Genomic DNA, 72,089 nt, shown 5'->3' with positions numbered 1-72,089 from the left:
CGTTTCGACGGGATTGACCGCTGAAGTTGTTTTAAATATTTCCGATAAAGAGTGGAACTTTTAAAGATTGGTGAGTGCTACCCGTTCTTTCTTCTTAAAGCTGGATCTTTAATATAAATATGTTGCTGTCATCTTTCAGCATTTTTGCAGGGGTTTTTTTCCCTATTCAAATGAATGGGAAAGAAAAATGCAAGTGAAAAGGCTCAAAAATTGTTGAATTTTTCATGCCAATCCTCTGGTTTGTGATGCAAAACAATCTGCAAAAATGGTGCGTGTGAACAGATACTATGGGGGTTTTCTGAGAATGTAAATAATCAGCATAGAAACGATAGATCCCCCGCGGCTCCAGCACCGATGCTTCGGTGGTCTATGGCAGTCTTGGCACTTAGCTGCAGTGGTCTTGTGGCTGCACCTTCTGTTATAGCTGAAAAGTGAATAATAACCATCAGAAACCCTGAGCCTCGGTACTGAAGCCAGAGGGGATTTAGCAGGGTTTGGGGGGCATGTGTGACTTTTTTTATTGCTTTTTATTCTGCCGTTTGTGAGTTAAGATGTACAAAAAGATGGCAATTCTGCTAATGTTTTCTATTCTTTGACTGTATGGCCCCTTCACATGACTGTGTTTCCGGTATGTATGTCATCCATATGTGTGACATTTTTTTCACAGATGCCACATGTACCTTTTTAACCTATGGTGCCGCACACATGTTCGTGTTTTCCCTGCAATACAGATGACAAGGGTCAATATAAGTCTAAGGTTCCATGTAAACATGCCATCCATGTGCCGACCATGTGCCGTCCGTGTTTAACATTGAAAGTGTATGAGGAGCTTTGTACCATAATTTAATTTCCAGTATATGTACCAGAAAAACACGGACGGCACTGGTATCGGTGTAACTTGAACGTGTTTAATACAAATGTGTGAAGGGGCCTAAATAGTGTTGTTGGTGGAATATTTCAGAATTGGGGGCTCCAATTTGAATTTTGCCCAGGACCCCAATTTGTTAAAAAACTGGCCCTGCTTACCATGCAAATGGGTTTATGGCCCTTGGAGAGAGTGCCCAGTCTCATTCTTTTTGCTTTTATGTGAAGAGGATCTGTGTTGGATTGTTTGTGCATGAACCTGAAATGTTTTACTTATTTATAGGGACAAGTTTGTGGTCTTTGTGGCAACTATGATGGTAGTGTACTTAATGATTTTACCACAAGAAGTCAATCAGTGGTAGTCAATGTTCTGGAGTTTGGGAACAGTTGGAAAGCTTCTCCCTCCTGTCCTGATGCTTTACCCCTAAGTGTCCCTTGTATTATCAACCCATACCGTCAGACCTGGTCCCAGAAACACTGCAGCATTATCATGGGCTCTACCTTCACCAAGTGTCACTCCAAGGTAAGGCATATAGAAAACTAGTTTTTACTTAAGGTACAGTGCCTTGCGAAAGTATTCGGCCCCCTGGAACTTTTCAACCTTTTCCCACATATCATGCTTCAAACATAAAGATACCAAATGTAAATTTTTAGTGAAGAATCAACAAGTGGAACACAATTGTGAAGTTGATCGAAATGTACTGGTTATTTTAAATTTTTGAGGAAATTCAAAAACTGAAAAGTGGGGCGTGCAATATTATTCCACCCCTTTACTTTCAGTGCAGCAAACTCACTCCAGAAGTTCATTGTGGATCTCTGAATGATCCAATGTTGTCCTAAATGACTAATGATGATAAATATAATCCACCTGTGTGTAATCAAGTCTCCGTATAAATGCACCTGCTCTGTGATAATCTCAGGGTTCTGTTTGAAGCACAGAGAGCATCATGAAGACCAAGGAACACAACAGGCAGGTCTGTGATACTGTTGTGGAGAAGTTTAAAGCCAGATTTGGATACAAAATGATTTCCAAAACTTTAAACATCCCAAGGAGCACTGTGCAAGCAATCATATTGAAATGGAAGGCGTATCATACCACTGCAAATCTACCAAGATCCGGCCGTCCCTCTAAACTTTCATCTCAAACAAGGAGAAGACTGATCAGAGATGCAGCCAAGAGGCCCATGATCACTCTGGATGAACTGCAGAGATCTACAGTTGATGTGGGACAGTCTGTCCATAGGACAACAATCAGTCATACACTGCACAAATCTGGCCTTTATGGGAGAGTGGCAAGAAGAAAGCCATTTCTCAAAGATATGCATAAAAAGTGTCGTTTAAAGTTTGCAACAAGCGACTTGGGAGACATACCAAACATGTGGAAGAAGGTGCTCTGGTCAGATGAAACCAAAATTGAACTTTTTGGCAACAATGCCAAATGATATGTTTGGCGTAAAGGCAACACAGCTCATCACCCTGAACACACCATCAACTGTCAAACATGGTGGTGGCAGCATCATGGTTTGAGTCTGCTTTTCTTCAGCAGGGACAGGGAAGATGGTTAAAATTGATGGGAAGATGGATGGAGCCAAATACAGGACCATTCTTGAAGAAAACCTGTTGGAGTCTGCAAAAGACCTGATACTGGGACGGAAATTTGTCTTCCAACAAGACAATGATCCCAAACATAAAGCAAAATCTACAATGGAATGGTTCACAAATAAACGTATCCAGGTGTTAGAATGGCCAAGTCAATGTCCAGACCTGAGTACAATCGAGAATCTGTGGAAAGAGCTGAAAACTGCTGTTCACAAACGATCTCCATCAAACCTCACTGAGCTCGAGCTGTTTGCCAAGGAAGAATGGACAAGAATTTCAGTTTCTCGAAGTACAAAACTGATTGAGACATACCCCAAGTGACTTGCAGCTGTAATCACTGCAAAAGGTGGCGCAACAAAGTATTAAGTTAAAGGGGCCGAATAATATTGCACGCCCCACTTTTCAGTTTCTGAATTTCTACAAAAATTGAAAATAACCAATAAATTTCATTCAACTTCACAATTGTGTCCCACTTGTTGTTGGTTCTTCACCAAAAATTTACATTTGGTATCTTTATGTTTGAAGCATGATATGTGGGAAAGGTTGAAATGTTCCAGGGGGCCGAATACTTTTGCAAGGCACTGTAGGTTAAACAGCCCAATATGCTGCCCTCTTCCTACATAGACAGTAAGAGGGAGCACCAGTATATTTTTCATAGCTATTTTTTTTATCCTACAACTAAATGCTAAAGTTTAACTATTTCCCTTTGGTGCTGAAGAACACCTCCTTTTTAGATCACTGAGAGATATTTTGTTATTACTTTTAGTAGCCAAAGGGATCATTTTTTTTTATCCCTTTGGCTACCAAGAAACCATACTTGCAGCACTATATTCTGTCTTTAAATTTGACCACAAATTCAGCTAACAAATCTGCTTTAAATGTTCTCGGACAAACGTAAAAGAACTACTATACTCTAACTATATTTCACTTTTAGCTTGATCCCACTCCTTACCATGATGCCTGTGTCCATGACACCTGTGCGTGTGATTCTGGTGGGGACTGTGAGTGCTTTTGTACTGCTGTTGCCGCTTACGCTGCAGCATGTAGTCAAGCAGGAATTTGTGTATCGTGGAGAACACCAGAGATTTGCCGTAAGTTGTTTCAACCACCAGAAAAAAATGTTCTAATAGTTTTGAAGTAAACGGTGCAATTAATAATGTTTTTTTTCTAGGATGATATGACTTCTAACTGGTGCATTATTCTTATTTCCAGCTCTATTTTGTGATTATTATAACCCAGAAGGAGAGTGTGAGTGGCACTACAAACCTTGTGGCGATCCATGCCTGAGGACCTGTAGGAACCCAAGTGGTCAATGCATGAACTATTTACCTGGATTAGAAGGTACCAAGTTGAAATGGAATATCCTCTAACTTATACTAGATTTGTATATACAGTTAATCCGAAAATCATAACTTGGTCTCAGTTTTCTGTACATACAGAATTATTCATGTATGCCAATACAGCCAAATTTTAAATCTGCACTTATTTGCAGCTATCGCCCTCCTAATGATGACCATTCAGGACTTTTTGCCTTCTATTGCTTATGGATCTTCTCCACTATCTCTTTTTCTTTTGGTCAAGCATGCTCAGATCACCTAAAGACTCAATGTAATGAGACAACTTACAGTCTGGGTGTAGCACATTTCAGCTAATCTATATTGAAGATCAAACTGATTCCAGGTACATTTGTGCCTTATAGTTCTGTCTGATTCATGAAATAGAGAAGCTACTACGACCCAGTCTAATAAAACATCTTCCAGACCCTCTCCCGGCATCCTTATTGCCTTGTTGGTCATGTTGTATCACAGCTCTGCTACTCTTTGCTCAACTCTGATATGCATTCAGGGTGAGCATGATAATGCTCTGGAAATTCTCACGAACCATCAATGTAATGTAGACATTGAAAAAATCAATTATTGAAATAGTGGGTTAAGTCACCACATTCAAATATATGAATAGTCTCATCAGCCACATAAATAAAAATTGCCTGGAGAGTAGAGGGAGGTGGCCTGCAGCACTGAGAAAAGCAGTGTGCTGCTGGGAAATGTAGTTTCATCAGATAAGAATAGGACCAGCTTTGCAAAGCTGGATGCAGAGAGGGAAAGAAGGAGATCAAAAAAGTCACAAAGGGTATAAGAAAGAAATTTTAAGTACGGCTCTCAATAAATATTAAAAATAGTCATACAGATACAGTGCTTTAAAAAAAGAAATGCCATACTGAAAATAACAATTTGAGTCTCTCTTTCACCATCTACAAGAGCAGAATTTTCTATTGGATAAAAATTTGTGATCTGTTCGGTGCGGGAGTTGACCCATTAAACAGCTCACCTCTCATGATCGAATTAATCATTCTAGGTCTAGCTGTTGAAATCCTTAAAACATTACGATCAGGAAAGTCACACAATATTACATGATGTCTATTAAAAATATAATTGTACTATATTATGAGAAAAAATGAGGTTCTAAATCATTCTTACTGTATTATTTTCAATGTTAGGATGCTATCCAAAATGCCCAAAGAAAAGACCTTTCTTCGATGAAGACTTCATGAAGTGCGTTGCTCATGTGAATTGTGGGTGCTATGATGACGATGGCAAACGTTACAATGTTGGAGATGTGGTCCCTTCCTACAAGAACTGTGAATCATGGTAATCACTTACTTACTCTGTAGAACATTTTTGTTTGTTTAGTTAACAAAAAAATCCTAAAAATACATTTACATTTTTTAGTGCGTGCACAAAGAAAGGACTTCGTTGTCAGATGGATGTCAGAGGTAAGTGCTGCACTATAAATACTCTAAATTTTTACTTTATTGGTATTTTAACCATGGAAGCCATCTGTGACGGTTTCTGGAGTGGACCCTCTGGGTCGTGGCACCCACCCACTTAGGGCGAGCTGATCTAGTGAAGACCACCCCCTATACAGGAAGTTTCAGGGGCAAGCCCAAGGGGGTGAGCCACCACGACTGCTGGAACCAGATGGCCGGCTCACAAGATACACGAGTCTGAGTGTCTAGCAGCAGGGAACGTGCTGGATACAAGCAAGTGCAAAGCGTGGTCACAGGGTTACGCCAGGTACAAGACAGTTCAAGACTTAGTCACGAGGGTACGGTGGTTACGAAGCAAAGCAGGATGCGTGCAGGAGAGCACGCCAGGGTCCAAGGCATGGTGCGTGGTAGGAGGCACAGTAGAGTCTAAGGCATGGTGCATGCTAGGGGGCACACGAAGGTCCAGAACATGGTGCATGCTAGGGGGCACGCCAGGGTTCAAGGCATGGTGCATGCTAGGGGACACGCCAGGGTCCAAGGTACAAGGCATGGTGCATGTTAGGATGCACTCCAAGGTTCAGGGCATGGTGCGTGCTAGGAGATACGCCAGGGTCCATGGCTTGGTGTGTGTTAGGTGACAAGCCAGGATCCAAGGTTCAAGGCGTGGTGTGTGTTAGGAGACACGCCAGGGTTCAAGGTTCAAGGCAAGGTCCTGCGTGTGCTTAGAGGCACACCAGAGTTCAAGGCATGGACAGGACAAAAACCAGGAGGAAAGACAGGACAAGCAGCACGACAGATCAGAGTACAAGAAAAAAGCTCAGGGCAGAGTACAGGCATAGAGCACAGGACCGAGTACGGTACAGTGCACGAAGCAGAGTACAGACACGAGGCACAAGTCAGGGTACGGTACAGAGCACAAGGCAGAGTACAGAGCTAAAACGCATGCTAGACAGCACGGCGAAGCATAGTACAGAAACAGAGCTAGTGTAGACAGCACAACAAGGAAGAGAATAGGAATGTAGCTCAAGGCAAGGTACAGGCACAGAGCACAAGGCCGAAGAGAGAGAAGGCACAAGGTATGTGCTTAGGGAGCATGGACCAGGTACAGGACAGAAATCGGAACATGTGCTGACAGAGCATAGAGCCGGGTGCAAGAAAGACAAAGCACAGAGTACAAGACGGGACAGAGTACAAGGCTGGGAGTGGAACGTATGCTGAGGCACAGAGCCGGGTACAAGGAAAAAGCAGAGCATATGCCAGAGCACAGAGCTGGGTACAGACAGAGTACGAGGTACAGGACAAAGAGCAGAGGACAGGCAAGGAGTGCCAAGAAGCACAAGACGCACAATGCAGGAACAGCGTGTGTGCCAGAAAGCACGGAGGGCACGACTGGAGCACTGGCTGGCTGGTCCGGCTGAGGCACAGGCAGGCAGGCATGGCTAAGGCAGGCACGGCTGAGGCACAAACAAGCGGACACAGCTAGGACACTGGCCAGCGGATACAGCTGAGGCACAAGCAGGCGGGCACAACAGAGGCGGGCATGGCTGAGGCACAAGCAGGTGGGTATGGCTAAGAACAGGTGCGTGCAAAAGGCACGTGAAGACACAAGGCAGGGCAAGGCAAGGTGCAGAGTAAATACAAGGCTAGAAGCGGATCGTAGACTGAATCACAGAGCCGGGTACAAGAAAGAGAAGCTGAGCGTATGCTAGAGCCCAGAGCCGGGTCAAAGAACAAAGTATAATAAGGAAGAGTATAGGAAAGCAGAGCTTGTGCAAGAGAGCACAAAGAGAAAAGGTATAGGAAGAACAGAGCATGTGCTAAAGAGCATGTCTGGAGATGAACCAGGAAAGACAGGACATGACAGAGAGAAAGAATGAAGGACAAGGCAAGGTACAGGACACGAGACAAAGTACAAGCACAGTGTGTGTGCGAAGAAGCACAACAGAGCAGGATGCAGGGGCGCTGAAAACAGGAAGCGACCGAGCAAGGACCACGCAGACCTACAGGGTTCACAGCACGATAATCAGGCCCCTGCCATAGGAAGAGGCGGCCTGATATAAGGCACGTGCACTTGGACTTCCGGGTCAGGTCCTCTAGGACCATAGAGAGGACTTCAGGGTCAGGTCCTCCAGGACCATAGAGAGGTCTTCCAGGTAAGGTCCTCCAGGGCCATAGAGAGGACTTCAGAGTCAGGTCCTCCAGGACCATAGAGAGGACTTCCAGGTCAGGTCCTCCAGGGCCATAGAGAGGACTTCAGAGTCAGGTTCTCCAGGACCATAGAGATGACTTCAGAGTCAGGTCCTCCAGGACTATAGAGAGGAACTTCTGGGTCAGATCCTCCAGGACCATAGAGAGGACTTCCGGGTCAGGTCCTCCAGGATAACAGAGAGGAACGGCTGCAGGCAGAGCATAGATGGGCGCGCATGCACACTGAGCAGTATAGGAGGTATGTGTGTGCTCTAGCCCCCGGAGCGGCTGCAGGCTCCCGACTCCAGGGGTCATCGGCACAAATGGCATGACACCAACTTTACCTAGGGGTAGCCAAGGGCATAGCTTTAGGGGGTGCAGAGATAGCAGCTGCATAAGAGATCAGGTGCTTAAGTCATCACTGCCACATGAGAAGGCCCCTTTATAATAGGATGGTTGGAGACTTAGTATGGACTTTGCATTGAGTCAGTGGAGCTTCAAGTTATTCTTGTGGATACGATATTGTTGACAGGTCCATGGTTTTGTCCAATAATAAAAAAACTTTTCTATTGTAAGGGGACTACTAGGTTAACAATGAATGTAACTAATAAATGTCTCATGAATTTTGTTTTTTTTTTTTACATTTGCAGCATGTTACTGTTACTATGAAAATACGAAGTTCAACTACGGAGATATCATTTACAGCACTACTGATGGAATTGGAGGATGCATTACAGCCATATGTTCATCTGATGGAAACATCATAAGACGTGTATACCCTTGTGTTACCTCCACCACGACACCCACCACAACCTTCCATTTTGAAACAGCCAGTACAATCCCATTGATTATCTCCACATCAGGTATTAATCTCTCTAAAACATGAATATGAATGTCTCCCACCAAGGAGTAATCATATCTAAAGGGTAATTCAAACAAGAAAATGGATCTGTTATAGCCACAAGCCAGAGGTTTAGATTGGTGGCGGTCTGAGTTCTGCGCTTACATTACAAGTTGAATCAAAGAGGCAGAGGACCTCACCTGGTGTACTTATGGTTGATGAAACATCCTGCTTACACTCCCAGCATCAGCTTATGCAATTCTGTTTCTCAGTTGGTGGGTCTCTTAACACATACCAATCAAAACTTCTGACATGTGCCTGGAATAAATCAAAATGCACACAGATGAGGCCTGTATAGTGCTCCAGCAACAAAGATACATGTGGTGCACACTGTGTGGCTTACATCCTATTACTGATTTCATACTATTAGATCAGGTGGGCTGTCCAGCACTATATACAGTGGCATGTAAAAGTTTGGGCACCCCTGGTCAAAACTACTATTATTGTGAACAGGTAAGCAAATTGAAGATGAAATGATCTCTAAAAGTGCTAAAGTTAAAAATGACATAATTCCTTTGTATTTTAGGATATATATATATATAAATATATATAGGTGCTTCTCACAACAAAATTAGAATATCATCAAAATGTTAATTTATTTATTTCAGTTCTTCAATACAAAAAGTGAAACTCATATATTATATAGAGTCATTACACACAGACTGATCTATTTCAGGTGTTTATTTCTGTTAATGTTGATGATTATGGCTTACAGCCAATGAAAACCCAAAAGTCATTATCTCAGTAAATTAGAATACTTTATAACACCAACTTGAAAAACTGATTTTAAAATCTGAACTATTAGCCTGCTGAAATATATATGGGGATTCCCTAACAACTAGGCATTCCCCGCATGTGTTAAGGCTGTCTAACAGCTGCAGGGACTCTAACATAATATACGAGCATGCTCAGATGCTTGGCTAACACCCGAGCACGCCCATCACTAAAAAGTTATCCTAAACATACATCAAAATCCACAATAGGTGACCTCAAAAGGGGCAAGCTGAAGGTTTTACAATGGCCCTCATAGTCCCTTGATCTGAACATCATTGAAAATCTGTGGCTAGACCTCAAAATAGCAGTGCATGCACGATGACCCAGGAATCTCACAGAATTGGAAGAATTTTCCAAGGAAGAATGGATGAAAATCTCTCAAACAAGAATTGAAAGACTCTTGTCTGGCTACAAAAAGCGTTTAGCCTAAAATACAAAGGAAATGTGTCATCTTTAACTTTAGCCCTTTTACAGATCATTTAATCTTCAACTAGCTTAACTGTTCACAATAATAGTAATTTTGACCGGGGGTGCCCAATCTTTTACATGCCACTGTAAGTGCACCCCACAAGGACTGACACCTCAATTTAACTAGCCAATACTAGCCTGGCCTGGCTATATCATGCATAAAAATGGAAAAATGTGCAATACAAATATGAAAAAGATGTATAAAATGCATAAGGTATTGGACGATATTTTCAACCCATATGATATATGCAAGCTCGCAACCCACATCAAGGGTCCTCAATGTCTTGCGAGTCCCAACACTAAATTGAAATCATAATTCAAAAAACATTTTTTAAAAAAGGAAGCCGTGCAAACCAAGGCCAGATCAAAATACCAATGTACAACAGGATGTAGCAGAGCCCCATGATAATGTGGGGGAAGCACAGGTGCAAAATACTGATGAAACAACCGCTCATAAACCTATCATTCATGGAAGACGTTGTTGCTAAGTATTCTAAATCCTAACATATGATCTGTCACTGATAGGCTGAAAGCTAGACACTGCGCCACATGTACCTGTGTGACTGGTGCCTTATGCAAAGCTCAATTATGTGCATTAATATGGGTAAACAAACACCTCTCCATGATTGATAGGCTTGTGAGTGGTTGTTTTTATCAGTATTTTGCATCTATGCTGCCTCCGCCTTTACCATGGGGGTCTACTGCGTCCCATAGTACATTGATATTGTGACCTGGTGTTGGTAAGTAAGGCTGCTTTTTTCTGTGATTTTTTTTTTATGATACGTCCTTTTCGATGAATAACAATTGAATATGCTTTTAAAAATTGAAGTCACCCTTTAACCCCTTTCTGATTAGGCATATTTTTGTTTTGTAACACTTTAGTTTTTCTCCTTCCCCTCTTTCAAGAGCCATAACTTTTTTATTTTTCTGTCATTGCTAGCCTTGGGCCTTCTATAAATTTGAACTCTTGTGGCTAGGCTTTGAAGAAGAACTTAAATATTCATTACATAACATAGGATTGATGAAATTATCACAGGTTCAAGTCCCACAGGGATACAAAAAGAAAAAAAAAGTTTTAAAACATTAAGAAAAATGTTTGATTTACCCCATTTCTCGATACGAAACTAAAATAAAGTATTTTTTTTGCATTTCATTTTTCATTATATATATATATATATATATATATATATATACACACACACACATATTTGGTATTGCTATGTTAAACAATCTATAACCATGCTCACAATGAGCTTTTCATGAGTTTTTGATGTTGCAGATTTTCTCCACCCTTTCTGTACCCAGTAAGTAAATTAGGCTGCTTGCATTTTTGAACAATATGCAAGGTAAAAAAAACTCACCAAAAACTCATCATGAGAATGAAGCCTAAAGCAGTCTTTAACTGACAAGTCACTGAAGCATGAATTACTTAAAGGGGTTGTCCACTACTAGGATAACCCCTTCTTGATGAAACTGACCCCATAAAGTAATAAAGCCTATACTCACCTCCCATGCCAGCAGCATTCCCGCGGTGTCAGCACTCTTGTGCAGTTGTTGTGACACGTGACACCGGTGCCCAATCAGCACTAGCGTCACTGTCCCTGCCTTTGGACAAATCAAACATGAAGAGGAAGTCCAGACTGCAGCTGATCTAGGACTTCCTTTTCCTGCTGATTTTGACAGGAGGCGGAGACAGTGACGCCAGCGCTGATAGGACGCCAGTGTCACGTATCACAACAACAGCAAAGAATCCCTGGGAAACTAAGTGAGGTAACAGCGTCAGCATGGGAGGCGAGAATTTGCTTTATTAATTAATGGAGTCCAAGCGAAGGGTATGAGAAGAAGTTGCCCAAGTAGTGGACAACTTCTTTAACAGTGAGAGACAAGAGGCAGGTATAGGGCGGAGGATAGGTAGAGAGGCAGGAAAGCTGTAAGTGCTGCACCCACCCACTGTACTTACAATTCATTAGCATATAATTTCAACTATGGATTTCTACAAGAAAGGTGAAGATTTATTCAGCATTAAAGCACCTTTACATGTAAGCCATTAGTTTGGGGTAAAAAAAATCCTGATGACAAGTTCCATTTAATAAGTATTTTCGCACATGGTTTTTATTCAGGTATTTTATGCTAGTTTACTTAATTTAATTACAGAGCAAACATTATCAACTTCTGTGAAGCCTCCTGCAACCATACCTCAAGTAACAACTCACAGCACTCCATGTAACAAAGAGACCTGCACTTGGACATCATGGATTAATGTATATTTTCCATCCTCTTATATATTTGATGGAGACTTTGAAACCTTCGAAAACTTTAGATATGCTAGAATCAATATATGCCAAAATCCAAAGAACATTAAGTGTAGAGCGCAGGAGTATCCAGATATGACTATTGATCAACTCGGCCAAGTAGTTACCTGTAATGTAACTCATGGTCTAGTTTGCAATAACAACGATCAGATCAAAAAAATTTGTCACAACTACCAAGTACAATTCCTTTGTTGCTCTTTGGTGGATTGTGAACACGAGCATTCAACTAAATCTGTTACAACCATTACATCAAGCGAAGTGAGTTGCATACCAGATTGTAAGTGGTCTCAGTGGTTTGATGTAAGCTTCCCTGGCTCCAACAGAGATGGTTACTTTAAAACTTATGAATACATTAGAAATTCAGGATATGAAGTCTGCCAAGAACCTAATGATATTCAGTGTAGATCTGCTGATAATCCAGGTATTTCCCTGGAAGTACTTGAACAAAATGTGCAATGCAATGTCAGCAATGATCTTGTATGTCAGAATGAGGAGCAAACTGGTTCATTTAAATATTGTAATAATTATGAAATCAGCGTTTACTGTTGTTATGGATGTGAATCAGCAAAGTCTATACCTACTAAACACTCAGTGAGCACTAAACATGTAACCACACCTTCGAAAGTTACTACAAGTCTTTATCAGACAACAAAGAACACAGTCACATCGCTGCCTAGAGAGTCAACAACATCTTTGGGAACGTTAACAACTGTTGAAGAAGTCCAGACATACACACCAAAGATACCAAAAACAACTGGAGCAATAACAACAACACTTGAGAAGACAACTGAAAATCCCACATCACTCCCTACACAAAGACCAGTAACAACAAAACCTATAAAAGTATTTACAACTTCCCAAAAACTTGTTTCCACGCAAACCATTAAACCGCCAACAAAATCTAGAGAAGTGACAACGACCTTTGAAACCACTGGCAAAGTAACTTCTGCAAAGGCAAGTACTGCTTCCCATAAGGCAACTACTGAGCTAGAACAACAGGAAAGCGCAACATCTGAACCACCTGGTAAAGTTACTAAAGTGCCTACAGAATCCCATAGAGAAACTTCTCAATCATCAACAACAACTTCCAAGTCGTTTCCGCCAACTCAATGTATGTGTAATGTCAACGGAAAGTTGGTTCCTCCAGGTACGTATTTCTGTAGTATAAGTGATTTAAATATTTACTGGCTGGCAAATAGCATAATTTTATCTGAAGACGTATGTACATGTACAGCTTACCATTGGATGAGAACTTGTGGTAGTAAATGCGTAGCCCAATAAGTTATTAAAATGTATTCAAGCTGTCTAAGTTTAAACCACGTTAAAGGTATCTCCCACTGAATATCATCCCCCAAATTATTTATATGTGAATGTACTTCATTCAAAGACGCATCCAGCAATATCTTTACTTAGACAATCTGTTCCTCCGTTACTGAGAACTCAGCGTTTGAATTGATTTGAGACTAGATCTCCTCCTGCTTGACGCTATGCTGTTTGACTTCAGGTAAAGAAGCCTAGTCAGTCAAGTAGGAAAAGGCGAAGCTGGGCGGAGAATAGAGCTTGAAGGACAGAGGCTTCAGATATACAATCTCATTTGCATATCAATTAAAACTACAATTTCTCTGTAATGGAGGAATGGATTGGCCATGTACAGGTATTGCTGGACTTGTATTTGAAAAAGCCACATGTGCATATAAATAGTTTCAGCTGTGAAGTCCTGCTGAAAGGTTCACTTTAATGATGTCTGTGAAAGATAAGATGTAAAGAGGATAATGGCAATTTGACAGTTACAAACTAACTAACTTTTTGGTAATTGGGAATTCATGATAATTATGTAAGTTCCTATGCTGTGTAGAAAGATGTTATGATGTCACGTGCCAAGTAGATATGTACTGTGTTATTGTATAAATGCTTCTGTTTTACAGATCAAGATATATACAACACCTTTGATAATGCAGGCTGGTGTTTCTATGCAAAATGCAATCAAGACTGCAAGGTGGAAAAATACAGTGAACCATGTCATACTTCTACCGTGCCAACATCTACCAGCAGTACCAAACCCACCCAAACTGTTACTTCCAGCACCAGTACTCAGACTATAAAGATGACAATCACTACAAACATACCAGAAGAAACCACCAGTACCTCAGTATCAACCACAGTCAGCACTACCAACCCTGGGTGCAATGATCTTATACCACCAAGGATGGTATGTATTTTCTGAACTCTAAGTCTCAGAATGAGGTAACCTTAGCCTTTATTGGTCCTTATATTGGTGTATATATATATATATATATATATATATATATATATATGCACAGTATACATGCATATTCAGTACAAACTTACTACCCTCACCCACAAAGCCCTCCATGGCTCAGCACCACCCTACATCTCCTCCCTTGTTTTAGTATATCACCCTACCAGCGCCCCCCATTCTGCTGATGACCTGAGGTTAGCATCCTCAATAATCAGAACCTCTCACTCCCGTCTCCAAGACTTTACACGTGTTGCGCCAATTCTTTGGAATGCACTTCCCAGGTCAATACGATTAGTCCCCAATCCCCACAATTTTAAGCGTGCATTGAAAATGCATTTATTCAGACTGGCCTATCACCTCAACACATTAACCTAACTATCCCGTGTGGCACAGTCAAAAGTTTTACCATAACCAGGTTCCCCGCATCGTGTTCCCACATGCTTTATGCATCCATTAGCCCTGTGTCTGTACTGTTACACACTTAACATTATGGCTGGTCCAAACAATCAGGGCAATTGTTACCACCCACCTTTCGTGTCTACCTCTTTCCTCATAGACTGTAAGCTTGCGAGCAGAGCCCTCATTCCTCTTGGTATCTGTTATGATCTATGTGATTATTGTTATGCTGTAATGTCTATTGTACAAGTCCCCTCTGAAATGTAAAGTGTTGCGGAATATGTCGGCGTTAGAGAAATAAAATTTATTATTATTATTATATGCAAATATATGCTGTAAGTGTGTGTTTATGTGAATGAGTAGATAGACAGGTGTATATAGCGTGGGGAAAATAAGTATTTGATACACTGCCAATTTTACAAGCTTTTCCCGCCTACAAAGAATGGAGAGGTCTGTAATTTTTATCGTAGGTACACTTCAACTGTGAGAGACAGGATCTAAAAATAAAAAACAGAAAATCACATTGTATGGTTTTTAAATAATTTCTATGCATTTATTGCTCACTTGCCAAGAATTCTGGCTCTCACAGACCTGTTAGTTGTTCTTTCAGAATCCCTCCTACTCTACACTCATTACCTGTATTAATTGCACCTGTTTGAACTCATTAGCTGTATAAAGGAAACCTGTCCACATTCGCAATCAATCACTCTACAACCTCTCCACCATGGCCAAGACCAAAGACCTGTCTAAGGACACCAGGGACACAATTGTAGATCAGCACAAGGCTGGGATGGCCTACAGGACAATAGTCAAGCAACTTGGGGAGAAGGCAACAACTGTTGATACAATTATTAAAAAATGGAAGAAACACAAGATGACTGTCAATCCTCATCGGTCTGGGACTCCATGCAAGATCTTGCCTCGTGGGGTAAGGATGATTCTGAGAAAGGTCAGGAATCAGTCCAGAACTACATGGGAGGACCTGGTCAATGACCTGAACAGAGCTGGGACCATAGTCTCAAACATTAGTATTAGTAACACACTATGCTATCATGGATTAAAATCCTGCAGGACTTGCAAGGTCCCCCATCTTACGCTAGCACATGTCCAGGCCCATTTGAAGTCTGCCAATGATCATCTGGATGATCCAGAAGATATATGGGAGACAGTCATGTGGTCAGATGAGACCAAAATAGAACTTTTTAGGTATCAGGAAAGAAACAAAGATGGAGGGCCCAATCAGCCGGAATCAGCAAGAGGGATCAACTTGAAGCATGTCAAATGAGTGTGCAACAAAGGCACTTTTTTCGTATCAACGCTACTCGCTGTGTTTGAAGGAAGAAGAAGGATGCGTGCAATCCCAATAACACAGTCCCAACTGTCAAGCATGGTGGAAGAAACATCATACTTTGTGGGTGCTTTTCTGCAATGGGGAATGAGGCCTGCACTGTATTAAAAGTCATGTACCACAAAATTGTGGCCAAAAACCTCCTTCCCTCACTAAGAGCATTGAAGATGGCTCGTGGCTGGGTCTTCCAGCATGACAATGACCTGAAACACACAGCCAGGTCAACTAAGGAGTGGCTCTGCAAGAAGCATTTCAAGTTCTTGGAGTGGCCTAGCCAGTCTCCAGACCTGAGCCCAATAGAAAATCTTTGGAGGGAACTGAATTTCAATGTTGCCGAGAGACAGTGCTGAAACCTGAAAGATCTGAAGAAGATCTGTATGGAAGAATGGGCCAAAATCCATGTTGTTGTGTGTGCAAATTTGGTCAAGGGCTACAGGAAATGTCTGACCTCTGTAATTGCAAACAAAGGTTTCTGAACCAAATATTAAGTTCTGTTTTTCCATTGTATCAAATACTTATTTCAAGCAGTAAAATGCTAATTAATTATGTAAGAATCATACAATGTGATTTTATGAAAATTTTTTAAGATTATGTCTCTCACAGTTGAAATATACCTACGATAAAAATTACAGACCTCTCCATTCTTTTGTAGTTGGAAAAACTTGCAAAATCGGCAGTGTATCAAATATTTATTTTCCCTACTGTATATATTGTTGTAAATCCAAATAGGACTGGGTTAAATCCTAGCATCCTAGCACTGCAAGTCTTAATTAGATGGATCAAGGCTAGCTTCTTTGAGTAAGAACCAGTGCCTGTGTTAACTAGGTGTGTCAGTCTGTTGAATGAAGCAGAGTTGAGTGTGCTGAAGCTGGTGAGTGACCATCCAAAATGTGAGCTGTAGCAAAGAGAGAGACATGTCGGGATCTCTGTCTGAATGGAGACTGCATGGATCAGCTCAAAAAGCTGAGCATCCTGTGTGTTGGAGCAGCAGAGAAATGTGTGGAAGCTGCAGCCTCTTCAGTGTGAACTGTGCTCAGAGTTTAATATACTTCTGTTTGGCACTGGAAGCTGCTAGAGCTCAGGCTGAAAGGGATCCCAAAACATGACAGGGCCATGCCTCTTCTGTGTTTAAGTTTTCTACTGGAGAAAAAACTGTAATCTGTTAAGGTAAGACCGCAGTTACTTATATGTGATTGCTAAATAAATTGTTAATTTGCTGTTATACCTTTATGCCCAGAAGAGGCCATTTTGGTTTTTGAATCCCTTGGAGTTTTATCAAAAGCAATAAAACTGCACATGTCTGGACCAAACCACATTGCCTGTGTGAACGCTACCTAATGCCTACCTGAAGCCTGAATCCCTCCAATATGTACAGTATATTACAGTATCTTAGTCATTCCGTTTTTAGTCACATATCTGCACGTGTTCCTATCTCAAAACGACTCTTAGCTCAGAAATATCAGTAAATACACCACATATATAAAATGTCTTAAAGATGACCACTCTTTCCATTCTAGGGAAGAATAATAAATAGAGTTAACAATATTTCCATTCTATAGTTGAATGAAACCTGGATAATGGACAAATGTACGGAGGCAAGATGTATTGGTCAAAACGAAATAGCCATAATTAAGAAGCCCTGTCCGTCTTTAAATGAGAAGGCCTGTGCCAACCTTTTAGTGCCTAAGAAAATATCAGATAACAGTGGCTGCTGCTACGACTTGGAATGTGAATGTAAGTCCCTGTATCTTCTGACACAAGCGCCACCTCCTACTGAATAATATCAATGTACCCTGCTATTATGATTAGGTCTTTTCTAAACATATTCTGAAAATGTAACAATTGCTGACTTGATTTTTTTTTAGGCGTTTGTGGTGGTTGGAGAACCTCTCATTATATAACCTTCGATGGTACTTACTACTCTTTCAGTGGCAATTGCACATATGTCCTGGTGCAGCAGATAACTCCAGTATTCAACCACTTTCGAGTTTATATTGACAACTTTTCTTGTAACCCTGATGACCCAACCTGCGTCACGACTCTTCTCATCATGTACGAAACTGAAACAATTGTGCTGAAATCCCAGTCTTTTAATAAAACAGTAGCCAACCAGGTAACCAGCAGCTTACATACATATACAATATAGCCTTTAGATGCAGATTTTTGATTGTTCTAGACTTAAATTCACAAAAGGTTTTGTTTTTGCACAAATGCATGGAACATTTTTTCTATCTTTTTTTTCTTCAAGATTTATGTAAATGGAGAGAGAGTTTATCCAGCCATCAGTAGAAATGGTATAACCATCACATGCTCCGGTATATTTGTAATTGTGGAGATCCCAGAGATTGGCGCATACATTTCATTCAACCTTCTTAGCTTCAAAGTGAAACTTCCACTCAGCAAGTTTTTTAACAACACCGAAGGTCACTGTGGTAAGCATCGCCAATTATCCAATTCATAACTAAGCATACATCATCTATACTTTTATACATAAAGGCTCTTACTTCTGTGGTCTCCCTTATATTTATAGGGAAATGCTCCAATAATCGTGCTGATGACTGTATACTTCCAAATGAACAACTGGCTCCATCATGTCCTCAAATGGCAGAACAATGGCGTGTACCAAATAAAAACTCATCATCTTGCAGCTCTATCCCTACAAGTGTGCCAACCAGAGTTCCTTCAGTGTCACCCATACTTTTGTCCAATGTTCCCCATGCTACTTCAGCAAAAGTCCCATCAAAAAAGCCGCAGAAACCTGACATAATTACTGGGGCAGATCAACCTTGCCCCACCCCTGAGGTCTGCACACTTATCCTAAGCAGGTGCGTCCCTTATTAGTCCAATTGCTTGAGTAGAAGAAATAGAATGAGAATTTTTCATCGGTATGTAGATAATACTGTACTTTGTAATAAAGTTCTGGAAATCCACTGTAGGTAGCATTTAAAAGTATGCTACAGCAGAATCATCTAAAAATTGATCATCTCAATTTGTTTTTAGTGTTTTTGAAGGATGTCACAGTATTGTGCCCCCAGAAAATTTCTACGAAGCCTGTGTCAGTGATGGTTGCACCACGGTTGAAGGTGACATTCTGTGCTCCAGCTTACAGAGCTATGCTAGAATCTGTGGAATGAAAGGTGTCTGTACAGATTGGAGAGAAAGAACCAATGGGTTGTGCCGTAAGTAAAATTTGAAAGTTACGGCCAAAAAAAAGCCTTTGCTCATTTTTATTTAACACCTTAGCAACTTCTGATGTATATTATTATTATTTATTTGTATAGAACCATTGATTCCATGGTGCTGTACATGAGAAGGGATAACATACAAAGTACAAATATCACTTACAGTAAACAAACTAACAATCACAGACTGATATAGAGGGGAGAGAGGACCCTGCCCTTCCAGGCTTACATTCTACAGGATGGGAGGGAAGGAGACAGTAGGTTGGGGGGTTGCAGCAGCTCCAGTGATGGTGAGGCGGTAGCTCCAGTACCGGTGAGGAGGCAGCGGGGATCATTGCAGGCAGTAAGCTTTCCTGAAGAGATGGGTTTTCAGGTTCCGTCTGAAGGATCCGATTGTGGTTGAAAGTCGGATGTGTTGGGGCAAAGAATTCCAAAGGATGGGAGCTATTCGGGAGAAGTCTTGGAGGGAGAAGGAGGTCTTGGGATGACCGGAGATTACATGAGGGAAGGTATCTGGAGATTAGTTCAGAGACATATGGGGGAGACAGGTTATAGATGGCCTTGTAGATCAGTATTAGTAATTTGAATTGGATACGCTGAGGGAATGGGAGCCATTGAAAAGATTTGCAGAGGGGAGAAGCGGAGGAGTAGCGAGGAGAGAGATGAATTAGTCGGGCGGCAGAGTTAAGGATGGACTGGAGAGGTGCGAGGGTGTTAGCAGGGAGGCCACAGAAAAGGATGTTGCAATAGTCGAGACAAGAGATGAGGAGGGCATGTACAAGCATTTTAGTAGAATGAGGGTTGAGGAAGGGACGGATTCTGGAAATATTTTTGAGCTGGAGGCGACAGGAGGTGGAGAGAGCTTGGATGTGAGGTTTGAACGACAGGGTAGAGTCAAGGGTTACTCCAAGGCAGCGGACCTCTGGTACGGGGGGGAACACGTGATGTCGTCAATTGTTATAGATAAGTCAGGTAAGGAAGATTTCTGAGATGGGGGAAAGATGGTCAGTTCAGATTTGTCTACATTGAGTTTGAGGAAGCGAGAGGAGAAGAAGGAGGATATGGCTGATAGACACTCTGGGATTCTTGACAGCAGAGAGGTGACGTCTGGACCAGAGTGGTAGATCTGAGTATCATCGACATAAAGGTGGTACGGGAATCCGTGGAACTTTATGAGTTGCCCCAGGCCAAGTGTATAGATTGAGAAGAGTAGGGGTCCTAGAACAGAGCCTTGGGGGACTCCAACAGAGAGAGGGTGAGATGAGGAGTTAGTGTGGGAGTGGGAGACGGTGAATGTGCGGTTGGAGAGGTACGAGGAGATCCAGGATAGGGTGAGGTCTTTGATGCCAAAGAAGGAGAGGATCTGTAGTAGTAGGAAGTGGTCAACTGTATCGAAAGCAGAGGACAGGTCTAGAAGGAGGAGTGTATAGTATTGTCCGTTAACTTTGGCCGTAAGTAGGTCGTTGGTAATTTTGGACAGGGCTGTCTCAGTGGAATGATGGGGACGGAAACCAGATTGTAGATTGTCAAAGAGCAACTTAGATGAGAGGTGGGAGGAAAGTCAGTGTGGACATGCTGTTCCAGGAGTTTAGAAGCGAATGGGAGCAGCGATATTGGGCGATAGCTGGACATGACTGTTGGGTCGAGAGTTGGCTTTTTAAGGATAGGCGTGATTGTGGCATGTTTGAAAGCAGAAGGGAAGGTACCAGAAGTAAGTAATAGGTTGCAGAGGTGGGTTAGGGCTGGATAAGAGTGGTGGCGAGGTTGGGGAGGAGGTGGGATGGGATGGGGTCGAGTGCACAAGTGGTGAGGTGTGATTTGGAGAGAAGATGAGCAAGCTCCCCTTCAGTGATGCTGGATAAGGCGGTTATGGGGTTTGGGCATTGGTCTGGTATACAAAGGTGTTGCGGTGGTTGAATAATAAAGACTTGCCGTGTTTGGTCTATCTTGTTTTTGAAGTGAAGGCGAAGTCCGCAGCAGAGATTAGGGAAGTTGGAGGGGGCAGTGGTGGGCGGAGGAGGGAGTTAAAAGTATTGAACAACTGTTTGGGGTTGTGGGATAAGGAAGATACAAGGGATGTAAAGTGGGCCTGTTTAGCAGAGGTGAGGGCAGATTTGAATGCAAGTGTTGCTTGTTTGAGTGCAGTGAAGTCGTCTTGGGAATGCGTTTTCTTCCAGCACCGTTCAGCAATTCTGGATGCTTGCCGAAGCTTTTAAGTGGTGTTATTGTGCAAGGGTTGTCTATTGATTCGTCGCACTCTGCTATGCATGACAGGGGCGACCGAGTCGATGGCTGATGCAAGAGTGGCATTGTAGAAACTAGTGGCAGTGTCTGTGTCGTGGAGTGAAGATATGGAGGACAGTGGTAGGATAGAGTCATAGAGTATGTGAGTGTATAGATGTGCAAGGTTTCTGCGGGGGTGCGCATGTTGCTGGACATGGGTGACAGGTGAGGAGGACAGTGATGAGAAAGAGAGTAGATGGTGGTCAGATAGAGGGAGAGGGGAGGTTGTGAAGTTAGATAGGGAGCAGAGACCGGTGAAGACCAGGTCTAATGTGTGTCCGTCTGTGTGGGTGACTGAGGAGGACCACTGAGTAAGTCCAAAAGATGAAGTGAGCGACAGGAGTTTTGAGGCTGCTGACTGGTGGGTGTCAATGGGGATGTTGAAGTCATCCATGATGATGGTGGGAATGTCAGCAGAGAGAAAGTGAAGGAGTCAGGTAGAGAATTGGTCAATGAAGGCAGTGGTTGGGCCTAGAGGTCGGTATATGACAGCCACTTGGAGATTGTAGGGAGAGTAGATGCAGACAGAGTGGACTTCAAAAGAGGGGAGGACAAGGGAGGGAAGAGGTGGGATTGGGTTGAAGGTGCAATTGGAAGAAAGGAGAAGGCCCACTCCTCCACCATGTCTGTTGCCAGGGCGAGGAGTGTGGGTGAAGTGGAGGCCGCCATAGCATAGCGCAGGAGGAGAGGCGGTGAGAGACGATGAGCTGCCATGGGAGCCTGGAGCCTGCTGAAGGTCCCTGTAACTGCAATATTAGTCCTCCTTTGAATTTCAGCCACAGGAGGACTAAGAGAGCCACAATTTTACTATATACTGTTTCACAGTTGTTTATAGTGCTTAGTATAAGCAAGGAAATGTTCACAAGCACCAGTCCCCATAGTGGGTTAAACAAGAAATTAAAAAAGAAAAATATAAATTGAAATATATAAGTTTAAATTATCCCCACCCCCCTTTTTTCTCCCATCAAAAATAAAAAAAAATGTTAAAAATAGACATATTTGGTATGGTCGTGTACCAAAAAACAGTTCTATTGAAATGTATACGTATTTAAACCATATCTTTGATAGCAAAAAAGGAAGAAAACAGTAGTGCAATTATGGTCATTTTTTTGGTCACCACACCTCTCCCCTCCAAAAAGCATAATAAAAAGCAATCAAAATGTTACATGGACCTCCACAAAGATACCAACAAAATTATCATCTCGGCAAGCAAAACACAAATCCTCACCTAGCTCCATGAATGGATCAGAAAAATATATAGTTCTCGGAAATTGACAATGCAAACAAATTATTTTTTAACAAGGTTCTGAATTTGGTTAAAGAGGACCTTTCACCAAATTCTTCATGTTGAACGTGAAACACGAAGTAATATTTAGGGTAATAGGAGGCACCGATCATACTATCCTCGAATTTTGGATTACACAAGGAGGAAGACCAGAGAGGACTCAGACTTTAAAGTTGGACTTCAGAAACGTAGATTTTAATGGACTCAAAAAGAAGTTAGGAGCTATCAAATGGCTCTATGTTCTAAAGGACTGAAATGTCCAAGAAGGAAGAGAGATTTTGCTAAATAAAATTGTCAGTGCACAATCAGTAACAATCCTGAAAAGAAAGAAGAATTGAAAGCATTTAAAGAGACCAGAATGGAGGAATACATAATTTAAACAGTTGCTAAAATGGAAAAAAGAAATGTATATCAAATAGAAAGAGGGGGGCATATCTAAAGATGAATATAATGCTGTCTGCAGGAAATGCAGGGCAAGAGTTAAGGCCTTGTTACACACAACGATATTGTGAACGATATCATTTGCAACGTCACTAGTTTGGTGACGTTGCAGCGATGTGGAAATGACATCGTTGCGTGTGACACGTAGCAACGATCAACGATCAGTTGGCTGATCGTTAATCGTTGCCTAATGGTCTGGGCAATAAATCTATCATTGGTCTCCCACTGGGCAGCACACATCGCTGCGTGTGACAGCGAGAGACCAACGATCAGCGAGCTCCCAGCGCCATGCAGCAGACACTGGGAGCTGGTATCCAGGGTAAACACCGGGTAACTAAGTGCCGTGTGGCGCTTAGTTACCCGCTGTTTACCCTGGATACCAGCGTGCTCGCTGGTCCTGATCGCTCGTGAGTCTGCCTATGTAACAGATCACCAGCGATCAACTATGTCCCAACGATCCCATCCGCGTCGAATCGTTGGTGGGATCGCTGGGACATTGAAGCATGTAATGGGGGCCTATAGAAGAGCTAACGGCAGTAATGAAGGAAGGCATGCAAGGGAGGCCAAAATCATTAGAAAAGGACTTTGATGGTATGTCAGAAGCAAAAGGAAAATCAAACATGATATAGGATTTTTACAGGATGAAAAGGTGAAGTGGTCAAAATGATATTGAGAAGGCCGAACTTTTAAATTCCTATTTTGCATCTGTGTTCTCTAAGAAAGCAAATTTAACATCAACTGCTCTTCACGGTGCCATCGAAGGAATAAAATAATCCACACTATCTAAAAACAAAGAGATGGTGAGGGAACATAATTTGAATGAATTTAAATCTCATGGTCCAGATGAATTACATCCTAGGGTACTGAAAGAGTTAGCAGAGGAGATTACAGAACCACTAGCCAGAATCTTTGAAAAATCCTGGAGAACAGGAGAAGTCCTAGAAGATTGGAGAAGGGCAAGTATTATTTCTATCTTAAAAAAAGGAAAGAAGATGGAGCGAGGAAATTACGGGCCTGTAGTGCCTTACTTCTGTACCTGGAAAGATCTTTTAACAAATTCTCAAACAGCATGAATTTAAGTACTTGGATAAAAATGCAGTAATTAACTAGAGCCAGAATGGGTTTGTCACAAACAAGTCATACCCGATGAATCTAGTTTCCTTCTATAATGGAATCAGTGGATGAGAGGAATTTGTTATATTATATCTCGACTTCAGCAAAGCATTTGGTAAAGTATCTCATACTATCCTTCTTGAAAAAAATGCCCAAGTATGGGATTTACAAGGTTATGGTTAGGTGGATTCATAACTGGCTCAGTGATCATTCATGTGGGGTACCATAAGGCTCTGTCTTGGCCCCAGTGCTGTTCAACATTTTTATCAATTTAGTAATTAAATTGAAGGTAAATGATAATGGAACTGAAGGTAAACTATTCAAATTTGCAGACGATGCAAATCTAGATAAGGTTGAACTATGGACAATGACTCTTAGAATGGTATTTAACAGGGAGAAATGCATGATTCTACATCTGGGCAAAAACATAAAATTACATACACAGAATGGGAAGAATAAAACTAAGCAAGAGCACATGTGAAAAAGATTTGGGTATACTAATAGATAAAGGACTGCAAATGAGTCAACAGTGTGATGCAGCAGCAAAAACTAAACACAGTTCTAGGATGTGTTAAGAGAAGCATAGAATCTAGATCACATGAAGTAATTATCCCTCTCTTCTCCTCCTCGGCCAAACCTCATATGGAATACTGTGTCCAATTCTGGGTTACCACATTTTAAAAAACATTGAAAAACTGGAGCAAATTTAGAGAAGAGCTGCCAAGATAGTGAGCGGACTGCAAACAATGTCCTACAAGGAATGGTCAATGGATTTGGTAATGTTTAGCTTGCAAAAAAGAAGGCTCAGAAGAGACTTAATAGCTGTCTACAAATATCTGAAGGGATGTCACAATGTAGAGGAATCATCATTATTCGCATTCGCACATGGGAACACGAGAAGCAATGGAATGAAACTGAAAGGGAGAAGATACAGATTTGACATTAGAAAAAACTTTTTGACAGTGAGGGTGATCAATGAGTGGAACAGGCTGCCACGAGAGGTGGTGAGTTCTCCTTCAATGGAAGTCTTCAAACAGAGGCTTGTACAGACAACTGTCTGAGATGTTTTAGTGAATTCTGCATTGAGCAGTGGTTTGAACTTGATGACTCTGGAAGTTCCTTCCAACTCTAACATTTTATGATTCTATAATAGTAGCTGCAGAGTGAAATAGAACATTTATTTTTTATTTTTTTTTTACATTTTGCTTCTGATGAGCGAACAAAGTATTTGGCGCTTAATGGGTTAACATTAGTTAAGTCCAAGTGGGCGTTATTAGATACTTATCACTATAGGCATGTACTTCTTCTCCATGTGTGATTTACTATCTAATAACTATGACTTAAAAATTAACTCATTACGTGCCAATAATTTGACTGCTAATATCTCCACAATGGAGAGACGAAATTAAAAAAAAAAAATGTTTCCACTGTGCAGCCACTATTACATGGTGTGTCCAGTTCAAAATGAAAAAATTGGTGAGAGGTCCTCGTTAACTACTAAAATGCAGAACAGCCCTATAAGTTTAGTATACCTATAATCATGTTTGACCTGAAAAATCATCTCGACAGCTCATTTTTACCAAGAAGATAAGACATTGACAGGATCTGCTTCTCACAGTGAGCAGAGTGCGTATAATGACGGTGCTTGTATGAAAACCAGCCTGTGGCGGCCATTCATAAGAGACTATAATATTTTCTATATTTTGTAATACTGTTGTATTGCAATATGTAGTATAAGGGATCTGATAATCACAGGTTCAAGTCCCCCAAGTGAACTAACAAAGTAAAAAAAAAAAATTTTCAATGTATAAAAAAATAAAAACAATATTTGAAACTTCTAATTACCCCGTTTTCCCCCCATTAAAAATACAGAAATAGTGAAAAAGATAAACATATATAGTATTGCTGTGTCTGTAAAAGTACAATCTATCAAGATATAAAACTAATCAACCAGATGGGTAAACGCCATAATAAGAAAAGAGATTGAAGCACCAGAATTGTGTTTTGTTGTTAGTCGCAACTCAGTCAAAAAATATGCAATAAAATAAAAGCAAAATGTCATACCTACCCCAAAATGGAAGCAATAAAACTGTAGCTTGCCACACGAAAAACAAACCATCAAACAGCTCCATGGATGGAAAAATGAAAATGTTAAGGATTAATGGTGAGACAAGCAAAATTTTTTCTATTTCTATGAATTTCTGAATATTTTAACGACACTAATATAAAAACACCATACAAGTTTAGTAGTGCTGTAGTCAAACTAACTTGGAAAACCTTGTTCAACGTAAAACCAAAATAGAAAAAAACTGCAGAATGGCTTTTTTTCACTTTTACTGCACTTGGATTTTTTTTTACTGCTTTCCAGTACATCAAATAGTAAAATGAATAGTGGTATTCAAAGCTACAACTTGCCTTGCAAAAAACAAGCCCTGATATGGCTATGTCAACAGAAAAATAAAAACGTAATGGCTCTTGTAAGAAAGGGAGGAAAAAGAAATGAAAGCTCAAAAATAGAAAATCACCCAATTGGGAAGGGGGTAATGGGTTAAATATACTGTTAATAATTAGTGATGAGCGAGTATACTCGTTCCTCGGGTTTTCCCGAGTATGCTCTGGTGGTCTCCGAGTATTTTGGCGTGCTCGGAGATTTATTTTTCGACGTCTCAGCTGCATGATTTGCGACTTGTAGACAGGCTGAACACATGTGGGAATTCCCTAACAAACAGGCATTCCACACATGTATTCAAGCTGTCTAGCAGACGGAAATCATGCAGCTGAGACAACGAAATCTGGGTGTCGTTGCATGGGCCTTCACCTCCTCTGCTCCCCGGTAAGCAGCCTGCCTTTACTTGTTTCCACACTTCGGTCATTTGGACCGCTGGGCGGGTCGTCTCCCGGGTTCTCTCTGGCACAATTGCGCAGTTTTGATATGCTGATACATATGTTATTTACTATGTAAGAATCCTTCCACATGTCATTGATTCATTTATGTTCAGTGTCCATTGGACTTGCACATTGACCCCTCTGGATGTTTTTTTTTTTTTTTTTTTTTGCGCTCTAGACATGTACAACTATGTACAATACACATTTAATTGAGTATGCCATATTTGACTATCTTTTACCATTAGACACATGTCTGTTATGTGCAATGCCCATGGGCTGACTGAACGTTGTGCCATGTAGATTTCGAGCACTGGTATCATTTTATTTACCCTGTCCTTGTCTGTCCTGATTGTTGTATCATTGGGGCTTATCCCCCCTATTTTAGTCAACTTGTATACTTGTCAGCACTTGATGTGAGTATTAATAAAATTTATACTTTTGCATATATTTTGTATCCGTTACTCTGTTTTCTCCTTTTTAAGATGATTTGCGACTTGTAGACAGGCTGAACACATGTGGGAATTCCCTAACAAACAGGCATTCCACACATGTATTCAAGCTGTCTAGCAGACGGAAATCATGCAGCTGAGACAACGAAATCTAAATCTCCGAGCACGCCAAAATACTCGGAGACCACCAGAGCATACTCGGGAAAACCCGAGGAACGAGTATACTCGCTCATCACTATTTATAATGGTTCTTAAATATTAGTTTCACCTTGTTGTAATGGCAATGTCCTCTCTTTCTTGAACAGCTAAGAAATGTCCTTCACACCTGGAGTACAATCCTTGTGGTCCTGCTGTAGAACCTACCTGTAATTCCAGGTAAGTGGTGCTTTTTCCTTTAGAACAATGATTAGTATTGTTTTCTCTCTTTTTTCATATGTCCATTTCTGGTAGATATAATGACGCCTTTGTCAACAAGACTTCAGAAGACTACGTGGAAGGATGCTACTGCCCTAGGGGAACCACAAAATTTAACACTGTATTACACATATGTGTGCCTATTTGTGGTATGTAGTGACCTTTATAGTAATTTTTTAAAGTTTTTTTTTTGTTATCTATAGTTGACTACTTTCTATCGTTCTAATTGTCATTAATCTTTGTGTAGGATGTACGGGTCCAGATGGATTGCCCAGAGAGGTAATATACAGACACATTGACAATCGTATGTCATGTATATGATAGGGGATTAGGCGAATTTGTCTGTTGGTACAGATTTTACCATGAAATTTGATTAGCAAAGATTATTCTACACAAATTGGGTGTCTCTTATTATGCACCGAGGTCTCTCCAGAACCCAGCGTGTATAAACGCAAGATGTAAAAGAAATTTTTAAAAATCTGTATACTCACTATACCGCTCTCCTCTTTGGCCCTTCGGCTGCTCACCGTCACTGTTTGTGCCTTGCCTCATCTTCTTTTCACTATCACTTGAGATCAAAGCTCACAAAGCCATGACGTTGCGATATGCGCCATCATTGCCTTCCTTGCGCATGCAAAGAGCCATCCTGGCCCTTATCAGAGATTGGATTTCAGCAATCACGGCAGCAATCAGAAAACGAGATAAGACCAGTCAGGTGATGGTGAGGTTCTGAGGATCCGGAGATATGAGCGGTAAGGTGATAAGGATTTATTTTAAAATCTTTTGATGGTCCCTGATGGTCCAGATAATGCAGCCAGCAAAACACAAAAGCAATTTACAAAAAAATTGTAAAGTTCAAGCAGAATTCAATTTGACTCAAATATATTTGCTCATTTATGTGTATACCATATTGGTCCTACATGTTGAAATTGTTTGTATATTTCTAGCCTGGTGAAATATGGGATATTAACTGCCAAACCTGCATCTGTGATCAAGCATCATTGACTGTGTTGTGTGCTGAAAAAGATTGTGCTTTACCTGCTCCTAAAAACTGCAGTGAAGAAGGATATATGCCTGTTTTAGTACCAGACTCTTCTAATCCATGCTGCCAAGTCATTGAGTGTCGTAAGTACCTAAATTTCCAAGTCACACTCACAATGCAAAGTAGAACAGCTGAGCACGGTAGTGTAGGTAAAAGCTTAAAGGGATATTCTCAATTTCTCAATTTGCTTTAATTAGTTAGCAAGAAAACAAGCAAATGTGACATTCATTTTTGTACAGCTCATTTCCCTGGAGCTCGGCCACTATTGCTTGCCCAAACCCTGGCCGAGGCTGCGCAGTAGTTATATTCCAGGAAAGGGGTTAACTCTTAACATTCCAGTCAGCTCTCTCCAAACCATTAATTTCTATGCTGTAGTTAGCTGCTCAGTCCTGCTTCCTATCCCTCTCATTTTCTGAAGAGTTGCTGTTATAAACATTGCAAAATCACCAGCTTGCAGCTTTCACAGCAGGTCAGCTAATCCCAGCCCTCTCCTCTCTCTATTCAGAACTGGGTGCTTGTTCAAATGAAAACACAAAGACAATCAGATACCTAATCAGGTCCCAAGTAGAATAAACACACTAAGGGCCCCGTCACACATAGCGACTGACCAGCGATCCCGACAACGATATCATCTTGTCAGAATCGCTGGTGTGTCGCTACATGATCGCTGGTGAGCTGCCAAACAGGCAGATCTCAGCAGCGATCAGGACCAGCAACACGCGGGTAACAAGCGACGCACGTCGCTTCGTTACCCGCAGTGTATCTTAGTTACCAGCATGCTGATGCAGGGAGCTGGTAACCAAGGTACACATCGGGTTTCTAAGGGGCGCGTGGCTCTTAGGAACCCGATGTGTACCTTGGTTACCAGCTCCCTGCATCAGCGCGCTGGTAATTGAGGTACACATCGGGTTTCTAGGCGCCGCACGCCCCTTTAGAAACCCAATGTGTACCTTGGTTACCACCTCTTGCTCGCTAGTTGCTGGTCTCCTGCCTGTCACACGCAGCGATGCGTGCTGGCCAGCGGGAGACCAGCAACCCCAGAAATGTCCAGACATTTCCACAACGATCAGCGATAACCGGCAGGGGGGCCGGTCACTGATTGCTGTCACACACATTGATCTCGCTGGTGAGATCGTTGTTGCGTCACAAAACTTGTCACTCAGCAGCGATCTCTTAAGGGCCCCATCACACACAGCGATGCACCAGCGATCCCGACAACGATATGACCAATATTATTGGTCTCTAATAATATTGGATGTCTCACATGTGCCAAACAGACTTTTGGTCCCCACTTGGCTCCCGGGCCTGGGTGTGACTGCAAAGTCTGCATCTACTATAGTTACGATCTTGACCGCATCAGCTATAAAAATGCAGACACTCTTCTAAAGCTCATACTGTATGTAGTAGGAGGACATCTATTGATTTATGTTTTATCCACTGTTCCTGATTTTCTAGGTTGTAATATCAGTCTTTGTTCCAACACTAAAATGGTCTGTAAGCCTGGATATGAGGTTATACTATATATGAACCCAGATGCCTGCTGCCCGGTCTACAAATGTGGTGTGTCCTTCTTTCTAGCTATTTTTTCCTCACTCAATCTAATTGATTGCCACCAATTAAAAACTGTCTCAACATCCTTTTTCTACAGAAACCAAAAAAGTGTGCGTAGATCGTGAAATAGAGTATCAGGTACAAAAAATGCATTGATATATTTATGAAATGTTTCTTATGAAATTTATAGAATGCGCCCATATCCATAACCTGCTGCTCGTGGGTATGCTAAATGATTCTCTTTTGTTCTAGCCTGGTGCCACAGTTCCTTCTTCACGACCCTGTGAAAAATGTATTTGTGATGAAAAAATGATTGCTAACACAGGGCAGCATCTTGTTTCCTGTGTTTCAACGAGATGTTTGAAGAAGTGTGCCCAGGTATGGTCCTAGAAGTCATAATAATATAGAAATCACATTAACGTAAATCATCATCATTCATAAAACATCTTCAGTGGGGACCTTTATCCTAAAGTTGCCAATATTTTTTTCATCTTCAGGGCTTTATCTATACAGATGTCCCAGGAGAATGCTGTGGAACATGCAAACAGACAGATTGTATTGTGGACCTACCTGATAACACTACTTATCTTCTCAAGGTGAGGATCATGATGCCCATCTATGAAACATCAAAGTAATTCTGTGAATAGGTAACAATGCATATTTCATTTCTTGCAGCCTGGAGACACCGGGTCACCTCCTGGAGACAACTGTACCATATATGAGTGTGCGCATAATAATGATCGTTTTGTTACTGTGGAATCCAAAATATCATGCCCCAAAACCAACCTTGATGGATGTGCACCAGTAAGTATTTTGTATTAATTCAGGGGCGTTCGTCCAATCTTAGTCATGATCCTACTATGCAAGATTACTTGAATCACAATTTTAGTTACTGTAGGTTTTAAAATCACTAGGGGTTACTGACGCAACCTCTGCCCCCTCCCTGAAAGTTTCCCTTGCAGTGGCATCCCATTCAGGGGTTTGGCTAGTCCCTGCTCTACTGAGCATGCATTGGTCATCAATTCCAACGTATGCTCAGTAGATTCTTGTCACACTGCAATATGCCGGCAAGGGAGCATGCTGTCACTGTGCAATATAATATGCCAATGAGGAAGCATACTGTCACGGGGAAATGTGCCGATGAGGGAGTGTACTGTCACTGTGCAATAAAATATGCCGGCAAGGGAGCGTGCTGTCACTGTGCAATATAATAGGCCAGTGAGGGAGCATACTGTCAAGGAGCAAATGTGCCGATGAGGGAGTGTACTGTCACTGTTCAATATACCGATAAGGGAGTGTACTGTCACTGTGCAATAAAATATGACAGCAAGGGAGCGTACTGTCACTGTGAAATGTGGTGGTGAGGGAGTGTACTGTCACTGTTCAATATACCGATAAGGGAGTGTACTGTCACTGTGCAATAAAATATGACAGCAAGGGAGCGTACTGTCACTGTGAAATGTGGTGGTGAGGGAGTGTACTGTCACTATGCAATGTGCTGATGAGCAAGTGTACTGTCACTATGCAATATAATATTCCAGCAAGGGAGTGTACTGTCACTGTGCAATTGTTGATGAGGGAGTGTACTCTCACTGTGCAATATGTTAAGAGTGTGTCAGAATGGACACTTTGTTTCAGGGAGGGGGCAGAGGCTGCAGCAGTTGCCACATCCTCTGCTCCCTGATGACAACTCGTTTGACTATCCCAGTATGCACTGGGATTTTCAAACAAGGCTTCATCAAAGAGGAAGCAGTAAAAAAAAGCAATAAGACAGAATAGTGAAGTAATGGTTGCGTCCTGTTAAATAAAATAGATTAGAAAAGAGACTACATTATGGCATTAAAAAGATAGGTAGTTAGTATTAAAATACATTTTTGTTACGGACCACCCATTTAATCTTAAAAGAGACGTTTACTGGGATACCGGCTGCCTCACTCTTCACGCTATCCAATATTTATATTGGGTACACTCTCTACCAATTTCTATCCAGTGCTGTAACATAGTTGGGTTGTTTTTTTGTTTATTTTTTTTACTCGTTTAATCTTTGTGATTGAATAATTGACCCCTAAAATTGCATCATCTCCATTGGGATTTTGTTAGAATTGATGCCTTTTTTTCAATAATTAACCTACTGGACACTAATGTTTTCTGCTGGCAGACTCCTTTATTCCCTACAATAAGCATATACAAGTTACAACCTCTCGTCTAGTGTTCCTATCTGCTGGGAATTTCTTGATCAAAACATTTTAATAATAAATATTATTTTTTATAGGCAGACATTCAAAAAGATGATAAAGGATGTTGTTTTATATGTAAGTATTCTGTCTGGAAGACATTACGTCAAGAAAATGAACTGAACCCAAATATATATGGTAGTTACATACTTAGTTACCTTATAGTTACACACAGGGGTTAATGGTCTACATACTGACATTGACTTTTAATATTTCCTAATTTAAACTATTATTTTTCATTTATATGTATTGTCCCTATCTTAATCTCCCAACTGTCCTGGAACTAGTAAAACTATCCAGAATTTAGGGAGCTGTCCCTCTGAGGACAGGTTACAGATACAGTATATACACATATATGTAGAGCAAAGCTGAGTGTTTGTGCATATGTACAGGTGGGCCATTTATATGGATACACCTAAATAAAATTGGAATGGTAGGTGATATCAACTTCCTGTCTGTGGCACATTAGTATATGGGAGGGGGAGAACTTTTCAAGATGGGTGGTGACTATGGCGGCCATTATGAAGTTGGCCATTTTGGATCCAACTTTATTTTTTCCAATGGGAAGAGGGTCATGTGACACATGAAACTTATTGTGAATTTCACAAGAAAAACAATGGTTTGCTTGGTTTTAACGTAACTTTATTCTTTCATGAGTTATTTACAAGTTTATGACCACTTATAAAATATGTTCAAAGTGCTGCCCATTGTGTTGGATTGTCAATGCAACCCTCTTCTCCCACTCTTGACACACTGATAGCAACACCGCAGAAGAAATGCTAGTCTAAGGGGGTCAGATTCCTTGTTTGAATGCTCGGACCTGACACCCATAATATGGTGGTGCACCATCTTGCAGGAAAAATTCAGGTAACGTGCCATCTTCAGTGCATAAAGAGAGCAACTCATCATCATGTAGCAATTTCAGATATCCAGTGGCATTGAGGTTTCCATTAATGAAGAATGGCCCCACTATCTTTGCACCCCATATACCACATCATACCATCAATTATGGGTGTCAGATCTGGGCATTCCTACATGAACAGTTTCCTGGAAAGTGAATGGCCACCAAGGTCTCCTGATCTGACCCCCTTACACTTTTATCTTTGGGGTCATCTAAAGGCAATTGTCTATGGTGTGAAGATACGAGATGTGCAGCATCTGAAACAACTGATACTGGAAGCTTGTGCTAGCATTTCTTCGGCGGTGTTGCTATCAGTGTGTCAAGAGTGGGAGAAGAGGGTTGCATTGACAATCTAACATAATGGGCAGCACTTTGAACACATTTTGTAAGTGGTCATAAACTTGTAAATAACTCATGAAAGAATAAAGTTATGTTAAAACCAAGCACACCATTGTTTTTCTTGTGAAATTTTCAATAGGTTTGACGTGTCACATGACTCTCTTCCCACAGAAATAAATAAAGTTGGATTGAAAATGGTCGACTTCAAAATGGCCGCCATGGTCACCACCCATCTTGAAAAGCTTCCCCCCTCCCATATAATAATGTGCCATAAACAGGAAGTTTATATAACCAACCATTCCCATTGTATTTAGGTGTATCCATATAAATGGCCCACCCTGTATATTCAGTGTGTGCACAATTATTAAGCAAGTGAGTATTTTGACCATATCATCATTTTTAAGCAAATTTTCCAATTCCGACTTGAATGTTTGTTTTCATGAAGGTGATGTGTATTTATGTAATGAGAGACTGGGTTGCCTAAGGATACAACACCCTTTATCAAGACATCAAGAACTATTATCATCAGGACCGTTAGCACAGCTACAATATGGTGGTGCAACAAGTAGGATCCTAATCCGTAATCACATAGATACAAAGTCTTGGCACACACAAATAGTGATTTCCAGTGAAAGATGATTTTAATAACCAGTACATACAGTAGACATTTCAGTCACATTGACTTTCATCAAAGTACTGAAAAAAATTGAAAACAAAGGAATAAAAAACTGAAGTATTTACAAAGCAAGAAAAGTCTAATAACTGGGATGCAGGTAAGATACAAATTCAATAATGATGTCTTGAAACATACCAGACATTATAGCATATATATAAACAAGTCTAGGTGGAGATAAATACACAAAAGACCATGCTGATGATAATGACATAAGTCATATGACTTAGGAAAGTCTGACTGATGGCTTCACTGTAATGACCCCTCCCAAAACCCACACTTACCCCTTCTTAACTTAAATAAGACACGACTGCGTGACATTGGATGTAAAAGGCCACAGCAGCCCCGTTTATTAACACCAAACAAGCAATAACATTTTATCCATAAACATAGAAATATTCCATAAACATAACCACCAGCAAAAGGAGGGGGGTAAATGAAGAGTCCATTGTACATGATTGCAACACCAGCTCCACCACGTGCCCTCAGCCGCACCACACCGGCTCGAGGACACCCAGCCGAGTGTTGCAAAACCCATTGTACATGATTGCAACACCAGCTCCACCACGTGCCCTCAGCCGCACCACACCGGCTCGAGGACACCCAGCCGAGTGTTGCCCAACCAATGTCCTGCTGGGACCCAGCCCAGCAGGGACCCACGTTAACATGCCCCGCTGTGACCGAGCACAGCAGGGTCCCACGTTAACATGTCCCGCTGTGACCCAGCACAGCTGGGACCCACCTTAACCAAGTATACCATTGCACCACCAGGGGTAACCCGCTCCTGCACTGGGTTCACCCCCCCGCTCTTTGTGCAATCCACCGACTTCAAATACCCCCCTCCTTTCCGCCGACTGCTGCGACAATGTCAAACCTCTTCTTCTCTTCACCATGTCGATCTCCAGAAGATTCTAAAATTAGGGTGGGAGGGCGGGACGATTCCGGACGTCTGCAAGGTAAGGAATGACCATCCCCCCACAGTTCTGCCCTATATATCCATCCCACTACTGACCACTCCCTGCCAACTCACATTGCACAATAAGCCCCATAGCTCCAACCCACACCTTCCCCACAAGCACAAAGCACTACTGACCACTCCCTGCCAACTCACATTGCACCATAAGCCCCATAGCTCCAACCCACACCTTCCCCACAAACACAAAAGCACTACACCTTACCCTTCACTAACCCTCAGGCCTAGCGTCCCTCCTTAGTCATGTGCGCCCTCCCTGTAGCCCCTTTGGGGCAGGCGTCCGGGCTTGCCTTGACTTAGGAAAGTCTGACTGACGGCTTCACTGTAATGACCCCTCCCAAAACCCACACTTACCCCTTCTTAACTTAAATAAGACACGACTGCGTGACATTGGATGTAAAAGGCCACAGCAGCCCCGTTTATTAACACCAAACAAGCAATAACATTTTATCCATAAACATAGAAATATTCCATAAACATAACCACCAGCAAAAGGAGGGGGGGTAAATGAAGAGTCCATTGTACATGATTGCAACACCAGCTCCACCACGTGCCCTCAGCCGCACCACACCGGCTCGAGGACACCCAGCCGAGTGTTGCAAAACCCATTGTACATGATTGCAACACCAGCTCCACCACGTGCCCTCAGCCGCACCACACCAGCTCGAGGACACCCAGCCGAGTGTTGCCCAACCAATGTCCTGCTGGGACCCAGCCCAGCAGGGACCCACGTTAACATGCCCCGCTGTGACCGAGCACAGCAGGGTCCCACGTTAACATGTCCCGCTGTGACCCAGCACAGCTGGGACCCACCTTAACCAAGTATACCATTGCACCACCAGGGGTAACCCGCTCCTGCACTGGGTTCACCCCCCCGCTCTTTGTGCAATCCACCGACTTCAAATACCCCCCTCCTTTCCGCCACCGCGAGCACGTATGACACCTTGTACGTGCGAGTACCACCACCAAAAACCCAACCCGAGCCGACTCTGCGGCTCGAGTAACCAATGTTTCTGTACCAAGACCAATCAATCAAAACTGATCCCCATTAGACCTCACAATGCCAACCTACACCAAAATACCAGTACAACAAGGTCAGCCACACCCAAGACCTGCAACTAGCCAACCGCATCGTCCAATCCTATGCACCGCCTGCGCGACCAGTCCCCAACCTGAGCCGCCGCCTCTGCCTCGTTGAGACCGCAACATTGCAGGCGCCTCCGAAAATTATACTTCACCTAATAATTAATCAAAGCCAACCATTATTGCCGTGAACAAAAGAACCTACATTGGTTCCCCAAACCTCCGATAGATTCTTGAAAATGTGCCCAGTAAAACCCACTATGTAGTCATTCCAAACAGGAGCCCCTATGGACACCAACATGAGCACGGCTCCCAGGCAGAAAATTGCACTCCACCTGATAATAATCAAAGCCAACCATTATAGACGTAACAACAGAACCTACACTGGTTCCCCAACCTCCGACAGATTCTTGAAAAACGTGCCCCACTATATAGTCATGAACAACAACACGAGCATGGCTCCCAGGCAGGAGCATTCAGGCCCGATGTCTCAGATCAAACTCCTTGACGCCCCAGCGACCAAGTCTCCACCACACACGTGCAGTACCAAAACGCTGTTGGTCCCGTCAACCCTGCGTGATAGCATCTATCTTAAAATATCCACCCAACTAGAAAACATAAACCAATCCACCCCGTAATCACCACGACCCGGAACGAATTAATTGTGTGCATCACCCGTGCACTTCGAACCCAGAATCACAACACTATTGTTGCCACCCTCTTACCAAAAGTGAGATGTACTCCGCACCCATTCCCCGCTGAACTGCGGATTCGACACTACTCACAAAAGAAAGAAAAGCGACTCCACACCACCTGAAGTCCAGGAAAACTCAGACACACATCACGTCTCCCGAAAACCCCAGACACCATAAACCCGGGCCATCCGTCAACACATTGCACTCACCGGTGCCCGATGCTTGTCCACCACTCAGCCTTAAAGCACCGCAAAAAGCACCCCCAAACGGAGCACTGCCCCAGATGATTACCAGGTCCTAAGAATCATTAGAAGTCAATGCACATCGCACTAGCTTCCCCTGCCACAGCGTACCACCAGCCCGACATTAATGAAAGTAATGTTATAGCTGCAACCTGCTAACCCACTACCTAAAGTACACCTCCCCCGCAGCAGCGCTGCACCACAATCGTGTCCCCATAATACCAGCCGGTCCTGACAAGTGCGCATAACGGAATAAATGACATAGCCATGTATTGCCGGACGGGCTACACCCACGCGGGAGACCATTCACACGGCCATCAAAACAACATGTCCTGCCTCATGCTCTATACAGAATTCCTGACAAATGGAACAACACCTGCTGGATAAACAAACCGTTCACCAACCAGGACCCCCGAGACCAGTAAAGCACACGCTGGGTTACCCAACTCAAATGTTGCATCATCCTTGCGCAACACTTCACCCTGGCCCCCCCGTCCGGGGGCACCCAAAAAGAAAAGACTCTAAGGAGAGCTGTATACCCAGAAGGCAAAGCAGGACCAGCTGCACCCACAATAAACCTCCTAGCCCATTGTAACGAAAAACTATCCACTCTGTATAATAAACTCCTACGTAGCTACAATCAACGGCTGTAACAAATACCACCCGATACAGTCTGCCAAAAGCTCAATCGGCAACCCTAAAGAACCGCAGTGAGAACCCACCAGTCCTTACGTACAAAAGTTGTTAAAACTGCCCCAGGGCAGCCACGACCAGCAAATTACCGTAAGAACGCCATATGACTGCAGATCATGCAAAAACCCCCAGTGGATCGTAGCCCCACGTATTCAATAACCAAAATCAACCCCCCAAAACAGCAGCGCGATATACACGGGAACCTAATAACGACCCCCGACCTGACACGATGTACTCGTTAACCTAACCTGACTTAGACATAGGGCCCCAGGTGAATCAAACACTTTGACTTATCCAAACACATGATAACCGCAACAACGCCCTGAGCATGAAGAAACCCAAAGTAGTCAAGGGTTGGACCATGAACAGAAATAAGCACACCACCTTCCCTAATACCAGATAGTAGTTCCAGGTTGGACCATGAACAGAAAATAAGCACTGCACCATCCCTAATACCAGATAATCCCCGACTACCACACAGAAACCAAACCACGGACCTCAACAACCGGACATTGACCAACCATAACCCCAGCTCCACGCCATATCTACGTATCCCCAGAAATTAACCAGGAAAACAAATCCGGTAAAAGGTCAACTCCAAGCCCCCCGGGGGAAATGTCATCCATTGCTGCCAGAAAGGCAGGTTCCCGAAAGATCTGCCGTCCCAAGCATCTCGACCTCACCAGAACGTCTGCCGCAACAAACCAAAATGCCCCTAGTGAACATGAAAACCCTTAGTACACTCAAAGCCCCTATTGGAGAACCGAACCCGGCATATAAATAAAACACACCCTAATGAAAACTCGACCACCTACCCCCTCACCTCTGACCAGCAATAGAACAGACCCCACTGTAACGTGAAAGATTAAGCCGCCCGATGCACTACCCAAACAGATCACCACGTCAGTGAACTGCCATCCAACCCTTATCAATTACTAGGCGCGGCGCAAATACTTGGCGCGGCGATAATCCTCCAGCCCAAAGACCCCATGCCTATAACAATAAACCATAAAACTGGCATGGATATGGCTATCCACCACCGCTCTGCCAATATCTGTATCACCACCTGAATTACTCACAAACCGCCATGGAATCACCACCAGTCATACACAAACACCCAGAGAATGCAAGCACAATTATACTAACCAAAATAAAATGATGTCGTCACCTATAGATATACCCACTATCATAAAAGCAAACTAGCATGAAATTAAAAAATACCTCCCAACACTCATGAAGTGCACAAAACAGCCTCCTGGACCACAAAGCAACCATTCCCTCACAGATTCGAACGCTGTCCACATGGACCAGCCGCGCATCTTTCCGAACCCCCAGACAAACACCCGAAACCATACGTAGCAACACCCTTCCCAACCAATATAATCTAGACATTAATAAAGGTTTAAGTGAGCCTTACTTACTAGGCTGACTCCGCGGAACCCCACGGAACAGCCGTCACGTGTCCTCCGCGTCGAGCACCGCAACTGCGATCTTCTCCATGGATCTACGCCGACTGCAGCCCTCCTGGGCCGCAGCGCCAGCGCCCAGACCGACTGTCCGTCCAGGAACGCATGGCAAAAAGTCACTGGCTCGGAGCCTCAAACAAGGGGGGGGGAGGTTGGCGCTCCAGCCGCAGGCAACACCTCCTGAATCTGGCACCCAACGCCGGGGGAACGCGACGCCGGACCACATGACCTGTGGCCCCTGGCAGCTGAAGGGTGGCCACATGACCGAGCCACCGCCCGCTTCCCCCCAGCGCCGCGAGAAAGGTAATGAGGCTGGTGAAGTCACACACCACCTCGCCACCGGGCTCCTTGCCGCGTCACGTCACCGCCGTCCACCGATGCCGATGACCGCGCCGGGTCAGGTGACCACGCCGGGTAACGTGGCCGCAACGTGCGCGTCACCACTGTGTGACGCGATCCGAAATGGAGGGGAGGCCGGCCACGTCACTCACCGCCCCGTTACCTTGCTGCCTGCTTCTCGACTTCTGGCTCCGGCCCCGCGATGTCTTCTGCAACAGGTCTGCTAATGGGGCTCATCCTCCGCTGCAAACTTAACTCCGGGCTGAGGTGCTCAGGAGGCCGTGATCGTCGCTGCCGCTTCGGAGGCAGAGGGGTCCCATCTTCTCCGCCGTCGCCATCACCAGACCATCGCTGCAGCTGTTCCTTCATCCACTGCTGGCCGCGCTGCTCCATCATCCTCTTCATCTGTGCCACGAGGTATTCCATCTTCTGGATCCAAAGATTCAAGCTGAAGTCCCAGTTGTGAGGAGCTGACGATTCCGGACGTCTGCAAGGTAAGGAATGACCATCCCCCCACAGTTCTGCCCTATATATCCATCCCACTACTGACCACTCCCTGCCAACTCACATTGCACAATAAGCCCCCATAGCTCCAACCCACACCTTCCCCACAAGCACAAAGCACTACTGACCACTCCCTGCCAACTCACATTGCACCATAAGCCCCATAGCTCCAACCCACACCTTCCCCACAAACACAAAAGCACTACACCTTACCCTTCACTAACCCTCAGGCCTAGCATCCCTCCTTAGTCATGTGCGCCCTCCCTGTAGCCCCTTTGGGGCAGGCGTCCGGGCTTGCCTTTAGCAAGCATAATGACATACCTAAGTATTGTACTGTTGTCGTCTACACAGTGCTCTAATACAGAGCCAAAAGATTAGAAGTCCTGTTTACATGAGAGATAACACCTCTTGTTAATGATGGGTGGACTTAGGGTACCGTTACACATAACGATGTCCCAGAGATCCCACCAACGATCCGACGGGGATCTGACAGACTGGAGTAGCAGATAGCAGGGCTACTCCGGTCTGTGCGCCGCTCTGCCTCCACCTCCCGCACTGCCTGCAGTGCTCGCTGGTATCTAGGGTAAACATCGGGTTTCTAAGGGCCCCGCGGCCCTTAGAAACCCAATGTTTACGTTGGTAACCAGCATGCAGCGTCGCTCATCGCTGGCTCCCTCGGCCACACGCAATGATGCGCGCTGGCCAGCGGGAGACCAGCGATGAAAAACGGGCCAGGACGATCAAGCACGATCAGCGATACCCCGCAGGTGGGCCGATCGCTGCTGGATGTCGCACACAGCGATCTCGCTGGAGAGATCGCTGATGTGTCACAAAATCAGCGATCTCGCCAGCGAGATCGCTGTGTGTAATGGGCCCTTTAATCCATTGTGAGAGGTGAAAAAAGTAGTACATGCATACATACCGCCCGAGGATAGGGACATAAGGCACAGTAGTGCGGAGTCTGTGGAGTGAGAAAGATATATAGCCACTGTTACAGACCAGAGCCACTATGCATGAAAGTCCTGGGGGGTGGGGGTGGTGAGAGAGGAGCAAAAACTTACTGGTCCGGTGAATGTGCTGGGTATGGGGCTATGACGCGGCATCCACCACGAATCAGAAGCGCTGTAGGCAGCGTCTGCTGCAGCTATAAATAGAGGCCAAAATGGCGGCCGGAGAGGAAGTAAGAGGCCGGATGTGACGTCTCTGTGCGCTCCAGAATGATCTAGTGCGTTCCAAGAGCAGGAAGCTAAGATGGGCGGTCCCAATAGTGACGTCAAGGTGTTACCCGGCAATGCTGTGAGCGTGTTACCGGCAGGAAGTGTCTGTTACACAAGATTAAAGCTCCTCTGGTGGTGTGTTCTATAGAAAGAGAACTTAGAAAAGTCCTAGGGATAAAGGAAGTGCTCATAATAATGGCTGTGCATGTTGAAGTAGTAGTGAATATTCCAAACGCTCTAGTGGTGTTCTTTAGGGATATGGTGGTTCAAAGAAAGGCAACTATATATATGAATTCTTTCCGTGAGGGAAATACGTGCTCAGTGCTGTAGGTTCTGTAAGAAGAATAATACATATTAAAGAATGACAGATACAGCATAATACAGCTACAATAAATCAAGGTAGAAATGACTGGATATCATAGTCTCTATTTAACCCCTTAGGGGCCAATGTCTCGAGCTCATGTATCCAAAAAGCCTCACTTTTTTTAAAAAATTCATGCGGTTACCACCTCTTCGTAGAATAGGACACAGTACAGACAGAGGAACAGATACTGGACAAGGACACAGGCCTGAGTATGCAGCCCTCAGGGAGGTGGAAACATAAGACACAAAGCGCATGGAAACAGGTCTGGGAATGCAGCCCCCAGAGAAGGCGGAAAAAAGACAGGACCTGGCACCTCAGCAACAAGGCACTGACTGAGGGAAATAGTTGCTCAGGCATCCTCCTATGGGCGGGGATGCCTTACGTATTTGAGGCCTCTTGACAATTGGCTGGGGGGACCTTAGGAAGGTGCACACTGACTCAATAAGAGCCAGAGAGTGCCGGCGCCGCCCCCCTATGCACATAGCCTGGAAGTATGCAGAGAGCAGGCAGGCGGCAAGAGGCACACAGTATGGAGCCGGCAGAAGACAGAACTCACAGCATGGCCCGGAGTAGTGAGTAAGTTGGTGTGTAAGACAGGTGGGGGATGGGAGGTCACGCGGCAGGGTTGTTACAGTTTTGTTGCAAATAGTCAACAGGGTGGCAAAAAATATGTTGAGAAAAAATATGCACATTAACTGCCAAATACTTAAGAAGAACCAAACATGATGTGACCATAAACCCATTATCCTCCAGATCCATATTCCAAAATCATGGCAGCCTTAAAAAATAATTTGACCATAAAAGGCATGAGAAACTATGTTGTGTCCTGTAATTATCATCACAGATGTGCCCAAACTGTGAACTGTTCAGTCTTCCTATTAGTAGGATAAAAAGTAGTCACTGTGCTGTTTGGTATACAGGTGTGTACAACACTGAACGTGAACCAAAGAAATCTAAAGAGAGTTGTCTCGAGAGATTAGAAAAACAATTACTGTATTTTGCAGACTATAAGATGCACCACAACATTGGAGGAGGAAAAGAGGAAAAAAAATGTGTAAATAGTTGTTCATCTTAAAGTCCAAATTTAGCTTACTAGGGAAGGGTGGGTGTCGTTGATGGAGCTGGGTCACAGAAGGCACGGGTCGTGGGAATACGACAGTGGCAGGAGCGAAGTGATACTGTGGGCCTTGGTCTGTAGGGAGGGGGGGAGTCCTTGTGGTGTGCTTCAAGAAAATGTTTGCTTTTTAGGCAGGAGCAGAGTACCCGGTCCGCACATTGCTCTCCCTGCAGTGGGCGTCTGGAAAATGGCCGCTGGAGGCCAGGGGCATGACCAAATTGAGATCTCAGCTCGTCATTGAGTGTGTGTATGTGTGACTTGATGTAGCAGAGTTGTGTGTTCATATAAAAGAATTTGTGTGAATATATTTAGCAGAATTGTGTGTTTGTGCATATAGCTCTTTACATAATATATAGTATATGTTTGTATATGCACACACAAATCTATGCTACATCAACACATGTAGCTCTGCTATATAGATACATAGACACACAGCTCTACGTGTATATATATCATTATACAGGGAACAGATGAGTGGCTTGTATTAATATTGCAGATCATTGTGTGTTGATGTAGCATAGATGTGTGTGTATGTGTGTATATATATATATATATATATATATATATATATAAAAACAAAGCTCAAGTGTGTGTATATGTGTATGTCCGGGATAGGCATCCGCACTGTCGCAGCTACAGCCACAAAATTTGGCACAGTCACACATTTGGACCCGAGAGTGTCCTTAGCTATGTTGTAAGGCAAAATTTTAACTCTGCTCGTTCCAAATCACCAAACAATTTCGCCCCTATCTACATAATGGGGAAAAAGTGTGTGTGCATCAAGCCCCGCCCCTCATTGTGATGTTATAATAGTTGCCATGGCGACACTGATGTCGTCATAGTTTGCAAGCCCTGCCGCCGCTCATTATGATGTCATAATGGTTGACTATGGGATGGAGGATGTGTGATGGGTATATGGGCACTGGATTATGGGATGGAGGATATGTATGATGGGTATATGGGCACGGGACTATGGGATGGAGGATGTGTGATGGGTATATGGGCACTGGACTATGTGATGGAGGATATGTATGATGGGTATATGGGCACGGGACTATGGGATGGCGGATATGTATGATGGGTATATGGGCATGGGACTATGAGATGAAGGATGTGTGATGGGTATATGGGCACTCGACTATGGGATGGCGAATATGTATGATGGGTATATGGGCATGGGACTATGGGATGGAGAATATGTATGATGGGTATATGGGCATGGGACTATGGGATGGAGGATGTGTGATGGGTTTATGGGCACTCGACTATGGGATGGAGGATATGTATGATGGGTATATGGGCACTGGCCTATGGGATGGTGGATATGTATGATGGGTATATGGGCATGGGACTATGGGATGGAGGATATGTATGATGGGTATATGGGCATGGGACTATGGGATGGAGGATATGTATGATGGGTATATGGGCACGGGCCTATGGGATGGTGGATATGTATGATGGGTATATGGGCATGGGACTATGGGATGGAGGATAATTATAATTTGTTATAACTAACCACAGTTAGTTACTATGCCCGGGCAGCCCTGGGCTCTTCAGCTAGTATATATATATCCGAGCTAGGTGTGTGTTTATGTACCAGAGTCATTTGTGTGTGCATATATAGCAATGCTGAGTGTGAGTATAAATATAGCAGAGCTGAGTGTACATGAGCATTGCTACAGCACATCATACTTTTAGGGAGTCTGTGGGGGGCATTAAACTGTGGGGGAGTTTGTAGTGAGCATCATACAGTTTGATGGGAGCGATCTGTGGGTGAATCATAAAGTGTCGTGGACACTGTGGGGGCCATATGCTATGTGTGGGACCTGTAGGGGTAACTTACTATATAGGAATCACACTGTAGACCATGTAAATGGTTCCATACTTTGTAGGAACAACATTGAAGGACTGGTGAATTTAGAATTCAGTCTTAGGATTCATTCAGAAGTCTATGATTTCTATTACACTAAAAAACATGGATGCGAGTTTCACTAGTGTTTGTTCAGTGTCTGTTGTCAACAATGTTTCATCAGTGACTTTCACTGATGAAAAGAAAAAGAAAATAAATGGCACATCTTTTCCTATCCACGGATGCCTTTTATGTACTGTCCTTGATTATCACAGACCCACGGACTTATAATGGATAATTATTATTATTTGACTATAAAAAAATGGACATGTTTGGATCTGCAAAATGACATGGACATATGAACAGCACAATACATTAAAATGTGTTCTAACAGTGAAAAACACAAAAGACATACATGACTCATAGATGTACGAATGAGGTCTTATTGTAAAGGAAAAATCGCTGCAGTGTGCATAGCAGAGTGTGTACTTAGCAGATTTTACTGTGTGTATTAGCATGCTTGTGTATATAGTAGAACTGAATGTGTGTTAGCTGTTGTATGTTATAAGATGGCCGCCAGACAGGTTCTCGAGGAGAGATATGTATCATCGAGGTTGGTAGCGTCAGTGATGTAAGCCCGGGAAACCATGCTCTAGCATGTTTAGTACTGAGAGAGTTGATAGGGCTTATCGGGGCCGAGGTTTACTAGCAGTCAAAGAGATGAGTGGGACTGGATGCTCACATATTCCCACTCTGGGGGTGTGATTTGACACATAGACAGGACCAAGTGTGTCATTCAAGGTCTGGTACCGGAGGTGTGTACACCTCCAGTATGTTTGTTAAAGGAACCTTACTCGAGCGGGCGGACCCGCACTACTACATGGACTGTATATTTTCTGGGGGGGGGGGGTTCACTCTGTGCCGAAAAAGGCTGTCTTGTTTTGTTTGCTTAAACTGTGCAGTTTACTAAATTTAGTAGAGTTGTGAGTGCTGATGTAGCAAATATTTGTGTGTATATATTTAGCAAAACTGTGTGTAATTTGATGTAGCAAAGCTGCGTGATAGGGGGCTGTGGGGCCAACATATTGTTTGATAAGGGGTCTGTGCGTGCACTATACAGTTTTTGGGCACTATGGGACATTTTATCATATGTGGGGGAATGGATTGTGAAAGCATCTTACTGTATAGGGAGCACTGTGGGGACCATCAAAAGGGTACCATAATGTGTGCGAATACTAATGGGACTCTCTAGGAGTTTCTTGTGTTGGCATATATAACAGGCCGGGCAAATTTAGGATGCAGACTTAAAGGGAATCTGTCACCTCATTTTTGGCCTATGAGATGCGGCCACCGCCATCAGGGGCTTGTCTACAGCATTCTGCAATGCTGTAGATGAGCCCCCTATGTAAACTGAAAGATAAGAATAACGAGTCAGATTATACTCACCGGGGGGCGTGGTCTGGTGCGGTGGGTGTCGCGGTCCGGTCCGGCACCTCCCATCTTCTAGAGATGACGTCCTCTTTCTTGCTTCTGTTGTGGATCCTGCGCAGGCGTACTGATTTGCCCTGTTGAGGGCAGAGTAAAGTACTGCAGTGCACAGGTGTCGGACCTCTCTGACCTTTCCCGGCGCCTGTGCACTGCAGTACTCTGCTCTGCCCTCAACAAGGCAGATATAGTACGTCTGCACAGGAGCTGCGGCAGAAGTAAGAAGGAGGACGTTATCGCTAGAAAATGGGAGGCGCCGGACCAGACCGCGACACCCATCGCACTGGATCCCCGGGTGAGTATAATCTGACTCCTTTTTCTTATCTTTCAGGTTACATCAGGGGTTTATCTACGGCATTACAGAATGCTGTAGATAATCCCCTGATGGCGGTGGCCGCATCTTATAGGCCAAAAATGAGGTGACAGATTCCCTTTATAGTAAAATTAAAATTGCTGCCGCACGTGTATGTGTCCCTCTTTCTTATTTTTCAAAGTTTGGGGGTATGCTAATCTACTTATGTCGTGTGCACATTTTGAAATTAATTTATCATTCCAATGTCTTTACCTGAAGGTGTAAAACCACAAAAAACGTGTCAGTTAGTAAAGGAAAAAAACTACATTTGGGATAAAGACTGCCATTCCATCAAGCCTGTTGAAACATCATACTGTAAAGGAAGCTGTGAAAGCTATTCCATGTAAGTTACCTACTAACCATGCTGTTTGTATTGGTGACTGGTCTGTGAATCTGTCTGAGGGCAGCATAAAGTTGTGATCGACATGCTTATGTCTTCTAGAGTATTTAAAAACCTACATATAAACATGCTTATGTCTTCTAAAGTTTTTAAAAACCTACATATAAAGCTTTGCAGTACATGGCCAATGAGAATTGCACGCTCTAGGTTGATAAATTAATAGTTTTAAAAATATTAAAATGTAAAATTAAATTAACAGCACAGCAGCTAAGTGTTGACAGATTTTTTCCCATGCACAATACTAAGGCAAAATCTCTCATTTAGCTCCTGAAATTTGCAGGGAGCTGGCACCTCAAGAATTCATTGGACACTTCGCTGGCAGTCCTGGCCACATGCTGTAGAGAATAAAATTTAAGATTTTATTAGTACTTTTTATTACAATTTGAATACAAGTTGGAACAGAGTCAGGAAAATACCTCATGGCTGACCTCTCTCGCTGCTCCTTTCATCCTGTCCAGTCTTCTTTCCAATGTAGATCTCCACATCTCTGGCATCTTCACTAAAGGCCAGGATGTGCGACCGTGTCAATGCCCGAGAAGTCACTGAACGTCATAAGGTCATGACATTGCAATCCTGGCCTAAAGTGAAGAGGACTGGGATGAATCACATGACTCTAGAAAGAAGAGGACCAGATGGCAAACAGCGGGGTGGTTGGAAAGGTGGGTTTTATTTTTTCCAATACTTATGTCATCATTTACCTCTCCTGCTGCCCTCTGTCCGTTCTTTTTTTTTATGCCGTTGTGTGCTTTATCTTTGGCCTCTTCACTATGGACCAGGACTTACGGCCACATCCAAGTCTTAGAGTCCGCTGGGAGTTATAAGGTCACGCCATAGACATTGCGAACTTAAAACACGCAGTGACCTCTGAGGTTTTAGACATATTTAGAAGTTCTGGCTTATAGTGAAGAAATGGACAGCGGAAAGAAGATGACCAGAAGGCACGTGTCAAGCAGTAGGTTGACCGGAAGGGTGAGCGGTGAGGAAAGAGTTAATTTCTGGGTTTTTCTTAACATCCAATGTTTGTATCTATGAGTTGTACATAAGTCAGATGTTCATAAGGTGACTGCCTGTATATTTGTATCTGCTGTTTTTTCTAGTGACTTATTGTTTTATTTCTTTGTTGCATAAAACCTATTTTATCACCTTTCAGTTTCTCTGCAAAAACTCTGATGATGGAGCAGTACTGTGCTTGCTGTGAAGAGACAAAGGCAAAAAAGATTACCATTGGCCTGCTTTGTCCCAATGGAAAGATGAAAAAATATTCTTTTATTAATGCCGTGAGCTGTGACTGCGTTCAAACTCTTTGTAAAAAAGAAGCCAGTCGGGACATTGAAGAAGAGGACCTATTTGAAGACGATAACAAATCAAATACTACAGTGTCTCCAGTCAAACCAGCACCTTAGCCGATTCCTCGCCTCAGTGACAAACCAAAGATGATTACTAGATATCAACATAAGAAAGAAGACAAAAAATAGTGAGCAATAAGGTGAATGACAGTTTTGAAAAATAAAATCAGCACTGCGTTCTCTTCCTTCTCAGGATTGGTGGGGGTCTCAGCGGTCAGATCCCCATCAATCATTAAGTGATGATATATCTTACCCATACGTCATCATTTGCTAAAGTGGGAATAACCTTTCTGAATACTGTACACTCCATTACTTTTTTTTTGGTCTCTTTATTCTGTTGAGATGTAATTGTCCGTATTCTAAAAGTGTACACTAATAGTAGCTGAAATCACGCAATACTGGAAACTCTGTCTTTGTAAATGTTCCTGCTAACTTTGAGTCCAAGTATTTCATTAATTATAGTGTAGCTGTAAATCTATTAAAAATGATATTGCATAAATGACTATTTGTCTTTTTTATTGATTACTACTATTTGCGCACACAAAACTTAGGGCAAAACTTCTGCAATGTGTCAAGCCTCGCCAGTGTCCAAAAGGCACAGCAGAGGGGCAAGTGGTACTCCAGTGGTTACTTTGTCTAAAATGATAATGTGACTCGCGTGAAGTATTGTATTGGTTGTATTATATATTATACACAGGGGTGCACCTATAATGAGGCGAGTTGAGCCAGCTGCCTCAGGCGGCAGGCAGCTGCTGTGCACGGGGGGCGGCATCATGCGCTCTGCTACCCGTAGCACCCACAATTTAGCCTCTGCACGCTGGTGCTGTGATAGAGTGCAGAGGCTTGTAATTGATGTGGTCACAGGAGGGAAGGAGTCAGGGCCCCCTGATCATGTGACCCCTGACTCCTCCCCTCCTGTGACCTCATCGCAGGTCCTGTACGCACAGCCCTCGGTATATCTGCAAGACTCTGGTTGTGCTGGTTGTCATGGTGCTGGATGAGGGAAGTTTATTTGTGGGGTCAGGGGGGGGATTTACAGGATGGATGTAGCAGAGCCGCTCGTGCGCAAGGCGTACGGAGCAGAGCTGCATGTGTGCGAGGTGTACAGAGCAGAACCATGTGTGTACAAGGTGTATGGAGTGGAGCCGCGCGTGTGCGAGGTGTACGGAGCGGAGCAGTGCATAGGCGAGGTGTACAGAGCAGAGCCGCGCATGTCCGAGGTGTACGGAGCGGAGCCGTGCGTGTGCGAGGTGTACGGAGCGGAGCAGTGCGTGTGCGAGGTGTACGGAGTGGAACCGCATGTGTACGAGGTGTACGGAGCAGAGATGTGTACGAGGTGTACGGAGCGGAGCCGCGTCTGTGCGAGGTGTACGGAGCGGAACCGTGTGTGTATGAGGCGTATGGAGCAAAGCCGCATGTGTACAAGTTTACGGAGTGGAGCCATGCATGTACAAGGTGTACAGAGCGTGGCCCCGTGTGTAAAAAGTGTACGGAGCAGAGCCGGATGTGTACGAGGTTTACGGAGTGAAGTCATGTGTGTACTGAGTGGAGCCATGTGTGTGCAAGGTGTACGGAGTGAAGCTGTGTCTGTATGAGGCATAAACAGCGGAACCGTGTGTGTATGAGGCGTGTGGAGCCATAAGTGTACAAGGTGTATGGTGGGGAGCATTCATACCTCCCAGTGGGACAGTCCCGATTTTGAGAGAGAGTCTGCCCCGGCTGGGAGCTTACTTTTCCCGCGGACACAGCTGTACACGGCGGAGCCCTGAGGAGCACTTTAAAATTCACACGTGACGTTCCACTGGAAGTGACGTGCTAGAAGCTGACCGGAAATGAGGTAATTTCGGGAGAAGATTGTGACGGGACCATGGAGGCACTTCAGGGAATGCTTCAGATCCATCACTGTGTCCTCCTCCGACAGCGTGGACAGCGAGATCGTCTTGGACTCAGGGATGCTGGCCATGTGAGTTGATCATGATATGTCCTGCATCAGGAGTTCTCAGGTGGGCACTACAATGGGAGCCAGGCTGCATTAGTATCTTTATAGAATCTTTCTTTCTTTCTCTCTCTGTTTCTGTCTCTATTTTTTTCTTTCTCTCTCTCTTCAATCTTTCCTCTCTTTCTCTCTCTCTTCTTTCTATCTTTCTCTTTCTTTCTCTATGTTCTTTCTTTCCCCTCTTTCTCTCTCTAATCTTTATTTTTCTCTTTGTTTTTTCTTTCTCTCTCTGTTCTTTCTCTCTCTGTTCTTTCTTTCTCTCTCTGTTCTTTCTTTCTCTATCTGTTCTTTCTTTCTCTCTCTGTTCTTTTTCTTTCCCTTCTTTCTCTGTTCTTTCTTTCTCTCTCTGTTCTTTCTTTCTCTCTCTGTTCTTTCTTTCCTCTTCCTCTCTCTGTTCTTTTTCTCTCTGTTCTTTCTCTTTCTCTGTGTTCTTTTTCCCATCTTTCTTTCCCATCTTTCTCTCTCTCTCTGTTCTTTCTTTCTTTCTTTCCCCTCTTTCTTTCTTTCTCTCTCTGTTCTTTCTTTCCCTTCTTTCTTTCTTTCTTTCTCTCTCTTTCTTTCTCTCTCTGTTCTTTCTTTCTTCCCCTCTTTATTTCTCTCTCTGTTCTTTCTTTCCCCTCTTTCGTTCTTTCTCCTCTTTCTTTTTTTCACTCTCTCTATTCTTTTTTTCTGTCCACTCTTTCTTTCTCTCTCTGTTCTTTTTCTTTCTTCTTTCTTTCTCTCTGTTCTTTCTTTCTTTCCCCTCTTTCTTTCTCTCTCTCTGTTCTTTCTTTCTCTCTGTTCTTTCTTTCTCTTTCTTTCCCTTCTTTCTTTCTCTCTCTTATCTTTCTTTCTCTCTCTCTGCTCTTCCTTTCTTTCTCTCTGTTCTTTCTTTCTCTCTCTGTTCTTTCTTTCCCCTCTTTCTTTCTCTTTCTCTCTCTCTGTTCTTTCTTTCTTTCCCCTCTTTCTTTCTCTCTCCCTCTCTGTTCTTTCTTTCTTTCCCCTCTTTCTTTTTTCTCTCTCTCTGTTCTTTTTCTCTGTCTCCACTTTCTCTCTCTGTTCTTTATTTCTCTGTTTCTTTCTTTCTTTCTCTCTCTGTTCTTTCTTTCCCCACTTTCTTTCTCTCTCTGTTTTCTTTTTTCTCTCTTCTCTGTTCTTTCTTTCTTTTCCTCAGTACCAGTCAGTGTGCCCACAGTACCAGTAGAATAAGAGAGGTAGGAAACTAGGTGGCACTGGTCACATTGAGCCTCTCATACTTTTTATTGGTGTATAATCATATGCCCTGAGCACCCCCATAAAGTGGGCCAGCCCCAGACAACAGGGTACAAACAAATCACTATTACTATCAGTCCAAGTGGACAATCATATACGTAAAGTTAATGATGTCCCTGTGCCAAGCAGTGCGGAGGATCAGAATACACTGAGGAGACCAGAGCATTGGGGTATGGGGAGAAAAATTATATGGGGCCCACGGTGGCTCAGTGGATTGCACTGCAGCCTTGCAGTGCTGGAGTACTGGGTTTGAATCCTACCAAGGACAACATCTGCAAGGAGTTTGTATGTTCTCCCTGTGTTTCCTCCCACATTCCAAAGGGATCTAGGGAATTTAGATTGTGATGATAATGTGTGCGAACTGTAAAGTGCTGTGGAATATGTTAGTGCTATATAAAAATTATTATTATTATTATTATTATTATGCTGTATGAAGTAATACATGGGGCCCATTATGCTGTATGAAGTAATATTTGGGGCCCAATATACAGTATGGAGCATTATATGGGGCCCATAATACTGTATGCAGTAATGTATGTATGTATGAGCATTCTGTTTGTTGTGGATCTGACCGCTGGGACCCCCATGATAATGGGAAACGTAGCTTTGAAGAGCACAATGTAAATGGAACTGTGGTCAATCATACGCACTGTGGTGCCATTCACAGGTGGCTCTTCAAATAACTCCTTTAAAAGAGTGATGACGGGACGACAAAGTATAGCAGAAATTCACTGATCGGGGTGAGGAGTGTTATGATTTGTGTGGCAGCACTGCATTTTTGTCCCAGTCCGGCCCTGTGCCAGGCCTACTATTACCATTAATGACCCTTGTTCTGGATACTTCTGTGTTCTTGTATGTGTGTGTGATGGCGCTGACATCCTTGCGTTTGGACACCTTTTTTTTCTATTTATCTAAATCAAAATGTCCACTATTGTACTCAGTTTTACAGGATAGATATAAAAATGTACTTTGTGTCGGGGGGGGGGCGTCATTTTGCTGTTAGCCTCAGGCAGCAGAGAGGCTAGGTTCACCCCTGATTATACAAATAGCCTATTAGAATTGATGCGCGAACGTGCTCGGATAAGGTGTTATCGGAGCATGCTCGTGAGCTAACCAAGTGTCTTTAGTGTGCTCAAAACATATGTTTGAGTCCCCGCGGCTGCATGTCTTGCTGATCTACAGCCGCAACACATGAATGGATTACCTGTTTGTTAGGCAATGCCTACATGTGTTGTGGCTGTCGATCAGCCTCAAGACATGCAGCCACGGGGACTAAAACATATTTTTTCAAGACACTCAGTTAGCACCCGAGCATGGTTAACACCTTATCCGAGCATGTTTGCTCATCACTACCTATTAATTCTTATTGCTTGTTGCAACTTGCCTGTCCTAGTTTCCGTGCAGTGATGATTTTTCTTCCTCCTTATCCTACACCTGGCTCCCTCTCTGCTAGTGCATGTTGGATTATATAGTAAATTACCAAGCAACTCTGTCATCATCCAAGACCATTTATGGCTAGCTCAGGTGTCTGTGTGCTAGTGCGTTAGTATCAGGCGCACTTGGAGAGCCAGACTTCCCACTAGGCTCTGTTACAGCCTGGTTCTTGATTCTCTAGTCAGCTTCTCCTCCTGAGTGCTATCCAACATGCAGATCAACTACCAACAAAGCTCTGATTGTCTTGGTGCTGTCCACACCCTCATCTCTGCTACATCAAGGTATATTCCAAGCTACTCATCTATGCTAATACAAGGTGCTGTACACATACTCTAGTCTGTTGCATCAAGGTATCTGCATACTCATCTCTGCGCATTCAAGGTGCTGTCACTCACTCGACTTCATCAAGGTACACGTCTGCATACTCATCTCTGCTGAATCAAGTTGCTGTGTGCACACTCCACAGTACTGCATCATGGTCCCTGTCTGCATACTCGTCTCTACTGATTCAAGGTACTGTCTGCACACTCTTCTCTGCTGATCCATGCATTGTCCTGCATATCCAGCTTTACTGGTCATCGCTGTATCATGTGTAGGCTGGCTAGTCTAGGACCACTGGAACCATGCCTTCAGGTGACTCTGCTCACCCTGACTGCCTTATCAACTTTACCTCAGCCTATAACACTTACCGTATGTTCTGTCCCCACATGAGGTGAATGGAGGTGTAGTTGATTGGGGCTGGGAGAGATTCCTACCTTCTGTTAGTGCAGAGCAGACAGGACCATTGTTGCTGTTTTGCTGTTCATGCGTCCGGAGAGATGATACACACCAAGGATTGTGAAGTCCAGACTTGTTTATTTGGAGATCTGGACATACAGCATATGATTGGTAATGCAGTAGGTTCTCCAGACGTGCAGATGTAACAACCAAGGTGATACAGCAATGTGTGTGCAGCAAGGTGTGCAGCAAATTGGTAGCAAGGTGGAGCAAGGTGAGCAACGAATGTGGTCGAAAAACTGATGCCTTTCACAGCTCGGTACAAGCGTGTCTCAACCAGGTGAAAATGAAACTAAGAATGGCTGCTAAGCAGGAAGAGAAGGCGTGACTTGACCCAGAAGTGGAAGGCATGTACTAGAATTAATTAGCTGCAGGCTGCTATACAGAAAAAGGACAGCAGGTGGCAGCAGACTAAATGCAAGACTGTACACAAAGAATAGTAATATAACACAGTCCATGAAACCATATATACATAACTTTAGATGGAACAGCACACTGTTTATGGCATATTTACACTGGTAACTGTATACTATACAAGGCAATAAAATTAATCCGTAGAAAGGTTTTTAATTTTTTTTATTTAATCTGAAAGCAACATGATGTAGGGGCAGATGCCCTCGTTCCAGTGATGTCTCACTTATTGGTCTACTTGGCGTAGTTTTGATAAAATCATCTGCTGCAGATCTAGCAGATCTCTAAGGTTGAACTGTGTATAACCCAATTCACACCCCTGATTGGCAGATTTCTTTGCACATTGTGCATGGGTAGAAAGCTGCCAATCAGTGGTGTGGGTGGAGTTACACAAAGAAGGACATGTATATGGCATGAGACAACTAGTCCTCTAGTGATAATTGTTGTGAATTCGCTTTCTGGCCTCCCTCTGGTTATTACTGAAGGTAGTGGAGCTGGTCAGTTTGACAGAGGGGTTGCGAGTTCTCTTTCTGGGCTCCATCTGGTGGTTGCTAGAGGTAATGGAGCTGATCTGATTAACAGAGGCTTGCCACCTGATAATGAGGACGACGATTGGAGATCTGGGGTTTCAGATTGGGATTTAAGACAGTCGACTCCCTCTATCCCTGCTGGTGATTTTCTTCTTGCCTCCTGAGCTCTGATGTTTCCAGCTCTGTCCCTGCATGTTCAGCTAAGTGTTCGTTTGTTATTCTGTTTGCATTTGATCTGATTTTGTCTATATCAGTTTTGTGCTGGTCTGTCAGGTCCGGCTGGGGCTGTGCTGAATCACCGTCCATATGTTACTTCTTGTGCCAGTTTGTTTTTGTCCCTTATTACATTGGCCTCTTTTTGTTCTGCTTTCAGAATATACCAGAGTGCTGATATAGTGGGCGAAGTAGTGTGACGTCAGTGTTTTTTGCATCAGACGTGTTGGACCTTTTTGCAGGGTTTTTTGAGTGATTGCAGACAGCATCTTTCCTTTCCTGTCCTGTCTAGTCAATGTGGGCCCCATCATTTGCTCAGTCTATTTTCCTGCCTGCATTTGTGCTTTCATCTTCAAATCCTGTGGAACTTTTTTGGACTCTGTGTGCTGCTTAACAATATACACAATTACAGTTATGATAAAAGATCAGTGTTTTATTCCCAATGCGTTTCGAAGTATAAGCTACTTCTTCCTCAGGGGATGACAGACATCTCTCGGGCTGCTATTTCGGCGGTCACTCGTTTGACTCTTGGACGTGCAGCAGCTGATCACTAAGTCTATGTGCCTTATCTCTCCTACAGTGGGTGAGTAGATTCCATATATCTTTATAATTTTATCATCGGATAAGACCATATTTGCGCTTTTGTGTTCCTATAGTGCAAATCACTGTGTTTTCATCTTGTCTCACCGACAATATATGTTTGGGGGCTGTCTATTCCTTTGGGGTCTGCTCTGGGACAGATTAGATTTCCCCTTTCTTGCTTTAGGCTTAGTTAGCTCTCCGGCTGTGCCGAGGCATCTAGGATCATCGTAGGTATGCTCCACGGCTACTCCTAGTTGTGTGGATAGGATCAGGGGTCTGCAATCCGTTAGTTACCAACCTCTGTGGTTTTCTGTGGCTTAGCTTGGGCTTTCTCTCCTCCTCAGTGACCCAATCATAACAGATAACCTGTTGATAAGCACTTACTGATACTGCAAGGCACTGCATGGAGCTCAGTAAGGGGCTTCAGATTATAGAGGCAGGACTGACCTGTCAATCAAATGCAAGGGGCAGGCACTGGATGGGGAATAAGGAGTGAGGGCCAGAGAGCTGGAAGTGCTTTGATACACCCCAATGCACTTGCAATTGATTTGCAGAGAAATTCAATATCAGATTTTCCAACAGTGGCAGAGTGGAATTCTACAAGAAATGTATCGATTTATTCAGGTTAATGGTACATATACAAGCAAACCTTCAGTTTAAAGTAGAAATTCCTCATGACATATGACCTTTAAATGTCACCTGCCATCCTAAAGTCACGTAAGTAGACAAATCACAAGGTCTGGACATTTACTACCAAGTTCATCAAGAATCCAGCATTTTGATAGACAGGACATTTTTTATAATATTTCAGAATTTTAAATGACTGGCAAAAAGTAAATGTGGGGGATAGACTCTTCTCTTGTCAGCAGTGGCGGATTATAATGAGGTCAATTTGGGCAGTTGCCCCGGGCCCTGTGGGGTTAAGGGGCCCACAGCCCAGGCCAGTAAATTGCCCCATTATAATCCGCCACCGCGCAGGGCCGGATTATAGGCAGGGCAGGCGGGGCTTCAGCCCCGGGGCCCCCACCACAAGAGCTTCTAAGGGGGCCCCCACCACATTCCTGCTGGCTGCTGCAATGGCACTCCATCTTCTCCCCACCTAAAAGTGAGTGACCGTGGGGGCGGCATTATGTGCTCTGCTACCAGCAGCATCTACAAGTAGCGTGAACGCTGATGCTGCTGGTAGCGTGCAAAGGCTTGTGATGAGATCACAGGAGGTAAGGTGTCAGGGCCTGCGATCATGTGACCCCTGTCTCCTCCCCTCCTGTGACCTCATCACAGGTCCTGTGCGCACAGCACAGAGCACTGAGAGCAGCCATGTATGTGGAGTGCGGCTCTGCGGGTGGAGGTCGGTGCTGGAGGCCCCATTATTCTCTACGTGGAGTGCGGCTTAGAATCATAGAATCATAGAATCGTAGAGTTGGAAGGGACCTCCTGGGCCATCTGGTCCAACCCCCTGCTCAAAGCAGGATTCGCTAAATCATCCCAGTTAGATGTCTGTCCAGCCTCTGTTTGAAGACTTCCATTGAAGGAGAACTCACCACTTCTCGTGGCAGCCTGTTCCACTCATTGATCACTCTAACTGTCAAAAAGTTTTTTCTAATATCTAATCTGTGTCTCCTCCCATTCAGCTTCATCCCATTGCTTCTAGTCTTTCCTTGTGCAAATGAGAATAAAGTTGATCCTTCTACAATGTGACAGCCCTTTAGATATTTGTAGACAGCTATTAAGTCTCCTCTCAGTCTTCTCTTTTGCAAACTAAACATTCCCAAATCCTGCAACCTTTCCTCATAAGACAGGGTTTGCAGACCGGTCACCATTCTGGTCGCTCTTTTCTGAACTTGCTCCAGTTTGTTGATGTCTTTTTTAAAATGTGGTGCCCAAAATTGGACACAATATTCCAGATGAGGTCTGACCAAAGAGGAGTAGAGGGAAATAATTACTTCACGTGATCTAGACTGTATGCTTCTGTTAATACATCCTAGAATTGCATTTGCCTTTTTTGCTGCTGCATCACACTGTTGACTCATATTCAGTCTGTGATCTATTAGTATACCCAAGTCTTTTTCACATGTGCTGTCACTTAGCCCTATTCCTCCCATTCTATATATGCTTTTTTCATTTTTATTGCCCAGATGTAGTACTTTGCATTTCTCCCTGTTAAAAACCATTCTGTTAGTTGCTGCCCACTTCTCCAGTTTATTTAAATCTTTTTGAATCCTCTCTCTCTCTTCTCTAGTATTAGCTATCCCTCCTAGCTTTGTGTCATCAGCAAATTTAATCAGTTTACCCTCAATTCCTTCATCTAAATCGTTGATAAAGATGTTGAACAATACAGGGCCCAGGACAGAGCCCTGTGGTACCCCACTTGAGACATTCTTCCAACTGGATGTGCAGCCATTTACGACCACTCTTTGGGTCCGATCACTAAGCCAGTTATGAATCCACCTAACAGTTGCCTTGTCCATTCCATACTTAGTCATTTTTTCAATAAGGATTGTATGAGAGACTTTGTCAAATGCTTTGCTGAAGTCAAGATATACTATATCTACAGCATTTCCTTGATCCACCCAATCAGTAATACCATCGTAGAAGGAAATTAAATTAGTCTGACATGACTTATTAGTTACAAACCCTTGCTGACTCTGTTTAATCACTTCATTCTTATCCAGGTATTGACATACATGTTGTTTAATAATTTGTTCAAAGATCTTTCCTGGTATAGAAGTCAGACTCACCGGCCTATAGTTGCCTGGGTTGCCTGGCTCTGCGGGTGGAGGTCGGTGCTGGAGGCTCCATTATTCTCTATGTGGAGTGCGGCTCTGCGGGTGGAGGTCGGTGCTGGAGGCTCCATTATTCTCTATGTGGAGTGTGGCTCTGCGGGTGGAGGTCAGTGCTGGAGGCCCCATTATTCTCTACGTGGAGTGCGGCTCTGCGGGTGGAGGTCGGTGCTGGAGGCTCCATTATTCTCTATGTGGAGTGCGGCTCTGCGGGTGGAGGTCGGTGCTGGAGGCTCCATTATTCTCTATGTGGAGTGTGGCTCTGCGGGTGGAGGTCAGTGCTGGAGGCCCCATTATTCTCTATGTGGAGTGTGGCTCTGCGGGTGGAGGTCGGTGCTGGAGGCCCCATTTTTCACTATGTGGAGTGCGGCTCTGCGGGTGGAGGTCGGTGCTGGAGGCTCCATTATTCTCTATGTGGAGTGCGGCTCTGCGGGTGGAGGTCGGTGCTGGAGGCCCCATTATTCTCTACGTGGAGTGCGGCTCTGCGGGTGGAGGTCGGTGCTGGAGGCTCCATTATTCTCTATGTGGAGTGCGGCTCTGCGGGTGGAGGTCGGTGCTGGAGGCTCCATTATTCTCTATGTGGAGTGTGGCTCTGCGGGTGGAGGTCGGTGCTGGAGGCCCCATTATTCTCTACGTGGAGTGCGGCTCTGCGGGTGGAGGTCGGTGCTGGAGGCTCCATTATTCTCTATGTGGAGTGCGGCTCTGCGGGTGGAGGTCGGTGCTGGAGGCTCCATTATTCTCTATGTGGAGTGTGGCTCTGCGGGTGGAGGTCAGTGCTGGAGGCCCCATTATTCTCTATGTGGAGTGTGGCTCTGCGGGTGGAGGTCGGTGCTGGAGGCCCCATTATTCTCTATGTGGAGTGTGGCTCTGCGGGTGGAGGTCAGTGCTGGAGGCCCCATTATTCTCTATGTGGAGTGCGGCTCTGCGGGTGGAGGTCGGTGCTGGAGGCTCCATTATTCTCTATGTGGAGTGCGGCTCTGCGGGTGGAGGTCGGTGCTGGAGGCTCCATTATTCTCTATGTAGAGTGTGGCTCTGCGGGTGGAGGTCGGTGCTGGAGGCTCCATTATTCTCTATGTGGAGTGCGGCTCTGCGGGTGGAGGTCGGTGCTGGAGGCCCCATTATTCTCTATGTGGAGTGCGGCTCTGCGGGTGGAGGTAGGTGCTGGAGGCTCCATTATTCTCTATGTAGAGTGTGGCTCTGCGGGTGGAGGTCGGTGCTGGAGGCTCCATTATTCTCTATGAGGAGTGCGGCTCTGCGGGTGGAGGTCGGTGCTGGAGGCTCCATTATTCTCTATGTGGAGTGCGGCTCTGCGGGTGGAGGTCGGTGCTGGAGGCTCCATTATTCTCTATGTGGAGTGCGGCTCTGCGGGTGGAGGTCGGTGCTGGAGGCTCCATTATTCTCTATGTGGAGTGTGGCTCTGCGGGTGGAGGTCGGTGCTGGAGGCCCCATTATTCTCTATGTGGAGTGCGGCTCTGCGGGTGGAGGTCGGTGCTGGAGGCTCCATTTTTCTCTATGTGGAGTGAGGCTCTGCGGGTGGAGGTCGGTGCTGGAGGCTCCATTATTCTCTATGTGGAGTGTGGCTCTGCGGGTGGAGGTCAGTGCTGGAGGCTCCATTATTCTCTATGTGGAGTGCGGCTCTACGGGTGGAGGTCGGTGCTGGAGGCCCCATTATTCTCTATGTGGAGTGCGGCTCTGCGGGTGGAGGTCGGTGCTGGAGGCTCCATTATTCTCTATGTGGAGTGTGGCTCTGCGGGTGGAGGTCGGTGCTGAAGGCTCCATTATTCTCTATGTGGAGTGCGGCTCTGCGGGTGGAGGTCGGTGCTGGAGGCCCCATTATTCTCTATGTGGAGTGCGGCTCTGCGGGTGGAGGTCGGTGCTGGAGGCTCCATTATTCTCTATGTGGAGTGCGGCTCTGCGGGTGGAGGTCGGTGCTGGAGGCTCCATTATTCTCTATGTGGAGTGGGGCTCTGCGGGTGGAGGTCGGTGCTGGAGGCTCCATTATTCTCTATGTGGAGTGTGGCTCTACGATTCGTGACCCCCGTCACATGACGAGGGGGGCCCACAGAGTCTGAACTGCCCCGGGCCCTGGCTACCCTTAATCCACCCCTGCTTGTCAGTGCTGGCTCTGCCGCGGGGCCTTCCAGAGGATTCACCAATCCCTCTGGTGGGCCACTCCAGGTCTGTGTGGGGCAAATATTCAAAAAGGGTTCAGAAAGCGAGCCTAGAATCTATAGGTCTTTACATTGGAAAAGGGTTCAGCTTAGCTATTAAAATTAGCAGTTAGCCATCCCCTTATAACATTGCTATGTTCTTATTGTGACACAGGGAGCACTATTTTGTGCTGGGATGCAGCGAGAGGGATGGGGCAGCTACAGACGGATTGGAGCACCAGGGATAATACAACTATATTAGTTGGTTGAATAGGGAATTGTTTAAAGATTATATATATATATATATATATATATATATATATATACAGTATTTCTTTCAAAGGAAAACCACTTAAAATGTGATTCTCATATTCACTGTCACCATAGAAGGCCACTGTTGGAGGTTTAAAAAGCAACGTCAGTTACATAGTGCAGTATATCTTCTCCTATATGTTTACTTGTTGGTTTTCATCTTAATTACTAGCCCCTTTGTCTGAAAACTGGTTAGAAATTATTTCTCTAAAGTCAGTACATCCCATCTTCTGGTGCCCATACAGTATAATGTCCTCATTCTGGCCTCCATACTGTGCAATGTGCCCCTCTCTGGCCCCTATATAGTATCATACTCTTCCCTTTACATGCTGATTAAAAAAAACACAATTCTACTTACTTGTTCCTGCTCTTAGCTGCTTCTTCCTCTTTCTCCATCGTAGTTCACATGTTGCAGGTGATTTTTTTTTCAGTATAAACAGGCGCTTCTCACAAAATTAGAATATCATCAAAAAGTTAATTTACTTCAGTTCTTCAATACAAAAAGTGAAACTCATATATTACCGTATTTTTCGCTTTATAAGACGCTCCGGATTATAAGACGCACCCCAAATTTTGAGAAGAAAATTTTTTAATAAAATGTGGTGCTTCTTATAATCCAGGCGTCTTATTGCTTACTAGGTGTGGTGGGAAGTGGGGTCCCAGAGTTGCTGCTTGAAGAGGCAGGAGTGGAACGTTGCTGCTAGGATTAGGGGGTGTTTTGATGTGCGGGTGTCCGATGCTGCTGCTGTGCTATGTCCCCAGTGTTGCCGTCACCGCGCTCTGTACCTGGTGCTGCTGGGTGATGCCACCCACTCTGTCCCCCGGTGTTGCCACCGGGCTCTGTACCTTGGTGCTGCCGCTGCTCTGTCCCCCGGTGCTGCCGCCCACTCTGTCCCCCAGTGCTGCCGCCGCGCTGTGTACCCGGTGCTGCCGCCCGCTCTGTCCCCTAGCGCTGCCGGGTGCTGCCGCCGCGCTCTGTCCCATGATGCTGCCGGGTGCTGCTTCTGCGCTCTGTCCCCCGGTGTGGTTGGGTGCTGCTGCCGCCGCGCTCTGTCCCCCCGGTGCTTGCCGCCGACGCCACACTCTGTCCCGTGCTGTGTGGGGGGCTCTGTCTTTCCATCCATGCAATCACCGGGGGACAGAGCGCAGCGGCGGCAACACCTGGGCATACCAGGGGACAGAGCACGGCGGCGGCAAGCACCGGGCACCTGCAGCAGCAGCACAAAAAAAGGTATACTGGCATTGTAAGATGTACCCATATTTTCCCCAAAAAATTGGGGGAAAAAAGTGCATCTTACAAAGCGAAAAATATGATATATAGTCATTACAAACAGAGTAATGTATTTCAGCCCTGCCATATGTAGCAAATATTATCAACTCCTTTGAATGCTGGTCACGGACCAGCATTCATAGATCTGCAATTACAATCACAGGGGTCTTCTGCAGACCCCCGGTTGTCATGCCAACCCATTGGCGCCCCGCGATCATGTGACAGGGGCGCCAATTGGAGGGGTTTTGACGCGCTTCAAGCACGATTGCTTTAAATGTCACTCTCAGAAATTGATCTCGATTCCACCAATGGCTGTGGTGGAGGATATCAACTCCCTGACCTATGTGGATGGACATTATTCCCACGCTGTCTTTTTGATGACTTCTTTTAAGACAAGTTATCCCTTTTAAAGGGATGTATGTCGGTATGTTCTCCTGAAGAACCAACTTATGGGGAAACGCATCGAGAAAAGTGCATACTGGCGTTTTCTGTTTATGACATATCTCGGGCTATGGAATCTCTTAAATGATTGTCTGGGTTATTTGCAAAAAAACATAGAATGCATTTTGATTATTAAATCTTTCTCTTTGAGTGTAAAAAGTAGTATCTATGTTATAAATTTGATAAATTTGCAAATGTATAATAAATTGTCGCATCATATCATAAGGAGGTCGTTCACATACCGACCATACAAGATAATGTCACTTACAAAAGGATTAAGTGGATCTAAAATAATTTTTTCTTCCCACCAGGCCATAAATAAATTGCCCAAAGAATCGGAGAATTTTGGGCCCATTGGCACTCCAACAGTTTGAAGAAAATTTTTGACTTAAACATGAAATAATTATTGTTCTGTCTCCAACATTTAAATCATAATCCCTGATTATGTGCTTGTTAATGTTTACAGTGTTTTCTGGCTCCATCTAGTGACCAGAGTCATAACCGCAGTGTTATTGTGTGTTTTACTTTCACTTTGCTATTTCCCTCCATTTGCAGTGCATTCTGGTAAGGTTGCAATGCACACTGGTAGCCTTTTGCAAAGGATTATGGTTAGTTCAGCCCCATTTTCCCTCCAGTCCACCATTTTCCTTCTGCCTGCATTCAGGGAGCATCTCATTTCTCTTCTTCCCTTGTGACAGCATCATTGGTATGTATTTATGTTTCCTGTATCCAATTCCTGCCTCATATTAGCCTGCTTAGTTAGTTCTCCCCTATTTAGCTATTAGTGCAGATGATGTATTATGTATATATGAATCCCTGATGAACCCAGTATTGATTGTATGCATATATGTTTTTGTTTGTAGTTTCACCGCGCCAATATACTATCACGTTCAATAAAGCACAGATTCAACCTACAGTCTCCTTATTGGACCCCCGGTATAGTGGTTTAGCTGCCTGTATAGCTATATGAAGTCTGCTTCATTTAGTGAGGACAAAACAGTGAAACAGCAGCTATCCAGCTAGTGGGAACTCAGAGAAAGAAGAGTCTTCCATCCTGCAGGGGCCAGTAAAACAGCGGCCATCCAGCTAGTGGAATTCATGGAAAAGACAGCCCTTCATCCAGCTTGCAGGAACTAGTGAATCTGCACTCACCCTCCTAGTGAGATTCAAGTCACCGGCTACACAGAGACTAACACAGTTGCAGCAATCTCTGCACAATCAAGCATTCCTCCAAGACACCTTGTCCCACAAATCACACAGGACAAAATCTACATCTGTCTCTTGAAAGACTATATCCATCAGCAGAGCGGTTGCCATTGCACGCGCAAATGCTGAAGCCGCCAAAATGCGAGCAAGCTATGCTGAAGAAGAGATACAACTTAAATTAGAGAAAATACGTCTAGAAGACAAAGAGAGAAAGTCGTGCATACAGTTACACTTAGAAAGAGATGAGCAAGAGAGAAAGATGCAGTTAGAGAAGGCACGCATGGATGCCGCCTTAGAGAACCTAGCAGCAAAAAGAGAAGCTGCTGCAGCACTAGCCGAAGCAGAATCGCTAGAAGCCGTGCACAACCCTGAGCTGCATAGCCGAAGCAGTAGGTCAAGTCTGAAGTTGCCACTGCAAGATTCGCCACAACGCACGTCTCAGTATGATAATGAACTTCCGGATCCAAACTGTAACCAAGAACACGATACATCCAGTGAAGCGAGTGAGAGTCATCATGAGGCTCAGCTCCAGGAAAACGTGGAGCAAAACAATTCTGCTAATGACTACCTTGCCCCTCGCCAGGTAACCAATGTGAATCACCTTGCTGACACACCGCACGTCAGACCGAAGCAATATGACACCGGCTGGCGCCACCCTGAGGATATTAACAGGTATGAACGCACCTCACATCACTATCAGGGTGACCTATCACCAGTATACTCTGCTGACAACCAGTTCACAACAGAATTTGCTAAGTTCTTCACACGACGTGATCTGGTTGCCAAGGAACTCATGAAATTCACTGACCACGCTGAAGGTTACAGAGCTTGGAAAGCTTCCTTCCAAAATGTCTCAAGAGACTTGGGGCTACAACACAGGGAAGATATAGACCGCTTAGTCAAATACCTAGTAGAAGAGTCAGTCAAACACGCAGTAAGGATCAGAGACATTAATATAAACCACTCTCAAATTGGCCTCAAAGAGATCTGGAAGAGGCTGGATGAGTGTTACGGCTCAGCAGAGGTAATAGAGAGAGCCTTGTTCAAAAGATTCTATGACTTTCCTAAAATATCTAACAAAGGTCTCCAGAAACTTAGAGAACTAGGTGACGTGCTAAAGGAAGTCCTAGTTTCCAAATGTGAAGGTGACCTATAAGGACTTGCATTCCTTGACACAGCCAAAGGTTTTAACCCTATAGTCCAAAAGTTGCCCTATAATCTACAGGAGAGGTGGCTCACACATGGTTCCACGTACAAATACAAACACAGTGTTCCATTCCCTCCCTTCTCCATTTTTGTAGACTTTATACACAAACAAGCGACAATCAGAAATAATTGCAGCTTTGATTTTGCAATGTCATATGCCACACCGTCACCAGCTGCAAACCCATGCAGAACATCTGTGGCAGTGCACAAGACTTATGTTTCTTCTCCAAGTTCCAATTACAGGTCTGCTGGCCGCTCTCAATCAGAGACAAAGGTACAGGACCCTGACAAGCAGTGCCCGCTCCATCAGAAGCCTCATACTCTCCTGAAATGCAGAGCCTTCAGGGGAAAATCTATGCCAGATCTGAAAAACTTCCTGAAAGAGAATGGTATCTGCTACAAGTGCTGCTCATCCACAACTCATCTCGCCAAGGATTGTAAGGTCAGTGTAAAATGCACAGAATGTGGCACCACAGATCATAACACTGCTCTACACCCTGGCCCAGCTCCATGGAGTGCCCAAAACACGCCAGCTGACAGTGAGCATGGCGGGAGGAAAGGAGCACTGATGCAGCTATGCCAGAGATCACTTCACAATGTACTGAAGTCTGTAAAGGGGCAATAGACAGTAGGTCCTGTTCAAAAATATGCCTTGTCAAAGTGTACCCAAAGGGCCATAGAGACAAAGCTGTAAGACTGCATGCTATCTTGGATGATCAAAGTAATCGATCCTTGGCTAGATCAACATTCTTTGACCTATTCAACATCAAAGGGCCAAGCACCGCCTACTCATTAAAGACATATGCAGGTACTGTGACAACAGCAGGCAGGAAAGCTACTGACTACCAAATTGAGTCCTTAGACGGACAATTGTTATGATTGCGTCACCGAAGGAGGAAAAAACAAAAATACAAGCTAAGTCTAGAAAACCGGAGAGGTTGGCAGCTATCGGACTGCAGACCCCTGATCCCATCCACAACAACCAACAGTAGCCGTGGGGGGTTCCTACGATGCCCTAGACCCCTCGATCACAGCCGGAGAACTAAATAGGCCCAAAGAAAGAAAGGGGAAATCTAAACTGCCCCAGAGCAGACCCCAAAGCAATAGGCAGCCCCCAACATATAATGACGGCAAAGCAAGATGAAAACACCAACACAGATAGAAAGATAGGTTGAGCAAACGACGGGGCCCAAGCCAACCAAAAAGGACAGGACAGAAAAGCTGCTGTCTGCAATCCGCAAAAAACCCTACCAAAAAATGTCCCAACCGTCTGATAGGAAAAACAGGCCCTGAAGTCGCTAGGACTTCAAAATGACTACATCAGCACTCAGGTAAATTCTGAAGACAGAGCAGAGACAAACTGATCAGATACAAAAATGGAACTCGGCACACCCCCGACCGGGGATGGCTGAACTCCAAAAAACAAGGTAAACAAAACTAATAAGTTCAATAGCAGAGCAAAAACGTATCTGTTGTGAGTTCATTTTCCCCTTCACCGTCGATGTCTGATGAACTCCCTCTTCTGGTGAAGGAAGGTAGTGAGGCTGATTACCAAACACCTGATCTGGTAGATGATGACTGGGTAACAGGAACTGCTGACTGGATATAAGGCAGCCGACGCCCTTCTGAGTCGCTGGTGAATTCTCTGCTGGATTTTTGGAGACCAGACTGATTCCTGCTTCCCAAAGATAAGTTTTTGCTCTGCTATTGAACTTATTAGTTTTGTTTTGTTTACCTTGTTTTTTGGAGTTCAGCCATCCCCGGTCTGGGGTGTGCTGAGTTCCATTTTTGTCTCTGATCAGTTTGTCTCTTTGCTCTGTCTTCAGAATTTACCTGAGTGCTGATATAGTCATTTTGAAGTCCTAGCGACTTCAGGGCCTGTTTTTCCTATCAGTCGGTTGGGACATTTTTTGGTAGGGTTTTTTACGGATTGCAGACAGCAGCTTTTCTATCCTGTCCTTTTTAGTTAGCTTGGGCCCCATCCTTTGCTCAACCTATCTTTCTATCTGTGTTAGTGTTTTCTTCTTGCTTCACCGTCATTATATGTTGGGGGCTGCCTATTGCTTTGGGGTCTGCTCTGGGGCAGTTTATATTTCCCCTTTCTTTCTTTAGGCCTATTTAGTTCTCTGGCTGTGATCGAGGGGTCTAGGGCATCGTAGGAACCCCCAACGGCTACTGTTAGTTGTTGTGGATAGGATCAGGGGTCTGCAATCCGATAGCTACCAACCTCTCCGGTTTTCTGGAGTTAGCTTGTATTTTTGTTTTTTCCTCCTTCGGTGACTCATTCATAACACTTATCTTTGGGAAGCAGGAATCAGACTGGTCTCCAAGAATCCAGCAGAGAAATCACCAGCGACTCAGAAGGGCGTCGGCTGCCTTATATCCAGTCAGCAGTTCCTGTTACTCAGTCATCATCTACCAGATCAGGTGTTTGGTAATCAGCCTCACTACCTTCCTTCACCAGAAGAGGGAGTTTATCAGACATCGACGGTGAAGGGGAAAATGAACTCACAACAGTACCTCCCCCTTGAGGAGGGGTCACCGAACCCTCATCCACGCCACCAGGGCGATCAGGATGGGCCCGATGAAAGGCACGAACCAATCTTTCAGCATGAATATCGGATGCAGGGACCCAAGAATTATCCTCCTGGCCATAACCCTTCCATTTAACCAAATACTGGAGTCTCCGTCTAGCCAGGCGAGAATCCAGTATCTTCTCAACCTCATATTCCACATTACCTTCAACCAATACCGGGTAAGGAGGTGCCACCACAGGAACTTCTGGCTCAACAAACCTCTTTAACAGAGACTTATGAAACACGTTATGGATCTTAAATGTAACAGGAAGAGCCAACCGAAAAGAGACTGGATTAAGAATCTCCAAAATCTTGTAAGGTCCAATAAATCTAGGTTTAAACTTTGGAGAAGCCACCTTCATAGCGATATTCTTTGATGACAACCAAACCATATCACCCACCTTAATCTGGGGACCAATGGTCCTATGCCGGTTGGAAAACCGCTGGGCCTTTTCCTGGGAGAGAGACAACTTATCCACCACTTGGTCCCAGATCTGGTGCATTCTCTCCACCACAGTGTCAACACCTGGGCAGGCAGAAGGCTCCACCTGCCCTGAAGAGAATCGAGGATGAAACCCAAAGTTACAAAAAAAAGGTGACATCAAAGTGGCAGAACTAGCTCTATTATTTAAAGCAAATTCGGCCAAGGGCAAAAATTAAACCCAATCATCCTGATCAGCAGAAAAAAAACATCTCAAATACGACTCCAAAGTCTGGTTTGTTCTCTCCGTCTGCCCATTGGTCTGAGAGTGAAACACAGAGGAGAAGGACAACTGAATTCCCAGCTTGGAACAGAAAGTCCTCCAAAATCTAGACACAAACTGAACTCCTCTGTCAGATACAAAGTTCTCAGGAATCCCGTACAAGCAAACCACCTGTTGCAAAAACAAGGGCACCAACTCTGAGGAAGATGGCAACTTAGGGAGTGGTACAAGATGGACCATCTTAGAGAATCTATCACAAATCACCCAAATAACAGTCATTCTCTGAGAGACAGGCATATCAGAGATAAAATCCATTGAAATATGGGTCCATGGCCTCCTGGGCACCGGCAAAGGCATCAACAACCCACTAGAGCGAGAACAAGGTTTGGACCGAGAGCAAGTCCCACAGGACTGCACAAAATTCCTGACATCATGAGACAAGGCGGGCCACCAAAAAGACCGACTCACCAAATCTCTAGTACCAAAAATACCTGGATGACCAGCCAATGCAGAGCAATGAACTTCAGACATCACTCTCTTCCTCCACTGGTCAGGAACATACAATTTTCCAATGGGACAATGCTCAGGTTTGTCCTCCTGAAACCCTTCCAGAGCACGTCTCAAATCGGGCGAGATGGCAGAAAGAACAACCCCCTCACCTAAGATGGTAGCAGGCTTGGTCACAACAGGAGAATCAGCAAAGAAACTCCTAGAGAGGGCGTCTGCCTTGACATTCTTAGTGCCCGGAAGAAAAGAGACCACAAAATCAAAACGTGTGAAAAACAAGGCCCACCTAGCCTGTCTAGGATTCAAGCGTTTGGCCGACTCCAGGTAAATCAAATTCTTGTGGTCAGTAAGGACCACGACTTGATGTTTAGCTCCCTCCAACCAATGTCTCCACTCCTCAAATGCCCATTTCATGGCTAACAGTTCCCGATTCCCCACATCATAGTTACGTTCGGATGGGGAGAACTTTCGGGAAAAGAAAGCACAGGGATTCATTTTAGATGTTACAGGATCCTTTTGGGACAAAACAGCTCCTGCACCAATCTCAGAAGCGTCCACCTCTACCTGAAACGGGAGTGAGACATCAGGTTGCCGCAAAACCGGAGCAGAAGTGAACCTTCGCTTCAGCTCCTGAAAGGAAGAAACAGCCTCCGGAGACCAATTCAGCACATCAGCACCCTTCTTAGTCAAATCAGTCAATGGTTTGGCAATACCAGAAAAATTAGCTATAAATTTACGATAAAAATTAGCAAAACCCAAAAACTTCTGGAGGGCCTTCAAAGAAGTGGGCTGAACCCAATCATAAATGGCCTGTACCTTGACCAGGTCCGTTTCAATAGTTGACGGAGACAAAATAAATCCCAAAAATGAAATCCTCTGTACACCAAAAAGGCATTTCGATCCCTTGACATACAGGGAATTCTCCCTCAAAATCCGGAACACAGTCCGAACATGCTCCACATGAGAGTCCCAATCCTTGGAAAAGATCAAAATATCATCCAGATAGATGATCAAAAATTTATCCACCAAGTCTCAGAAAATATCATTCATGAAGCACTGGAAGACAGAAGGGGCATTAGTGAGCCCAAAAGGCATCACCAGGTACTCAAAATGTCCCTCCGGAGTATTAAACGCCGTCTTCCATTCATCCCCATGCTTAATGCGAATAAGATTATACGCCCCCTGAGGTCAAGCTTTGTAAACCAGCAAGCACCTATAACTCTGGAGAATAGATCAGAAATCAGGGGTAACGGATACTGATATTTAACAGTAATTTTGTTGAGGGAACGATAGTCAATACAAGGCCTTAATGAACCATCCTTTTTAGCCACGAAAAAAAAAACCCAGCACCTAAGGGTGAAGAGGATGGTCTAATATGACCCTTCTCCAACGACTCCTTAATATAGGATCACATAGCCTCATGCTCGGGTACAGATAAATTGAAAAGTCGACCCTTGGGAAATTTACACCCAGGGCTCAGCTCAATTGCACAGTCATAACTCCTATGAGGAGGCAAAGACGCAGACTCATTCTCAATAAATACATCATAAAAATCAGCCAAATAGTCAGGAACATCATGCGACTGGGGAGAGGTGGAGAAAACAGGAGCATCACTAAGGGCACACCGACAACCCCAACTCACCACAGACACAGATTTCCAATCCAAAACTGGATTATGGATTTGCAACCAGGAAACCCCAGAACAATGGTATCATGTAAATTATGCAACACCAAAAATCTGCAATTCTCTTGATGGTCTGGGGCGACCCGCATTACCACCTGGGTCCAAAACTAAGGTTTATTCTTCGCCAAAGGAGTAGCATCAATACCCCTCAAAGGGATAGGCATCCGCAGAGGTGTCAGAGGAAATCCACAACTTTTAGCAAAATCTAAGTCCATCAGGTTCAGAGCTGCTCCCGAATCCACAAAAGCCTTAGCGGAAAATGTGGACAGGGAGCAGATCAGAGTAATTGCCAGAAGAAACTTAGGTTGAACACCACCCACAGCAAGTGTGTGTGCAAAACATTTCTCTCGTTTAGGGCAGACAGAAATGATATGCGAGGCATCACCATCGCCTTCTGAACTCCTGAAGCTGCGCCCCAGACAAAACTCTATCACATTGCATAGGTTCAGATATTTGTTCAACAGGTGGCAACAACTCTCGTGCGGTTTTGCATTCATGCAAACGCCGATCAACCTGAATGGCTAATGACATAGAATCATCAAGACCAGAGGGAACAGGAAATCCCACCATAGTATCTTTTATGGTTTCTGACAAACCCTTCCGAAAGAGAGCTGCCAAGGCACCATCATTCCAGGTAGTAAGGACCGCCCACTTTCGGAATTTTTGACAGTACAACTCTGCAGAATCCTGCCCCTGGCTCAGTGCCAACAGGGCCTTTTCAGCCTGATCAATAGCATTAGGTTCATCATACAACAACCCCAAGGCTTGAAAAAATGCGTTCACATTAGTAAGAATAGGATCATCAGGTTTCAAAGAAAACGCCCAATCCTGGGGATCGCCGCGCAGCAAAGAGATGACAATTTTAACCTGCTGCGCGGACCTCCCCGACGAGTTAGGCTTCAAGGCAAGAAATAATTTACAATTATTCTTAAAATTCAAAAATTTAGACCGATCCCCAAAAGACACGTCAGGAGTAGGGATCTTTGGTTCAGCAGCATGTGAATGAGCAAGATAGGTGGAAATTCCCCACACTTCAGCAGTGAGCTGCTCCACATGATCAGACAATTGCTTCATCTCCATTGAGAAAGAAAAAAAAATTCCCCCTGCAGCCTCAGAGACATAGAGGAAAAAATATACACAAAAAAAAAATAAATAAATATTCTGACAAACTCTTTTTTTTTTTTTACAATTCTTTCCTGCTATTGAGTACCCTAGGATCTGCGGTATGGCTGGTGATTCTGTTATGATTGAGTCACCAAAGG

At 44.1% G+C, this 72,089-nt stretch overlaps 1 protein-coding gene across 1 annotated transcript; it reads left to right on the top strand.

Moving 5' to 3' along the window:
• The first annotated feature begins 12,327 nt into the window (after positions 1 to 12,327).
• Positions 12,328 to 49,296, top strand: LOC141058127 (intestinal mucin-like protein). The gene is made up of 20 exons (XM_073554286.1): positions 12,328 to 12,334; positions 12,438 to 13,019; positions 13,798 to 14,081; positions 17,436 to 17,610; positions 17,742 to 17,989; positions 18,125 to 18,308; positions 18,407 to 18,701; positions 18,877 to 19,055; positions 27,821 to 27,890; positions 27,966 to 28,078; positions 28,177 to 28,208; positions 28,877 to 29,054; positions 30,427 to 30,531; positions 30,620 to 30,660; positions 30,775 to 30,900; positions 31,020 to 31,118; positions 31,198 to 31,326; positions 32,795 to 32,834; positions 47,271 to 47,394; positions 48,602 to 49,296. The coding sequence occupies exons 1-20, from the start codon at positions 12,328 to 12,330 to the stop codon at positions 48,852 to 48,854; spliced, it is 3,264 nt and encodes a 1,087-aa protein (XP_073410387.1). The 3' UTR covers positions 48,855 to 49,296.
• The last annotated feature ends 22,793 nt before the right edge of the window (positions 49,297 to 72,089 follow it).

The sequence above is a fragment of the Dendrobates tinctorius genome, unplaced genomic scaffold (genome assembly GCF_039654945.1).
Source record: "Dendrobates tinctorius isolate UK_male_01 unplaced genomic scaffold, ASM3965494v1 ptg000211l, whole genome shotgun sequence".
NCBI classification, from domain to species: domain Eukaryota; kingdom Metazoa; phylum Chordata; class Amphibia; order Anura; family Dendrobatidae; genus Dendrobates; species Dendrobates tinctorius.
The sequence above is the reverse complement of the archived record's forward strand: the minus strand, read 5'-3'. Positions and strand labels throughout refer to the sequence as shown.

Bases quoted from the DNA above. Each gene is read 5' to 3' on its own strand.
- LOC141058127 (XM_073554286.1), top strand. The intron at 14,082-17,435 runs GTATGTATTTTC...TCCATTCTATAG, and splicing joins ATCTTATACCACCAAGGATG to TTGAATGAAACCTGGATAAT. The intron at 18,702-18,876 runs GTGCGTCCCTTA...ATTTGTTTTTAG, and splicing joins TGCACACTTATCCTAAGCAG to TGTTTTTGAAGGATGTCACA.